The sequence below is a fragment of the Drosophila pseudoobscura genome, chromosome X (assembly GCF_009870125.1).
Source record: "Drosophila pseudoobscura strain MV-25-SWS-2005 chromosome X, UCI_Dpse_MV25, whole genome shotgun sequence".
In the NCBI taxonomy this organism is placed as follows: domain Eukaryota; kingdom Metazoa; phylum Arthropoda; class Insecta; order Diptera; family Drosophilidae; genus Drosophila; species Drosophila pseudoobscura.
The window spans coordinates 24,247,417-24,319,505 of NC_046683.1; the positions used below are offsets into that span (position 1 = coordinate 24,247,417).

At 48.0% G+C, this 72,089-nt stretch overlaps 1 protein-coding gene and 1 pseudogene across 1 annotated transcript; both read left to right on the forward strand.

Annotated features, from left to right (window-relative positions):
• Positions 1–4,108: 4,108 nt before the first annotated feature.
• Positions 4,109–16,539, forward strand: LOC117185095 (39S ribosomal protein L3, mitochondrial-like; annotated as a pseudogene).
• Positions 16,540–16,551: 12 nt separating this feature from the next.
• Positions 16,552–35,682, forward strand: LOC117185100 (39S ribosomal protein L3, mitochondrial-like). The gene is made up of 2 exons (XM_033384947.1): positions 16,552–16,581; positions 35,170–35,682. The coding sequence occupies exons 1-2, from the start codon at positions 16,552–16,554 to the stop codon at positions 35,587–35,589; spliced, it is 450 nt and encodes a 149-aa protein (XP_033240838.1). The 3' UTR covers positions 35,590–35,682.
• Positions 35,683–72,089: the final 36,407 nt, after the last annotated feature.

Below are 72,089 nucleotides of genomic sequence, written 5' to 3' on the forward strand. Positions count from 1 at the left end.
CACGGTGCTGAATAAACGTCGTGCAATTTCTCATCATGTGGACGTGCCAAATACGTCTGCTCGTGATTGTGAATATTGTCACGAGCAACACAGTCTTTATGCGTGCACTCAATTCAAGGCTCTGGATGTTGTGGACCGCCGCAAGTTCGCAAGGGATGATAATTTGTGCTTCAATTGTCTAAGCCGATCTCATCAAGTCAAGAAGTGTAATTCCACAAACACGTGCCGTCTGTGTAAGCTGAGGCACCACACTCTTGTTCATCCAGAGGACATACGCTCTGTCACGGCTTCCGCTGATGTCAACAACTCACGCTGACTCACCCTTCCGCTCGTCCAGTTTCCCTGCTGACGCTGATCCTGCCGTTGTCAGCCATCATACATTGGAGAGGAAATTCGTGGCCAAGAGTCAGGCCATATTGCCAACGATTTTGGCCACTATAGTCGACTCCTGGGGCAACGAGACCACCTGCAGGATACTGTTGGATACTGGTTCGACTATAACGATGGTCGCCGAATCATTTATTCAACGAATTGGTTTGCCGCGCACCCACGCTCGTATACCAGTGGTTGGTCTAGGCGCAAATCCAGCTGGGGTTACTAGAGGTCGCGCCACATTCACGCTGCTCTCCCGCACAAGCTCGGCCTCAGTGGTGGTAACAGGTCTGATTATGAACACTTTAACCTCCTCGATTCCAGCCCAGAGGATCGAGTCTAACACACCGATGTGGAAAAGGATTCGTGATCTACCCTTAGCGGACCCTACATTTGGTAAACCAGGCGAAATCGACGTGATCTTAGGAGCTGATCAGCTTTGGAACTTGTACACTGGACAACGCAAAGAGTTTGGTTCTGAATATCCTATTGCACTTCATACTAATTTTGGTTGGGTCAGGCAGCTACCATCTCAGTAGTAATGCTCACAACCACGCACTAGCACATCACGCGCACGAGGATCTGGACACTTTGGTTCGATCGTTCATGGACATGGAACGAGTTCAACCAAGTGACGCTACCATTGATGCTAGTGATCCCGCTGAGCAACACTTCGTTCATACGCACGCCCGCAGAAACGATGGCGTGTACATCGTCCAATACCCGTTCAAGGAATCTGCCCCTCCGATGGGGTCCACACTGCCACAGGACATTTATAGTTGGCTGAGCTCGGTCGACTGGAACGAACCACTACTCGCGCAGCTATGCGCACGGTGGCAACAGTTTGTAGCCGAAGTTCATTTACTGGAAAGCTGTCGCATACCCCGCTACCTATCCTCGCCACTTCAAGCAACGGAGCTGCATGGATTCGCCGATGCGTCATCTCATGCATACGCCGCTGTCATCTACAGTCGCGTGAGAGTCAATAATGACTACGCTGTAACACTGATCGCCGCAAAAACCCGGGTGGCACCCATCAAACCTATCTCCATCCCACGGCTCGATACTTCGTGTTGGTCAGACTCCGAAATTGTACTACATTGGCTCTCATCACCCCCACGGACTTGGAACACTTATATTTGTAATCGCACGGCTGAGATTCTAGAAGCTTGCCCACGTAGCTGCTGGCAACACATTCGCACTGAGGACAATCCCGCGGACTGTGCATCACGCGGACTTCTACCAAAGGATCTGGTGGAACATCAACTGTGGTGGAATGGACCACCGTGGCTTTCCCAATCACATCGCAATTGGCCACCTGCTAAGGCCAAGTTCGCAATGTCGACTGAGGACGCTGAGCGGATGGAAGTAAAGGGCAAGCCCCAAGTTAATCTACACATTTCCAATGAAGGAAATGATCTTAACTGTATGATCAACAAAGCGTCCTCCTGGTCACATCTCTTGCGGACACTTAGCTATTGCTTTCGGTTCGTACATCGTCTTCGTTGCAAGGACCGCCTGTCATCATTTTTATCGTCATGGGAGCTTCAATATGCCCGCTCTAGGGTAATCAAACATGTGCAGATGGAGTTCTTCCAAGTGGAGTACAGACAGCTGAGCACTGGACAAGCCCTTTCTCAAAAATCCAAGTTGAGTCACTACACTCCATTTGTTGACGACCAAGGAATTCTGCGCGTGGGAGGACGCATTGGAAACTCGATGACAACCTATGACGCAAAACATCCCATACTTCTTCCAAAGGAATCACCAGTCGCTGTTTTAATAGCTAGACACCAGCACGTCACATCGTTACACGCTGGAGTCTAATTTATGTTTCACACATTGAGACAGAAGTATTGGATCCTGGGAGCCCGTAACATAGTCCGCAAAATTGTATTCAACTGCAAGATATGCTTCCTCCAGCGCAAAGGAACGAGTACACAGCTCATGGCTGATCTTCCCGCCGTTCGCGTTCAGCCCACCCGCTGCTTTCTACATTCTGGATTGGATTACGCTGGACCAGCTACCATCAAGACATCAGCAGGTCGGACACCGAAGTTTGGCAAAGCTTGGTTTGCCATCTTTGTTTGTCTGTCCACCAAAGCAATTCATATCGAGCTCGTCAGTGATTTGACGACTCCTGCATTTATCGCCGCTTTCAAACGTTTTTGGTCTCGACGTGGCCCTATATCCGACTTGTACTCGGACAATGGCACAACATTCCATGGAGCCAGAAAGGAGCTAACGGAGAGGCAACGGATAGCTGTATCTCAAAGTCAAGACGAGGAAATTGCTAATTTTCTGACGAGTCAGGACATCAACTGGCACTTCATTCCGCCATCTGCCCCGCACTTTGGAGGTCTTTGGGAAACAGGCGTACGATCTATCAAACTCCACCTTCGCCGAGTAATTGGTAGCAGTGCGTTAACCTTCGAGGAATATTCAACAATTTTAACTCAGATTGAAGGGTTACTCAACTCTCGCCCACTGTGTGCGCCTAGCGATCACAGCTTGGATCCCCTTACCCCCGCTCATTTTCTTACAGGTCAACCTCACATGTCGGTGCCGGAGCCGTCCTTGTTAGACGTCAACATTAACAGACTGCAGCGTTGGAGACAACTGCAAGCCAAGGTTCAAGGATTCTGGAAACGTTGGAATCTGGAATACCTTACTTCCTTGCAACCTCGCACGAAATGGCAGCAGGAGTCCAACGACATAACCGTGGACACTCTTGTGGTACTGAAGGAGCCAAATCAACCGCCTAGCAAGTGGCTGCTTGGGCGAATCACCGAAGTTCATCCTGGCCAAGACGAGAGGGTTCGAGTGGTCACCGTCAAAACCGCCCGAGGAGTGTACAAGAGGCCTATTACCAAACTTGCTGTGCTTCCCTTGTTCTGAACAGTCGTTCAGGGGGGCCGGTATGGTGAGAAATGAGCCTCGTAGTTTTTACATGTATATTGCGATTGACCTATTTACACGCTCATGATTGTAGTACACCGCCTAAGTAACTATTTTTACGCGCATAGCTGTGTTGTTGTTTACTCGGGTCCAGAACATAGCTGTAATGTTCTCACACGCATGGCCAGACCCGCAGCTGCACACGCACACAGCGATGCGTTCCGTTGTTTTGCATTGAAACCGTCGCGTCGAGTCTTATCGCGTGATCTTTCAATTCCCTTTTGCTCGACTTCTTTTCGCGGAGTTGATGCAGTAGAAGCTTCGAGACGAAGCCGCCCGCACGCATAGTTTGTACCGCCGCAGAATCGAACCCCCCGCTATTCTTGTAATATAACTGTACTATAACCATCAATATTAAATAATCAATAAATAATAAATAAGTTCAAGATATAAACGATTATACAGTCCACTAATTCATAACCAACTTGAGTGAATTGAGCAAAAATTAATTTGATATTTTCTCAATGTGTCTCCCAAATAAGAGTTTTGCTCATACACCACGAAACTGTGAAACGATATTTGCGAACTGAGAGATAGCTTCGTGTCACTGTGATATCCAACTATGTATAAATAAAACCTGCTTAACATTTTAAATGCAAAATCCTTGATGAATTTTTCTGTACTATCTAACTTTTCAACATTAAAATGGAATTTTAGTTATATTTCGATTAATGAATGGTCTAATAGCTTGTAATTTGTCTGGCTTTTCGTTATAGCGTGGACCACGGCTTCCAAGGTGTAGTCAAGCGACACGGCTACAAGGGCATGCCTGCTTCACATGGCGTTACCAAGACTCATCGCCGTTCCGGTAACATTGGAGGTGGTGGCAAAAAGGGACGTGTCTGGCCTGGTACAAAGATGCCTGGTCATATGGGTAATCGTTGGCGTGTTCTTAAAGGCCTGCGAATTTGGCGCACTAACGCAAAGTCCAATGTCATGTGGGTGCAAGGTAGCCCAGTGCCTGGACCTACCGGTGGCCTCGTATATATATGTAGGGTTGGCAGCCCTGAGTATTGATCTATCACAAGGGATAGTCAAGGGTATGAGAGGAAGATATATCGATAGCTAAGTAAGAGTTCGACTGCGGGAGCGAGTAGACGTGCAGAGAAGAACGTGTTAAGAAAAAGAAACTTATTGTAACCATTTATTAAAATAAAGACAACGACGTGTGGCTTATATTTCATGGAGTTTTTGGAGCGGATTCTTACTCACTTGTAGGAAGCTCACCAAGGATCCCTACAATTTGGGGGCTCGTCCGGGATAGAACCACAAGTGAATGTGTATTCGTGTACAAGTTGCCAATACCATCAAGTTTTGCGCAAAATTGTGAAATTACGACCAACGAAGACGAAAGCAGATGCCGAGAAGCGGCAGTGAGAAATGAAAATAAAGAGGAAAGAGGATGCAAAACGACAGTATTCGTTTTCGTCAAAGTGCAGAGAGCAGAGGTAGCTAACGACGAAGAGCTACAGAGCTACAAAACGACGCAGACCCGAAAACGACGAGGAAAGAGGACGCAAAACGACACTATTCGTTTTCGTCAAAGTGCAGAGAGCAGAGGTAGCTACAGAAGAAGAGCTACAGAGCTACAAAACGACGAGGCTACAAAATAAACGCAGACCCGAAAATAAAGCGAAAAAAGGACGCAAAGAAGACAAAGAAGAAGATGCGTGTTTGTCTGCGTGTATTGGAAAAGACGATTCTCACACCTGATAGACATCATACGCAAGTATTGAATATACGGAACAGATTTAAGGTGTTACAAATTTTAGGAAGCGGATTCAACGTAAACTATATTTTAGCTAATAGTGTAATATGCAACGCGAAGAAATTTTAGTCCTAACCGTAGCAGAGTTAAGAGAAAAATTGAAAGAGCTACATCTGCAGCATTCAGGTGTTAAATCAGTTTTACGGGAGAGACTATATTCGTTTTTTAGACTAGATCAAGACGAAAACAAAGAATCTATATACGAAGAAACGATATAACAATATAACAATAAACAATATAACTGGGGACGAACAGACAGAAGACGCGCCAATTTTAAATTCGGTAAGCGAAGCAGCAGTTGGTAGTTCAGTAAACATGGCGTTCACATTAAGAGACATCGAATATTCCCTTTCAGCATTTACGGGCAATGGTTCTACGGATGTTGATGACTGGCTACGTGACTTTGAACTTAATGCCTTAACAATGAATTGGAATGATTTGCAAAAGTTTATTTATGGCAGGACATTAGTGAAAGGTGCAGCGAAATTATTTTTGAGCAGTCAATCTGGCATTAATGATTGGAATTCTCTGAAGGAAGCACTAAAAAGTGAATTTAGTGAGAAGTTAACGGCAAAGAAAGTTCATAAGCTATTTGAAAATAAAAAGAAGACCCATAAGGAGACTTTAATTGAATATTTTTATAGCATGTGTACCTTGGCAAGTCAATCCCAGCTAGATGAAGAAAGTATTATTGAATATATTATTGAGGACTTTACAGACTCCAAGCAAAACAAAAGCTGTCTGTACCAAGCAAACAATTTTAAAGAATTTCGTGAGCAAATTAAGATTTATGAAAAGATCAGTGCGAATCAAGGAAGTACGCTAAGGGCAAAACCAAAGTTGGAGAATAGTTCGGTAAAAATCAAGGATGAAAGGCGTTGCTTCAAATGTGGAGGTAGTAATCATATTGCAAGGAAAGTGCCGTCAAATGTTTTAATTGCAATCAACTAGGTCACAAGGCAAATCAATGCGAGGCAAAAGGTTCACGAATGGTAACAGAGAAGTAAATTTAAAATGTCCAGCAACTTTCTTAGATCAGTTTTAATCGGGCTTTTAAGAATGTCGAAATTGGTAATGAAGAAATCACTGCATTGTTTGATTCTGGCAGCGATATTTGTACCATGAGCGAGAAAGTCTACAGAAAGTTTTTCCCAGTTACGTTGAAAAACAATATAAAAGAATTGATAGGAATAGGAGGCAAGAAAATCTATACGTTGGGTTAATTTAACGTTGTTACTAAGTTGTTACTAAGTTACTAAGTTGACGTTCCTTTGGAAATGTGTTTTCATGTAGTCCGTGACGATGATACCCTGTACGAAGGTGTAATTGGAAGTGATGTTCTTGATTTTGATAGTGCAAGCATAGGGAACAAAGGAGTTTTCTTTCATTCAATAAATGACATCCGTCAAGGGGAGGTTGAAGTTCCACCCGAAAAGGAGTATGTTAGCAGTAGTTTCACTAAAGGAAGCCGAAATCTAGAGTTCATTCAACATAGTGATACTCAAGTGAGCAGGCCTCCGGATTCAGGGAGCGCAATTGATGAATTGGAAAAGACGTTCTTATGCTCGGATTATAATTCCCTCTACCATATCATATCCACCACTAATTCTCTTCCTCTTATTAAATTACTAATCCTTACACATCTTTCTAGTAATTAGTAATTAGTAATTGTAGTGGTATTTTTATTTTTATTTTGAATGCATGCCCAGTTCTATTAGAAACTTTAGTGCTAATCTTCTCTAATATCTTTCCTGCATGCTCGCGTAACAGCCTTCTGCTTGTGTCACACGGGCCACTTGACGGTGCAGTAATTGCATCGCCTCTTGAAATATGTAGTCATTGCATGTCAACGTCCACTAAACAAGAATATTTTAAAACTTCGCCCCGCCCACTTCCGCCCCCACAAAGGGCGAAAATCTGTGGCATCCACAATTTCAAAGATACAAGAAAACAGAAGAAGCCGAATCGTAGAGGATGAATATATCTTTTAAAGTGCAAAATCTGAACCAGATCTTTTAAATATTATAGACAGAATCAAGAAAACGTCATTCTCTCTCACTCTGTCTCTCTCTAACACACAGGTTTCATGGTCGACTTTGCCTATTGCAAAATGTGAATTCAAGGATCTCAGTATCTATAATCCACACTCCTGTGATATCGGACCTTGACAAGTTTGTTTCAAAATTTCGCCCCACTCCCTTACGCCCCCACAAACGACGAAAATCTGTGGGTCCACAAGATTGAACATACTAGAAAACTCATAGAGAATGACCATATCTATCAGATTGCTGAATCTGGATCAGATGGGATCATTTTTATAGCCGAAAGGAACGAATCAATTTTCAGCGCCTGACGACACGCCCAGATTATCTGTCATTCTCGCACGCACTCTTTGTCGTGTCGTTTAATATTAGCGGTGTCTGCCGGAGAAGAGCCATACTGACTAAGTATCGGGCATAAATCTTGAGTTGCGGTCGCCGCGGTCACAGCGTTCTCCCTCGTTATACCCGATACTCAAAAAAAAAATGAGTATAGGGGTATATTAGATTTGTGATGAAAATGTATCTTTGTAACGTCCTGAAGGAATCGTTTCCGACCCCATAAAGTATATATATTTTTGATCAGCATCAATGGCCATGTCGATTGAGTCCTGTCTGTCTGTCCGTCCCTATGAGCGCTTAGTGCTATAAGACCAGAGCTAGAGCAACGACATTTTGTATCCTGACTTCTGCGATATGTCACTGTTACAAGTGTATTTCAAAATTGGCGCCACTCACTTCTTCTCCGCAAAGGACGAAAATCTGTGGCATCTGCAATCATAGAGAATGACCACATGTACCAGACTGCCGAATTTTGATCAGATCGGATTATTATTATAGCCAAAAGTAACAAATCAATTTTCTGTCGCTACGCACTCTTTGTCGTGTCGTTCAATGTTAGCGCCGTCTGGCGGAGGAGAGCCGTACCGACTATGTAACTCACAACGTTCTCCCTCGTTTATTTATTGCAAAGCTTGCAACATAGAAACTTTATATGACAATAAATGGCTAATTCCACGATTACTGTTATGCTATTAAGCGTGTTGCGTGACCTTCCATCCATGGCGGAGATTATTAGTTATTGATCTTAATTATGAAGTCTAGTGTAAGTTAGGCTAGGGCAAAGCGGGAGCGCAATAAAAGCTCGCTCTCTCGCTCTTGGCGAATTCGCCCCGCTTTGCCACCGTAGGTTAGCTAGAGTAAGAGATTTGAATTGTGAAGGAAATATAGTTGTTCGCCAACATTGAAATAGATCGAGCGTATCAATTTTTCGCCCCGCCGAATAAATAATTTAAATTACAGCCACCCAAAGTTTTCGGTTAATTCATTAGAAAAACTCTTCTAATTTTTCATGGCGCCCCCGGGTGGACTGTAAAGTTAATTATAGGCAACAACAATAAGTGACAGTGACACAAGAAATTGCAGTATATGCAAACATATTCGTTGCCCGCGTCGTGGTGTGTGTGTCAATCGGCAATCAATTTGCATAATATCATCGCGTGGGTCGCGCCAAGAATAATTTTTGTGCAAGTTTCTGCTACCGCCGAGGGATGCCCTGCGATAAAGCCAGGAAAGTAGCAGTTGGATTCAAAGATCCAAAAGAGGAATCAGAGGTATTTGTGCAGAAAATTGAAGGCTGAGCAAAAGACATTCAGATCTCTCTTTGAGGTGTCTTGTGCTGAAAACATTGCACATCGCATTCAATTCTAGGCACAGACGTATGATATACATATAGTAGAGCTTGATTGCATGCATTTTATTAGTAATTGCATAAATATAACTAAACACACATAAATACATACATATCGACACATACAGACATATGTGAACCGCTATTTGGACGCAACAGTTATATGTACATACATCTATCGTTTACTGCAATCACTGTCGCCCTCCCCCCCCCCCCCCCTTTATTTTGTTCTACCTTTCTCGTCGTTAGAACCTCACAAGAAAGTTTGTTCGTTCGTTCACCCAAGCCACGGCGTATAGAAAGTTTCCACACATACATACAAGCAGCAGCACCGGTGCATTATTTCGTTTTCGCTTTCGCTTCTCCACTGCTGCTTGCGTTGTATTTGTTGGGAGAATTTTCGTTGCCGCTCTTGAGCTTAACGGTGCGCCAAGTGACGTGCTACCCTGTATCTAACGGGTATATTCTTTTCGGCTGTTACTTGCCAAGTGACGCGCTACCCTGTATCTAAGGGGTATATTGTTTTAGGCCGTCACTTGCAACTACTCTTTCCCTTGATACCTCGTGCCCCGACATTCAATTAAAATTCGTTTTCGATTATCGTTCTCGTTCAAACATTTAAAAAAAATAATAATAATAATAAATAAATAAATAGAAATAAAAGTGGTTTGTTGCGTAAAATCTTCATACACAAATATTATGGCAGAAAACAGTAAATCCACTATTGAAGATTAAAGATTCAAGATTAAGCTCAAAAGTCGAGTAAAAAGCATTCGCCGCTTAGAGGATCGATTAGATCAAGGGTCGATTCCTTTGCAATTACCGGAATTACAATGTAGATTAGATTGTTTGAATGCTTCAATTGAAAAGGCTAACCATTTGCAGGAGCAAATCGAGGACATAACAGGTGATGATGCATATGCAGCCGAGTTGGAAGAGCTGACGATTGTCACCAAGGGAAAGATAATGCTTATCGCCGCCTTTGATGCAGCAAGCGAGACGAAGCCAGTGTCTTCTTCAGCCCCAACTCATGCTAGACTTCCGAAATTGGCATTACCCAAATTTAGTGGTAAACACTCGGAATTAAAAAATTTCATTAGCCTTTTTGAGAGACTAGTCCATAGCGACAACAGCATACCGGTGATCGAAAAATTTAATCATTTGATTTCGTGCCTCTCTGATGAAGCATTAGGAACAATAAAGGCGTTCCAAGTCACCGAGGCAAATTAAGGAAAGGCCATGGCTGGCCTAAAACGAGTATATCACAACGATTATTTGATTTTCACGAATAATATTTCCACATTGTTCAATCTGCCGAGAATATCGCATTAATCTGCATCATCTCTAAGAACTCTAATCGATACTGTTTCGTCGATTTACGGATCGTTACTGTCGATCGGAGATGATACAAAAATTTCGAATGCAATGCTCATTCATCTCGTTTTAAACAGAGTCGACCCACTGACGAAACAAAAGTGGGATGAACAGCTTACTTATGAGAAGTTGCCGCTTTGGTCCGACTTTGAGAAAGTCTGCTGAAGAATCGACCAAGCCAAGGCAAGACAAAGTCATGCCAAGCAAGCAACATAATCGCAGTTCATTTGCTTGTTCTTCCACTTCCACGAACAGTAGAACTCAGCAATCTTGTAGCTACTGCAATTCAGGAGACCATGTAGTGTCAAATTGCCCTCCACTTTCGCGTCTCTCGGTGATGCAAAGGTTTGAGTTTGCTAAGTCGGCATCCCTATGCATTAATTCTATGCGAAAAGGCCACGTTGTTGTAAAATGCAAAGCCAATAAATGTCGAGTGTGCAGCCGCTCTTATCATACATTATTGCATCGATACACAGTGTCGGCTAATAGTCTCGCGTTGCCACCACCCCAAGAGAGTCCTTCTCCTCCATCAAATCAGAATCAACCTTCCACGTCACATGTTTTGCATGCGACAGCGTTGGACAGGGTAATTCTGGCTACGTCGATCGTAAACGTCCGAACTAAGAGCGGTGAACACATTCTGGCCAGAGCTCTGCTCGACTCTGGATCACAAACAAATTTCATTACCGAGGACCTCGCTAATCGCTTACAGATCCGTAGAGAGGAGTCCTGTATTAACTTGCTTGGAATTGGTGAATCTAATTCTCAAGTAAAGGATAAAATACACACAGTGGTGAAGTAGCGAATAAATGGTAGTGAGTTATCCTTTGATTTTTGGATCCTGAAATCAATATCAGGTTATCACTCTGACCAGTCAGTGAATGTGACTGACTGGCGAATCCCAGAGAACCTACCACTGGCAGACCCTTATTGCTACAAGCCACAAAGAATAGATATGTTAATTGGAGCAGAATCGTTCTTTGAATTATTAGCTGTTGGTCAAATTAAACAAGGTCCAAGGTTTCCAACTCTTCAGAAAACCCTTCTTGGTTGGGTTGTGTCGGGAAAATATGTTTCCAGGAGTTCTGCTCCTCAAATTACAAACAGTTTGAGTTGCAGTGAAGAGTTGCTAGTATCCATCGATAGGACCTTGAAAAAGTTTTGGTCACTGGAAGAAATGCCATCTACCAAGAAAATTGCCACACCTGAGCACAAGCTATGTGAAGAACACTATCGTAAGACGACTCAGGTACTATCATCAGGTCGGTTCGAAGTAAGGCTCCCGTTTAAATCAGATCCAAATTGTTTAGGCAACTCCTTTGAGGTTGCGAAACGGCGGTTTTTGTCGCTTGAAAGACGATTGCATCGTGACCCTGAGTTGAAGAAAATGTACTTGGAATTCATGGAAGAGTACCTCTCCTTAGGTCATATGTCTTCTACTGACAATACGATTCCTTCTACTCCACACTACGTAATCCCTCATCAGTGTGTTCTGAGGCCCCAAAGTACGTCTACCAAGCTCCGAGTCGTGTTCGATGCTTCGTCCAAGACGTCCTCACAGGTGGCTTTAAATGATATTCTGATGGTGGGAGTACCATTCAAGAGGAATTATAGTGGACACTGTTCCGTTTCCGTCTGCACAGGTTTGCCCTGACTGCTGATGTTAAAAAGATGTATCGCCAAGTGATGGTGAACAAACCGGATCGGCAGTTTCAGCTCTGAACTAAGTTTCTGAATCCTTGAGATTATACAAGCTCAACACTGTAACCTATGGGACTGGACCAGCCCCATTCTTAGCTATCCGGTGTTTGAAAAGGTTGAGTGAGTCTGCGAAGCTCTCATTCCCTAGAGCTGCTAACGTTATTGGGTCCGACTTTTACGTCGATGACTTGTTGACTGGTGCTGCATGCGTAGAGGAGCTAAGGGCAATTAAGTCCGAAGTGTCTCAGGTTCTTCAGACCGCAGGGTTTGAGTTGACTAAGTGGTTTTCAGTGTTAGGAATCTCATGGTTACCTACTGACGATGCCTTTAAGTTCAAAATTGACAATTCAGTTAGGGGTCTCCGAGCGACAAAACGGAACATACTATCGGTGACATCAAAGTTGCTTGACCCCATTGGTTTATTAAGTCCTATCGTTATAAAAGGCAAGATCCTATTGCAGGAGCTTTGGCTTAACAAACTAGATTGGGATGAGTCGATCCCGCTGCATTTGGAAACAGCGTGGAATAAGTTGAAAACTACACTATCTCAATTGGAAGACATATCCATATCTCGGTTTGTGTATTCCGATCCGATGTCACCGGTTCAAATACATGCCTTTGCTGACGCCTCCATGAGAGCGTATGGAGCGTGCGTCTATATACGTAGCAGAACTGCAGAAGGTTTAAAAATATCATTGTTGACTTCGAAATCCAAAGTAGCGCCGCTCAAGACCAAAACGCTCCCAAGGCTTGTGTTATGTGCCGCTCACCTTCTCGCAGATCTCTGTCACAGAATCAAGCCCCTATTAAATGTGCCCATTGAACGAGTCGTTTATTGGTCGGATTCAGAGGTAACTCTTCATTGGTTCCGGTCTCATCCATCGTCGTTGTCGACTTTCGTTTCAAATAGAGTGGCTGAGATTCAAGAGTGGTCAGATGATGCTACGTGGTGGCATGTACCCACGAAACAGAACCCAGCAGATATTGTCTCAAGAGGTAGTGACGTCGACGAAATCGTTCAGTCAATTTTGTTCGAAGGACCATAATTTCTGAAAGAGGAAGAAGAAAACTGGCCCAAGAACGCTCATTTCGAACACTCCGATGATATTCAGCTGGAAAAGAGGAAGACTGCGGTCGGGCTGACCGCTGCTGTGCGAAGTTCGGAGCTGTTAGATGTCATCGAGGGATTCTCGTCACACCTCAAACTGCTTAGAGTGTTCGTATATGTGTTCCGCTTTATAAGAAAATGTGAAGACCCAAGCCTAAATTTCGAAAAAACTATCTCACCGACCGAATACAATGAAGCCTTTTATAAAATTGTCGAAATCGTCCAGCATCACGAGTATCAAGGAGAAATCGAAAAGGTTAGGAAAGGATCTACAATTGGTCCTAGTATTCAGCGGTTGAACCCTTTCATCCATGAAGACACAGGGACTTGGTGCAACTTTTCGTTGTTGTGAGTGGGGGGGCGACTAGCCAAAGCTCCTATATCATACGATGCCAAGTTTCCTCTGCTTTTGACTAAGCGCTCGCAATTCGTGCGAAGCTATATTCGTCATCTGCACCATTCGAATTTTCATGTCGGCCCACGAGCACTTGTGAGCATCCTTCGACAGAGCGTTTGGATAGTGAACACTCAGGAGGTCTGCCGTCAGACAGTTCGATCGTGTATGCGCTGTTTTAAATACAAGCCTCGATTGCTGACGCAACTCATGGGGAATTTACCCGCAGATCGACTCCGTGCTCTCCGCCCATTTTCAATTTGCGGCGTTGATTTTTGTGGACCAGTGCACACGACATTGAAAATTCGCGGAAGGATACAAGTCATACATTTTGCTTTTTGTTTGTTTTGCGTCCAACGCGGTTCACCTAGAAATAGTTTCTGATCTAACCACTGACTGTTTTTTGTTGGCTTTCCAAAGGTTCGTCGGGCGCCGAGGATATCCCCAAGTCGTTCATTGCGACAACGGGACAAATTTCGTCGGAGCGAGCCGCCATCTCAGCGCTCTGCGGATCAGGCTCAAGGAGCAGGGAGACACAATTCGCGACTTCGCGTCAAAAAACGGATGCGAATTTGCGTTAATACCGCCGCGAGCTCCTCACATGGGAGGGCTATGGGAGGTAGGTGTAAAAACTGCCAAGGGCCTACTCCTACGGGCGATAGGCAGCGCGCTCCTAACCGCCGAAGAGCTCGCCACAGTCCTCGTCGGAATCGAGGCCATAATGAACTCGAGGCCGCTGGGAGCCATCAGCCAAGATCCAAGCGATGGCGAGGCCCTAACACCCGGTCACCTGCTGACAGGCGGGTCGCTCATCGCCCCCCCAGCACTGCGGACTCCGGACCAGGAGAGTCTCAGTTGCTTGCGACGATGGCGACTTGTCTCGTGAGTCAGGCGAGCGTTTTGGCAGCGATGGTCCCGCGAATACATATGTCCTGGGGGTGCAAATTCGGGGCAAATGGCACCAGCGGCAACCGAACCCCGAGGAAGGAGACCTCGTCATCGTGGCCGAGGACAATCTGCCGCCTCAGGAGTGGCTCGTGGGGAGGGTCATCGCCACGCACGTAGGAGAGGACGGCATGGTCAGGGTCGTCGAAATAAGGACTAGCACTGGAGCGGTTTTTCGGCGGGCCATACACAAATTAGCGCCGCTCCCAATGTGTTGAAGCCGATGCATGCGTTCAACGGGGCCGGTGTTGCGTGACCTTCCATCCATGGCGGCGATTATTAGTTATTGATCTTAATTATGAAGTCTAGTATAAGTTAGGCTAGGGCAAAGCGGGAGCGCAATAAAAGCTCGCTCTCTCGCTCTTGGCGAATTCGCCCCGCTTTGCCACCGCATGTTAGCTAGAGTAAGAGATTTGAATTGTGAAGGAAATATAGTTGTTCGCCAACATTGAAATAAATCGAGCGTATCAATTTTTCGCCCCGCCGAATAAATATTTTAAATTACAGCCACCCAAAGTTTTCGGTTAATTCATTAGAAAAACTTTTCTAATTTTTTAAAGCGTTTTTAATAACTGTTGCAATTTGAAGTTAATGAAAGTCGAAAGGCTGTTTATAATTCACAATTTATTTGCATATGTAAACCAACTTATCGCGTATGTACATATGGGGATGATTGGGCGAACGATTGATGCGAGGATGTTAATCTAATAGCTGCGACGATTAGCTCAAGACTGAAAATGCAAGGGCTGACGGGACAAATGGCCGGGCCCTATGCAGCTAGCTTAGACGCGAGCGAGAGAGTATGATAGCCCGAGAGCGTTAGAGCTGCTCGGGGACGCTGTTAAGCCGAGTCCGAGAGATTGCGACATAAGGAGACGAAAGAATACCGCTGCATGCGCATATGCGGTAGCAAATGATCTTTGCAGTGGGGGCATTGGAAACGACAACACCAAAATACATTTCCTTTGGGCCGCACCACTGGCAATAATTTAAAATATTTAAGCTGCTTGACCCGACAATTACCAAATATAATAAATAAGACAAATCAGAAATTCAAAAACTATGAATTAAAAGTGTTTTGATCAGAGCTCGAAAATAGCGGTCAACACTTTTTTCCTGTGTGGTCGGTCTGGTCACTGACAAAACAGAAAACCACGTACACTCGCTCTCTCACTGAGCAAAACATTTTCTGTCTTCGCTTGTGTTATATGTTTTTTGTGTCCTGTCGAGACGACAACACTAACAACACTTTACACGCATACAAGATTTGTATAGATTTGCAAAGTTTCTGATTTTTGCTAATTCCTTTAAGCGTCAATAGTCAACACATTTCAGTCAAGACACATTTGTCGTTTGTTCGCGACAAATTGCCCAGTGAAAGATAGTAGCAAAAGAGGCTACAAATCTGTCGTTGCTTGAGTGAATTGAGCAAAAACTAATTTGATCTTTTCTCAATGTGTCTCCCAAATAAGAGTTTTGCTCATACACCACGAAACTGTGAAACCATATTTGCGAACTGAGAGATAGCTTCGTGTCACTGTGATTGCCAACTATGTATAAATAAACCCTGATTAACATTTTAAATGCAAAATTCTTGATGAATTTTTCTGTACTATCTAACTTTGCAACATTAAAATGGAATTGTAGTTATATTTCGATTAATGAATGGTCTAATAGCTTTTAATTTGTCTGGCTTTTCGTTATAGCGTGGACCACGGCTTCCAAGGTGTAGTCAAGCGACACGGCTACAAGGGCATGCCTGCTTCACATGGCGTTACCAAGACTCATCGCCGTTCCGGTAACATTGGAGGTGGTGGCAAAAAGGGACGTGTCTGGCCTGGTACAAAGATGCCTGGTCATATGGGTAATCGTTGGCGTGTTCTTAACGGCCTGCGAATTTGGCGCACTAACGCAAAGTACAATGTCATGTGGGTGCAAGGTAGCTCAGTGCCTGGACCTACCGGTGGCCTCGTATATTAATACGATACGATTTTGCCCCTGCGGAAGCTGAAGCAAGCTCCGCCATTTCCGACATTTTGCGGTGAGGTGGACACTACTTTTGAGGACATTTGGTATGAACAGATGCACAAGTTCTAGGATGAAACTATTATATACAAGTGTGATTAGTTTTATTTTCTATCAATTAAAAAAGTCTTTATATCTAATAAAATGAAAGTTATACAAAATAAACTATATAAAACCATGAAAAAGAACAAACCAAACGTAAAAAGGGTATGGTAAGTGTCGTCGGACGATAATTGACCGATATGGCGGGGTAGTTTTAGATCTAGTATTTAATTTATATCGATAAAAGGTGAATTTCTAGCTAAAAACGAACAGGCATACTTTCAGCTACCATGAGGTGCCGCCAGGGTTTTAAGCTTCACTGGACATACTGCGGTAAGAATTTTTTGGCGATATTGTGCTAGGTTGTGTATCGACGTACTTTATAGAATAAAACAGCTTAGCAGCGGTGCGGCAGCTCAGAACCAGCAGGGGTCAGCAGCAGCAGCTGCATGCGACAATAACTGTTCTTGCCGATTGATTGATGCTGTTAAAGGCATCTCCGCGTGACCACCGACATGATATTTTATTCACAGTCCTAGGCAAGGAACTGCAAGGGCAATTTGCGCTGGAGTACAGGCAGTCAACCACCTCCAGTTAGAGAATTTCTAGGGATGCAGGCAGCGTCGATTTGAGCTGGGCTGCAGGCAGCGCCCAGAGGAACGCGGCCAGCGTGGATATTTGGACTGGGCTGCAGGCAGCGTCGATTATCTGGAGCTTCTGGGAAATAGAATGATGCAAAATTCTCCCAGAAGAAGTAACCGAATAATGGATGGGCAATCCACCCCCACAACAACTAGTGCGTCTTCGCAATCTGGAAGTAGTGGTGCAGAAAACAGGCCGCCAAAGTCGAAAGTAATAGTTACGTCGGCTCCGCTGATTCCTAGCCAAACCACTACGGTCATCTTGGTAGTTTTACGACCAGAAGTTTTACGGCCAAGTGTGGAAACACTTGGACAGAACGAGCCACCTCTACTGCTAGATCTCTTAGTGAGAATTGGATTGTTGGAGCAGGAGCTGGAAAGGACAAGAGACAAGAGCCCAGAACAATGTGAGCACGTAATACCTAACGGGGTCGGAGTGAGCAGTCGCCATCTTATAGCGGACCACCTCTGCTTGCGAGTAGCAGCTATTTTACGTCATTTTGCGCAACCAGTACAACGCAGACAGCGCATGGAGTCGTGCCGCTGTGTGTAGGCATCTGCAACGTCACGACGCCGACGCCACTAGCTGGATCGTACGTGTGGACGACACCAAATGGAAGCAGTGGAAACTATATGCCCCGCAAGCTTCCTGATCTGCCATTGAAGGTCAGCCCGAGGGTTGGGCGATCTTTCTTTGTACATATACTGAGACAACGCAAGCGGACAACTGTACAAATCTGGAGAACAACCAACGCGTGTTGAAGGCACTGAAGGACTTCACCGCGAGAGTGTCAAGTCTTTCTTGATTCATCCGAGCAACGTGAGAGCTGTTGTGGAGCAGCTGTGTTTCAGATATGGTCGACCGGAGTAGCTTACACGCAGCCAGCTCAGTGGAATACGAGAGGTGCCCAATATTTCGGAGCACAGCCTGACGAAGATTATTCCCTTTGCAACCCGTGTGAGTTGCTGCCTTCTTGCAGTCAGCGAGGGCAGATCAGCATTTAAGCAACCCAACACTTCTGGAAGAACTTGTGGCCAAACTCCGTACAAGCAAGCGAGTGGAGTGGGCAAGGCATGCTGTGACGATTATACCTTTCCCAACTATTGTGCATTTTAGTGCGTGGTGCGCTATCGTTGTGTGTACTATCGTGGACATCGAAGGGTGGGAACCAAGGCGCCGATTGCTACATGCAGGGATCGACCAATACCGCGGCGAGCAACAAGAGAGCCGTCTCAGAGGTTGTCCAATCTGTGGAGGGCAACATGCAGTTAAAGGCTGAGGGACTTCAACGGAGCTTCTCCGCCAGACAGGTGGAGGTACGTGAGGAGGCATTAACTATGCTCTTCATGCCTACGAAGTGCTCATATGACTAGATCCTGCAAAGTCGCAGAAGGTTAGCGAAACCAGCAGACAATAGTTTCTAGACGTAGCCTGAACAGAGGGGCTTCGCAGGCGGATGCGGCCGCACAGATGATCTTAAATTGTGTCGACGTAGAAGGAGGCCGCCTATTGTTCCGTATACTGCCAGTAACGCTGTACGGAGCAAACCGATGGATACATTCACACTTCTGGATGAAGGATCATCTGTTACGATGATCGACGATTTCCTCAGAAAGGATCTGGGCGTGCAAGGTGAGCCTCGTCATCTAAATATTCAGTGGCTTGGGGGTGGATTCTCCAGGGAGCTAACCATCGTGGAACAGCCAAGCCAATTCGCTATGCGTTGTGAAACGTGTATTCCGTTTCGAGCCTGAGCAAGCCGATGCTGACTCTACACCGACGAGATGTTTAAGGCGTTAATGCTAGCCTGCCAATTAGGCCCCACACAAACGCAGTGAGGAAGATATTCATTGGACTGGATCACGGACATTTGGGATTTCCAATTAGATCGTGACTGTTTGCCGGACAGGGACCATATGCGGCTGCAACTGAGCTGGGCTCTGTTGTCTTTGGGCCGGTAAGCGGGAAATCAAACATGCCTTCACCGCGGACCTGCCTCCTAGCTGTATGATTGGGTGACATTATTCAGAGGATGGTAGAAGACTATTACGATGTTACCAACGTTACCAGACAGGACGTTTACATGCTTGTCACAACTGTAATCTCGGAACGGGGCACAGGCGTCTCGGGTTCTTGGCTTGTCCTGAATCCGAGGCGACTGTGCTTTACGCCCTAGGATACAGGGGGTCACGAGAGAATCGGCACCCGCCATAACTGAACACACTGCTGGAAGTGCGACTATACTCTCCCCGTGAGGGCGGCTGGACACAGGTCCTGGTACGGTCATGTCTCTGCCAGGATGCTTACTAATTGTAGTCGGGCGGAGAGAAGAAAACTCTCAGTGAAATAACCCCAATCCAAGGCGACACTGTCATATGCCGAAGGATGCATGGCCGAGGGGGTGCTCTGTCGTTAATATGCGAACTCGGGATACCTGTAGACTTCCAGTTTACATCAGACTTCCCGGGGCACGCGGGCTATTCCCCGGGTAACTAAGCCCTTCCCGTCTACTCGTGAGACCAACAATGCCAAACTCAAATTTAAATATTAAAAACACCGCAAAGGAGCTCGGTACTCCTCCTGCTATTAGTAAACCTCCCATTCTCCTTAGTTAACCGTAGTTTATGCACAACTTGATCAGGGGTGACATAGACAGCCCTGATCTGCTGAGCCGCATAAACTTCACGATCCCTATTAGACTTACTAGAAGTTTTATACCGTTGTTCCTTCCACTTTGTAGATCGAATTATTCCTTATCTACACCGTTTAGGGTCTTATGCTCGGATTATAATTCCCTCTACCATATCATATCCACCACTAATTCTCTTCCTCTTATTAAATTACTAATCCTTACACATCTTTCTAGTAATTAGTAATTAGTAATTGTAGTGGTATTTTTATTTTTATTTTGAATGCATGCCCAGTTCTATTAGAAACTTTAGTGCTAATCTTCTCTAATATCTTTCCTGCATGCTCGCGTAACAGCCTTCTGCTTGTGTCACACGGGCCACTTGACGGTGCAGTAATTGCATCGCCTCTTGAAATATGTAGTCATTGCATGTCAACGTCCACTAAACAAGAATATTTTAAAACTTCGCCCCGCCCACTTCCGCCCCCACAAAGGGCGAAAATCTGTGGCATCCACAATTTCAAAGATACAAGAAAACAGAAGAAGCCGAATCGTAGAGGATGAATATATCTTCTAAAGTGCAAAATCTGAACCAGATCTTTTAAATATTATAGACAGAATCAAGAAAACGTCATTCTCTCTCACTCTGTCTCTCTCTAACACACAGGTTTCATGGTCGACTTTGCCTATTGCAAAATGTGAATTCAAGGATCTCAGTATCTATAATCCACACTCCTGTGATATCGGACCTTGACAAGTTTGTTTCAAAATTTCGCCCCACTCCTTTACGCCCCCACAAACGACGAAAATCTGTGGGTCCACAATATTGAACATACTAGAAAACTCATAGAGAATGACCATATCTATCAGATTGCTGAATCTGGATCAGATGGGATCATTTTTATAGCCGAAAGGAACGAATCAATTTTCAGCGCCTGACGACACGCCCAGATTATCTGTCATTCTCGCACGCACTCTTTGTCGTGTCGTTTAATATTAGCGGTGTCTGCCGGAGAAGAGCCATACTGACTAAGTATCGGGCATAAATCTTGAGTTGCGGTCGCCGCGGTCACAGCGTTCCCCCTCGTTATACCCGATACTCAAAAAAAAAAATGAGTATAGGGGTATATTAGATTTGTGATGAAAATGTATCTTTGTAACGTCCTGAAGGAATCGTTTCCGACCCCATAAAGTATATATATTTTTGATCAGCATCAATGGCCATGTCGATTGAGTCCTGTCTGTCTGTCCGTCCCTATGAGCGCTTAGTGCTATAAGACCAGAGCTAGAGCAACGACATTTTGTATCCAGACTTCTGCGATATGTCACTGTTACAAGTTACAAGTTACAAGTTACAAGTATTTCAAAATTGGCGCCACTCACTTCTGCTCCGCAAAGGACGAAAATCTGTGGCATCTGCAATCATAGAGAATGACCACATGTACCAGACTGCCGAATTTTGATCAGATCGGATTATTATTATAGCCAAAAGTAACAAATCAATTTTCTGTCGCTACGCACTCTTTGTCGTGTCGTTCAATGTTAGCGCCGTCTGGCGGAGGAGAGCCGTACCGACTATGTAACTCACAACGTTCTCCCTCGTTTATTTATTGCAAAGCTTGCAACATAGAAACTTTATATGACAATAAATGGCTAATTCCACGATTACTGTTATGCTATTAAGCGTGTTGCGTGACCTTCCATCCATGGCGGAGATTATTAGTTATTGATCTTAATTATGAAGTCTAGTGTAAGTTAGGCTAGGGCAAAGCGGGAGCGCAATAAAAGCTCGCTCTCTCGCTCTTGGCGAATTCGCCCCGCTTTGCCACCGTAGGTTAGCTAGAGTAAGAGATTTGAATTGTGAAGGAAATATAGTTGTTCGCCAACATTGAAATAGATCGAGCGTATCAATTTTTCGCCCCGCCGAATAAATAATTTAAATTACAGCCACCCAAAGTTTTCGGTTAATTCATTAGAAAAACTCTTCTAATTTTTCATGGCGCCCCCGGGTGGACTGTAAAGTTAATTATAGGCAACAACAATAAGTGACAGTGACACAAGAAATTGCAGTATATGCAAACATATTCGTTGCCCGCGTCGTGGTGTGTGTGTCAATCGGCAATCAATTTGCATAATATCATCGCGTCGGTCGCGCCAAGAATAATTTTTGTGCAAGTTTCTGCTACCGCCGAGGGATGCCCTGCGATAAAGCCAGGAAAGTAGCAGTTGGATTCAAAGATCCAAAAGAGGAATCAGAGGTATTTGTGCAGAAAATTGAAGGCTGAGCAAAAGACATTCAGATCTCTCTTTGAGGTGTCTTGTGCTGAAAACATTGCACATCGCATTCAATTCTAGGCACAGACGTATGATATACATATAGTAGAGCTTGATTGCATGCATTTTATTAGTAATTGCATAAATATAACTAAACACACATAAATATGTACATATGTACATATCGACACATACAGACATATGTGAACCGCTATTTGGACGCAACAGTTATATGTACATACATCTATCGTTTACTGCAATCACTGTCGCCCTCCCCCCCCCTTTATTTTGTTCTACCTTTCTCGTCGTTAGAACCTCACAAGAAAGTTTGTTCGTTCGTTCACCCAAGCCACGGCGTATAGAAAGTTTCCACACATACATACAAGCAGCAGCACCGGTGCATTATTTTGTTTTCGCTTTCGCTTCTCCACTGCTGCTTGCGTTGTATTTGTTGGGAGAATTTTCGTTGCCGCTCTTGAGCTTAACGGTGCGCCAAGTGACGTGCTACCCTGTATCTAACGGGTATATTCTTTTCGGCTGTTACTTGCCAAGTGACGCGCTACCCTGTATCTAAGGGGTATATTGTATTAGGCCGTCACTTGCAACTACTCTTTCCCTTGATACCTCGTGCCCCGACATTCAATTAAAATTCGTTTTCGATTATCGTTCTCGTTCAAACATTTAAAAAAAATAATAATAATAATAAATAAATAAATAGAAATAAAAGTGGTTTGTTGCGTAAAATCTTCATACACAAATATTATGGCAGAAAACAGTAAATCCACTATTGAAGATTAAAGATTAAAGATTAAGCTCAAAAGTCGAGTAAAAAGCATTCGCCGCTTAGAGGATCGATTAGATCAAGGGTCGATTCCTTTGCAATTACCGGAATTACAATGTAGATTAGATTGTTTGAATGCTTCAATTGAAAAGGCTAACCATTTGCAGGAGCAAATCGAGGACATAACAGGTGATGATGCATATGCAGCCGAGTTGGAAGAGCTGACGATTGTCACCAAGGGAAAGATAATGCTTATCGCCGCCTTTGATGCAGCAAGCGAGACGAAGCCAGTGTCTTCTTCAGCCCCAACTCATGCTAGACTTCCGAAATTGGCATTACCCAAATTTAGTGGTAAACACTCGGAATTAAAAAATTTCATTAGCCTTTTTGAGAGACTAGTCCATAGCGACAACAGCATACCGGTGATCGAAAAATTTAATCATTTGATTTCGTGCCTCTCTGATGAAGCATTAGGAACAATAAAGGCGTTCCAAGTCACCGAGGCAAATTAAGGAAAGGCCATGGCTGGCCTAAAACGAGTATATCACAACGATTATTTGATTTTCACGAATAATATTTCCACATTGTTCAATCTGCCGAGAATATCGCATTAATCTGCATCATCTCTAAGAACTCTAATCGATACTGTTTCGTCGATTTACGGATCGTTACTGTCGATCGGAGATGATACAAAAATTTCGAATGCAATGCTCATTCATCTCGTTTTAAACAGAGTCGACCCACTGACGAAACAAAAGTGGGATGAACAGCTTACTTATGAGAAGTTGCCGCTTTGGTCCGACTTTGAGAAAGTCTGCTGAAGAATCGACCAAGCCAAGGCAAGACAAAGTCATGCCAAGCAAGCAACATAATCGCAGTTCATTTGCTTGTTCTTCCACTTCCACGAACAGTAGAACTCAGCAATCTTGTAGCTACTGCAATTCAGGAGACCATGTAGTGTCAAATTGCCCTCCACTTTCGCGTCTCTCGGTGATGCAAAGGTTTGAGTTTGCTAAGTCGGCATCCCTATGCATTAATTCTCTGCGAAAAGGCCACGCTGTTGTAAAATGCAAAGCCAATAAATGTCGAGTGTGCAGCCGCTCTTATCATACATTATTGCATCGATACACAGTGTCGGCTAATAGTCTCGCGTTGCCACCACCCCAAGAGAGTCCTTCTCCTCCATCAAATCAGAATCAACCTTCCACGTCACATGTTTTGCATGCGACAGCGTTGGACAGGGTAATTCTGGCTTCGTCGATCGTAAACGTCCGAACTAAGAGCGGTGAACACATTCTGGCCAGAGCTCTGCTCGACTCTGGATCACAAACAAATTTCATTACCGAGGACCTCGCTAATCGCTTACAGATCCGTAGAGAGGAGTCCTGTATTAACTTGCTTGGAATTGTTGAATCTAATTCTCAAGTAAAGGATAAAATACACACAGTGGTGAAGTAGCGAATAAATGGTAGTGAGTTATCCTTTGATTTTTGGATCCTGAAATCAATATCAGGTTATCACTCTGACCAGTCAGTGAATGTGACTGACTGGCGAATCCCAGAGAACCTACCACTGGCAGACCCTTATTGCTACAAGCCACAAAGAATAGATATGTTAATTGGAGCAGAATCGTTCTTTGAATTATTAGCTGTTGGTCAAATTAAACAAGGTCCAAGGTTTCCAACTCTTCAGAAAACCCTTCTTGGTTGGGTTGTGTCGGGAAAATATGTTTCCAGGAGTTCTGCTCCTCAAATTACAAACAGTTTGAGTTGCAGTGAAGAGTTGCTAGTATCCATCGATAGGACCTTGAAAAAGTTTTGGTCACTGGAAGAAATGCCATCTACCAAGAAAATTGCCACACCTGAGCACAAGCTATGTGAAGAACACTATCGTAAGACGACTCAGGTACTATCATCAGGTCGGTTCGAAGTAAGGCTCCCGTTTAAATCAGATCCAAATTGTTTAGGCAACTCCTTTGAGGTTGCGAAACGGCGGTTTTTGTCGCTTGAAAGACGATTGCATCGTGACCCTGAGTTGAAGAAAATGTACTTGGAATTCATGGAAGAGTACCTCTCCTTAGGTCATATGTCTTCTACTGACAATACGATTCCTTCTACTCCACACTACGTAATCCCTCATCAGTGTGTTCTGAGGCCCCAAAGTACGTCTACCAAGCTCCGAGTCGTGTTCGATGCTTCGTCCAAGACGTCCTCACAGGTGGCTTTAAATGATATTCTGATGGTGGGAGTACCATTCAAGAGGAATTATACTGGACACTGTTCCGTTTCCGTCTGCACAGGTTTGCCCTGACTGCTGATGTTAAAAAGATGTATCGCCAAGTGATGGTGAACAAACCGGATCGGCAGTTTCAGCTCTGAACTAAGTTTCTGAATCCTTGAGATTATACAAGCTCAACACTGTAACCTATGGGACTGGACCAGCCCCATTCTTAGCTATCCGGTGTTTGAAAAGGTTGAGTGAGTCTGCGAAGCTCTCATTCCCTAGAGCTGCTAACGTTATTGGGTCCGACTTTTACGTCGATGACTTGTTGACTGGTGCTGCATGCGTAGAGGAGCTAAGGGCAATTAAGTCCGAAGTGTCTCAGGTTTTTCAGACCACAGGGTTTGAGTTGACTAAGTGGTTTTCAGTTTTAGGAATCTCATGGTTACCTACTGACGATGCCTTTAAGTTCAAAATTGACAATTCAGTTATGGGTCTCCGAGCGACAAAACGGAACATACTATCGGTGACATCAAAGTTGCTTGACCCCATTGGTTTATTAAGTCCTATCGTTATAAAAGGCAAGATCCTATTGCAGGAGCTTTGGCTTAACAAACTAGATTGGGATGAGTCGATCCCGCTGCATTTGGAAACAGCGTGGAATAAGTTGAAAACTACACTATCTCAATTGGAAGACATATCCATATCTCGGTTTGTGTATTCCGATCCGATGTCACCGGTTCAAATACATGCCTTTGCTGACGCCTCCATGAGAGCGTATGGAGCGTGCGTCTATATACGTAGCAGAACTGCAGAAGGTTTAAAAATATCATTGTTGACTTCGAAATCCAAAGTAGCGCCGCTCAAGACCAAAACGCTCCCAAGGCTTGTGTTATGTGCCGCTCACCTTCTCGCAGATCTCTGTCACAGAATCAAGCCCCTATTAAATGTGCCCATTGAACGAGTCGTTTATTGGTCGGATTCAGAGGTAACTCTTCATTGGTTCCGGTCTCATCCATCGTCGTTGTCGACTTTCGTTTCAAATAGAGTGGCTGACCAAAAGTGGTCAGATGATGCTACGTGGCGGCATGTACCCACGAAACAGAACCCAGCAGATATTGTCTCAAGAGGTTGTGACGTCGACGAAATCGTTCAGTCAATTTGGTTCGAAGGACCATAATTTCTGAAAGAGGAAGAAGAAAACTGGCCCAAGAACGCTCATTTCGAACCGATGATATTCAGCTGGAAAAGAGGAAGACTGCGGTCGGGCTGACCGCTGCTGTGCGAAGTTCGGAGCTGTTAGATGTCATCGAGGGATTCTCGTCACACCTCAAACTGCTTAGAGTGTTCGTATATGTGTTCCGCTTTATAAGAAAATGTGAAGACCCAAGCCTAAATTTCGAAAAAACTATCTCACCGACCGAATACAATGAAGCCTTTTATAAAATTGTCGAAATCGTCCAGCATCACGAGTATCAAGGAGAAATCGAAAAGGTTAGGAAAGGATCTACAATTGGTCCTAGTATTCAGCGGTTGAACCCTTTCATCCATGAAGACACAGGGACTTGGTGCAACTTTTCGTTGTTGTGAATGGGGGGGCGACTAGCCAAAGCTCCTATATCATACGATGCCAAGTTTCCTCTGCTTTTGACTAAGCGCTCGCAATTCGTGCGAAGCTATATTCGTCATCTGCACCATTCGAATTTTCATGTCGGCCCACGAGCACTTGTGAGCATCCTTCGACAGAGCGTTTGGATAGTGAACACTCAGGAGGTCTGCCGTCAGACAGTTCGATCGTGTATGCGCTGTTTTAAATACAAGCCTCGATTGCTGACGCAACTCATGGGGAATTTACCCGCAGATCGACTCCGTGCTCTCCGCCCATTTTCAATTTGCGGCGTTGATTTTTGTGGACCAGTGCACACGACATTGAAAATTCGCGGAAGGATACAAGTCATACATTTTGCTTTTTGTTTGTTTTGCGTCCAAGGCGGTTCACCTAGAAATAGTTTCTGATCTAACCACTGACTGTTTTTTGTTGGCTTTCCAAAGGTTCGAAGGATACAAGTCATACATTTCGCTTTTTGTTTGTTTTGCGTCCAAGGCGGTTCACCTAGAAATAGTTTCTGATCTAACCACTGACTGTTTTTTGTTGGCTTTCCAAAGGTTCGTCGGGCGCCGAGGATATCCCCAAGTCGTTCATTGCGACAACGGGACAAATTTCGTCGGAGCGAGCCGCCATCTCAGCGCTCTGCGGATCAGGCTCAAGGAGCAGGGAGACACAATTCGCGACTTCGCGTCAAAAAACGGATGCGAGTTTGCGTTCATATCGCCGCGAGCTCCTCACATGGGAGGGCTATGGAAGGTAGGTGTAAAAACTGCCAAGGGCCTACTCCTACGGGCGGTACGCAGCGCGCTCCTAACCGCCGAAGAGCTCGCCACAGTCCTCGTCGGAATCGAGGCCATAATGAACTCGAGGCCGCTGGGAGCCATCAGCCAAGATCCAAGCGATGGCGAGGCCCTAACACCCGGTCACCTGCTGACAGGCGTGTCGCTCATCGCCCCCCCAGCACTGCGGACTCCGGACCAGGAGAGTCTCAGTTGCTTGCGGCGATGGCGACTTGTCTCGTCAGTCAGGCGAGCGTTTTGGCAGCGATGGTCCCGCGAATATGTCCTGGGGGTGCAAATTCGGGGCAAATGGCACCAGCGGCAACCGAACCCCGAGGAAGGAGACCTCGTCATCGTGGCCGAGGACAATCTGCCGCCTCAGGAGTGGCTCGTGGGGAGGGTCATCGCCACGCACGCAGGAGAGGACGGCATGGTCAGGGTCGTCGAAATAAGGACTAGCACTGGAGCGGTTTTTCGGCGGTCAATACACAAATTAGCGCCGCTCCCAATGTGTTGAAGCCGATGCATGCGTTCAACGGGGCCGGTGTTGCGTGACCTTCCATCCATGGCGGCGATTATTAGTTATTGATCTTAATTATGAAGTCTAGTGTAAGTTAGGCTAGGGCAAAGCGGGAGCGCAATAAAAGCTCGCTCTCTCGCTCTTGGCGAATTCGCCCAGCTTTGCCACCGTAGGTTAGCTAGAGTAAGAGATTTGAATTGTGAAGGAAATATATGTGGGATTTGGTGGGAGAGCAACAGAGTCTGTAGAGATAACAGAGGAAGTAACAGAGAGAGAGAGACTAGAAGCGGCCGTCGAGCAAAGAGAGGAGAGAACACAGCCTCAACGATCGACGCCAATCAATTCGGTGCCAAAGTCTCACTCAGCCACACGCAAATTACGAGCGCAAATATCTGTATTAATCAAAATATACTTAAAGCACAGCGACCGTTGTAATCATAACTAATCTTAAATAATATTCATAAATAAAGACTAATTATAATAAAACCTGGCATCCTGGACTAAAGTACAACTACGGAAAATCCGGGGCCACAATTTTTGGGGGCTCGTCCGGGATTTGAACGATTACAAACGGAAAGTCATCAAACTAAAGTTGTGTTTTACAAATATTGCGAGAACTCGGTGAATTGTGGTGGCGTTGTTTGGAACATTCTGGAAGAAATCTGCAAAAACTCTGCTGCGCGAAAATTCAAACAAAAGGCAATTGGCAAAGCAGCGCGAGAGTGAGCAAGACGGCAGCAAGCAGCTACGGTAAAAAGGAGAAGAAAAACCGAAGCAAACCGAATCAAGAGGAACGGCTAAGCAGCAGAGACGGCGATAAAGAGACCCAGTACCCAATCTGAAGGCAACGCAAGACTTGGTGGATGGTCAGCAACGTGCAATAGGCAGGATCGTTGGCGGTGGACATCATCTGGACAAGGAGAAAGGCGTGGAGCAGAGAAGGTAGCTAGTGGTTCGCAAGTACTGTACGGCGGAAAAGGCAGCTGGTCAACTCAAAAAGTCTGCAGCAAGAAGACGACGAGAAAATTGACAAGGCAGTGAGTGCGTGGAAACGAGACGCAGCAGTCAGTAACTGTAAAAGCAGAGGAATAGAGAGGAACGGCGTAAACAGCAGAGACGGCGATAAAGAGACCCAGTACCCAATCTGAAGGCAACGTAAGACTTGGTAGATGGTCAGCAACGTGCAATAGGCAGGATCGTTGGCGGTGGACATCATCTGGACAAGGAGAAAGGCGTGGAGCAGAGAAGGTAGCTAGTGGTTCGCAAGTACTGTACGGCGAAAAAGGCGGCTGGTCACGACGAAAATTCTGGAGCTGTGTTGGTGTGACGACGATAGAAAATTCTGGAGCTGTGTTGGTGTGACGACGACAGAAAATTCTGGAGCTGTATTGGTGTGACGACGACAGAAAATTCTGGAGCTGTGTTGGTGCGACGACAACAAAAAAATTTTGGAATTGGTTGTTGTTGGTGAGTTCAAGCGAAATATTGCAAAGAAGCAGACAGACAAGAACGGCGGTAGCAGTGGTAATTAACATAGTGTTAAGTTTACATTTTCAATAACATAACATTAAGTTTAAAGAGCGGAATACTGTTAATTATTGTAAGGTCTGAGAGGAACTGGATTCTAAAACTGTATTTTGGCGAGCGAGCGGCATAGATCCATTTCTTATTCTATTATATTTCATACAAGTTTGTAAAAATGAATAGAGATGAGATTTTGGCACTGTTGGTGGCAGATTTGCGCGATAAATTGGCCGAGATAGGTTTAAATAGAACCGGAAGAAAAGTTGAATTGCAAAACAGACTGCTGGCTCACTATGGTTTTCAAACCGATCAAAACGATGAAGAAGTTAGGGATGAGGGAGAGACTGCAGATGAGATTAATGAAGAGGTATCATTTAGAACAGTGGCCTCAAATAATGAACAAGCAAGGGGAAATGAAAGGCGAGATGAAAATCCAATTGGATCTGGTCAGAGGCGGCAAGCAGACAGTTCTAATTCAGGAAGGTCATGGTTTACGTTGAAAGATGTAGAAGGTAGTGTGTCACAGTTTTCGGGTACAAGTTCACCAGACATCAATCAGTGGATCGAAGAACTCGAGGAGTGTGCACTCACGGTGGAATGGAACCAATTACAGGTGTTCATTTATGCCAAACAATTGCTCAGTGGGGCAGCGAAGCTTTTTCGAAGTCAACGCGATATTCGTGATTGGAATGTTTTAAAGGGTGCATTGATCGTCGAATTTGGGGTGAGGGTGTCATCAGCTGAGATACATCGTAGGCTAGGGAAGCGGCAGAAGAGGAAGAACGAAACGTTGCACGAGTATCTGTACGCTCTGATGGAGTTGGCAAAGCCAATCGAGATGGATGACGAAAGTTTAATTGAATATTTTGTCAGCGGGATTCCAGATTCTAGTACAAACAAGGCTTTACTGTATCAAGCTAGGAATATGAGGCAATTGAAGGTGCAAATTGAGGCATACCAGAAAATGACAGGGTCGGTGAGATCACAAGGGAAGTTTGACTCACACTTCAATAAAGGAGAAAAAGAGTTAGTGAAATCAGCGGAAAAGTTTAAAAAGTGTTTTAACTGCGGAGATGAGTCGCATATTAAGCGGGATTGTCCAAAAAGAGATAACAGGTGTTTCAGATGCAACCAGCTAGGACATAGAGCTGCTCAATGCAAGGTCGACATGGCAATTAAACAGGAGAAAGCAACCAATCTAGTTCTGGAGAATGGTAGGACAAAGCCATCAAGCACGTTCACTTCGTCAGGATTAGAGTTGAAATCGGTAAACTACGGAAAAGTTGTGTTTAGAGGATTGGTCGATACAGGTGCAGATTTGTGTCTTCTAAGCAGAAATGTGTTTTTGAAGCTGGGTAGAGGAAAACTGGCAGGATGTAGTAAATGTTTAACGGGAATTGGTGAAAGCCAAATTATGACTTTCGGTAGTATCACAATACCTGTGCAGATTGATGACATTGACTTAATGGTAGAATTTCACGTAATTGCGGACGAGGACATGGGATTTGATGCTATATTGGGTAGAACTCTTTTAGAGAGTGTGGACATGAAGGTAACAAGAGATGGAACAGCACTAGTCCTCAGATCAGGAAGTCAAGTAAGTACTAGGCGCAATGTTCCAGAACATAAAGATGAAAAGGAAAATGTTAATTCATGTACGGAGTTGCTGAATGAGTTTCAGAGTTTGTGTATGGTGAACTTAGAGCAGAGTGAAGCTATAAATATTGATTTGTCACATTTTCCCTATTCAGAGAGAGATCAAATAAGTAAGATAATTGAGGAATACAAGCCAAGCCGAAATGTGCATTGCCCTATAGAGATGAAAATTGTACTAACGGATGATTTACCTGTGTATCAGCATCCTAGGCGTATGGCTTATAGTGAGCAGAACATAGTAGACGAGCAGGTCAACGAGTGGTTAGCACAAAAGATAATAAAGCCCAGTACATCAGAATATGCCTCTCCGATTGTATTAGTACCAAAGAAGAATGGACAGAAACGTCTTTGCTGCGATTATCGCAAGTTAAATGAGAAAATAGTGAGAGATAACTTTCCGATGGTACAGATGCAGGATGTTATTGAGAAATTGCAAGGAGCTTTGATTTTTACGACATTAGATTTGACTAACGGTTATTTCCACGTACCAGTTGAAGTTCAGTCACAAAAGTATACATCATTTGTAACGCAGAAAGGACAATATGAGTTCCTATTTGTACCGTTTGGGATTTCGAATTCGCCAGCAATCTTCACACGTTTCATAGTTGCGGTAATGAGAGAATTGGTTCAGAAGGGTGACGCTGTAGTATATATGGATGATATCATTATACCAAGTAAGGATGTTAAGGAAGGCGTACAGAAGTTGAAAAGAGTGCTAGAAGTGGCAGGAAAGAATGGTCTGAAGATAAACTGGAGTACAGGTCAAATTTTGCAAAGTAAGGTAGATTTCTTGGGGTATGTTATACAAAATGGTACCATAACACCCGGTAAAGAGAAAACACAGTGTGTAGCAAACTTTCCGATCCCAAAAGATAAAAAAGCTATACAACGATTCATTGGGTTGACTTCTTATTTCAGGCAATTCATTGAAGGATACGCAGTCATAGCCAGGCCATTGTCGGATTTGTTGAGAAAGGATTCTAAGTTCGAGTTCAAGGAGTTGCAGCGATTAGCATTCGAGCAATTGAAAGCCGCTCTCACTAGGAAACCAGTTTTACGATTGTACAATCCTAAATTATCTACGGAGATACACACGGATGCTTCTAAGTTAGGTTTTGGGGCTGTCTTGTTACAAAAGGATCCAGAAGATGGTCAGCTGCACCCAGTGATGTAAATGAGTAAGAAAACAAAGCCATGTGAGGAAAACTATCATTCATACGAACTTGAAGTGCTAGCAGTAATAGGAGCATTGACTAAATGGCGTGTGTATGTTCTCGGACTGAAATTTAAAATCATTACGGACTATAACGCGTTTGCCATGACGATGAAAAAGAAAGACGTTCCATTAAGAGTAGCTAGGTGGGCAATGTATCTGCAGGACTACGATTACGAAATAGAACATCGTTCAGGATCGAAGATGCGACACGTAGACGCTCTCAGTCGAGTTGCTTGTTACGTATTAACAGAGAGTGTTATGCACAGGCTTAAGGATGCGCAGTGTGCAGATGAATGGACAAGGGTGGTCAGAAATCTGGTGGAAGAGCAGGGATACGAGGATTATTATATGGCAAACCAAATCTTATTCAAAGATCTAAGCCGAGAGTTAATAGTTGTTCCATCTCAAATGGAAACCGAAATAATACAGATTGCCCACAGGCAGGGACATTTTTCGGTGAAGAAAACACAGGATCTGGTAGAGAAATCTTACTTTATCCCTAAACTAAGAAATAAAGTAGAAGGAGTGGTAGGCGGTTGCGTGCAGTGTATCTTAGTTAATACAAAAGCGGGCATGCAAGAAGGGTACCTAACTCTCATTGACAAGGGTGATAAACCATTAGTTACCTATCACTTAGACCACGTCGGGCCGATGGAGATTACAAAGAAAAGATATAATCACATTTTGGTAGTTGTTGATGCATTTTCAAAATTCGTTTGGTTGTACCCCACACGTAGTACCGGAGTAGAGGAGGTGCTGAACTGTTTAGAAAGGCAAGCAGTATCATTTGGTAACCCATTCAGAATTGTCACTGATCGTGGCGCAGCTGGACAGGTCGAGAGAATGCCCAAAATAGTAGTACCGATGCTGTCAAAGATGAGCTTAGAAAATCCAGGAAATTGGTATAGGCACGTGGGTAGAGTGCAACAGATAATTAACAATGTCGAACCTAGGAGTACCAAAGTCGCCTTATTTAAGCTGCTAACAGGAGTAGACATGCGTATAGCGGACATAGCTGAATTGAGAGAATTGGTACAGCAGTCTCTCATAGGTGAGCTAGACGAAGATCGTGAGCAGTTAAGGAAAGAGGCTAGGGACAATATTCAGTCGTTGCAGGAAGAAAATAAGCGAGCCTTTGATAAAAAGAGAAAGGATGAAAAGCAGTACAAGATCAATGACTTAGTTGCAATCAGGCGGACCCAATATGGTGTTGGATTGAAGTTGAGGGGAAAGTTTCTAGGGCCCTATATGATGTAGATGTATGATGTAGAAAGAGTGGGTGAAGGAGAAGGCCCTTTTAAAACATCTACGGTGGCCGAATTTATGAAGGAGTTCGGGGCGAACTCTATGTCAGGAGGGCCGAATGTGGGATTTGGTGGGAGAGCAACAGAGTCTGTAGAGATAACAGAGGAAGTAACAGAGAGAGAGACTAGAAGCGGCCGTCGAGCAAAGAGAGGAGAGAACACAGCCTCAACGATCGACGCCAATTAATTCGGTGCCAAAGTCTCACTCAGCCACACGCAAATTACGAGCGCAAATATCTGTATTAATCAAAATATACTTAAAGCACAGCGACCGTTGTAATCATAACTAATCTTAAATAATATTCATAAATAAAGACTAATTATAATAAAACCTGGCATCCTGGACTAAAGTACAACTACGGAAAATCCGGGGCCATAAATCGAGCGTATCAATTTTTCGTACCGCCGAATAAATAATTTAAATTACAGTCACCCAAAGTTTTCGGTTAATTCATTAGAAAAACTTTTCTAATTTTTTAAAGCGTTTTTAATAACTGTTGTAATTTGAAGTTAATGAAAGTCGAAAGGCTGTTTATAATTCACAATTTATTTGCATATGTAAGCCAACTTATCGCGTATGTACATATGGGGATGATTGGGCGAACGATTGATGCGAGGATGTTAATCTAATAGCTGCGACGATTAGCTCAAGACTGAAAATGCAAGGGCTGACGGGACAAATGGCCGGGCCCTATGCAGCTAGCTTAGACGCGAGCGAGAGAGTATGATAGCCCGAGAGCGTTAGAGCTGCTCGGGGACGCTGTTAAGCCGAGTCCGAGAGATTGCGACATAAGGAGACGAAAGAATACCGCTGCATGCGCATATGCGGTAGCAAATGATCTTTGCAGTGGGGGCATTGGAAACGACAACACCAAAATACATTTCCTTTGGGCCGCACCACTGGCAATAATTTAAAATATTTAAGCTGCTTGACCCGACAATTACCAAATATAATAAATAAGACAAATCAGAAATTCAAAAACTATGAATTAAAAGTGTTTTGATCAGAGCTCGAAAATAGCGGTCAACACTTTTTTCCTGTGTGGTCGGTCTGGTCACTGACAAAACAGAAAACCACGTACACTCGCTCTCTCACTGAGCAAAACATTTTCTGTCTTCGCTTGTGTTATATGTTTTTTGTGTCCTGTCGAGACGACAACACTAACAACACTTTACACGCATACAAGATTTGTATAGATTTGCAAAGTTTCTGATTTTTGCTAATTCCTTTAAGCGTCAATAGTCAACACATTTCAGTCAAGACACATTTGTCGTTTGTTCGCGACAAATTGCCCAGTGAAAGATAGTAGCAAAAGAGGCTACAAATCTGTCGTTGCTTGAGTGAATTGAGCAAAAACTAATTTGATCTTTTCTCAATGTGTCTCCCAAATAAGAGTTTTGCTCATACACCACGAAACTGTGAAACCATATTTGCGAACTGAGAGATAGCTTCGTGTCACTGTGATTGCCAACTATGTATAAATAAACCCTGATTAACATTTTAAATGCAAAATTCTTGATGAATTTTTCTGTACTATCTAACTTTGCAACATTAAAATGGAATTGTAGTTATATTTCGATTAATGAATGGTCTAATAGCTTTTAATTTGTCTGGCTTTTCGTTATAGCGTGGACCACGGCTTCCAAGGTGTAGTCAAGCGACACGGCTACAAGGGCATGCCTGCTTCACATGGCGTTACCAAGACTCATCGCCGTCCCGGTAACATTGGAGGTGGTGGCGAAAAGGGACGTGTCTGGCCTGGTACAAAGATGCCTGGTCATATGAGTAATCGTTGGCGTGTTCTTAAAGGCCTGCGAATTTGGCGCACTAACGCAAAGTACAATGTCATGTGGGTGCAAGGTAGCTCAGTGCCTGGACCTACCGGTGGCCTCGTATATATATACGATACGATTTTGCCCCTGCGGAAGCTGAAGCAAGCTCCGCCATTTCCGACATTTTGCGGTGAGGTGGACACTACTTTTGAGGACATTTGGTATGAACAGATGCACAAGTTCTAGGATGAAACTATTATATACAAGTGTGATTAGTTTTATTTTCTATCAATTAAAAAAGTCTTTATATCTAATAAAATGAAAGTTATACAAAATAAACTATATAAAACCATGAAAAAGAACAAACCAAACGTAAAAAGGGTATGGTAAGTGTCGTCGGACGATAATTGACCGATATGGCGGGGTAGTTTTAGATCTAGTATTTAATTTATATCGATAAAAGGTGAATTTCTAGCTACAAACGAACAGGCATACTTTCAGCTACCATGAGGTGCCGCCAGGGTTTTAAGCTTCACTGGACATACTGCGGTAAGAATTTTTTGGCGATATTTTGCTAGGTTGTGTATCGACGTACTTTATAGAATAAAACAGCTTAGCAGCGGTGCGGCAGCTCAGAACCAGCAGGGGCAAGCAGCAGCAGCTGCATGCGACAATAACTGTTCTTGCCGATTGATTGATGCTGTTAAAGGCATCTCCGCGTGACCACCGACATGATATTTTATTCACAGTCCTAGGCAAGGAACTGCAAGGGCAATTTGCGCTGGAGTACACGCAGTCAACCACCTCCAGTTAGAGAATTTCTAGGGATGCAGGCAGCGCCCAGAGGAACGCGGCCAGCGTGGATATTTGGACTGGGCTGCAGGCAGCGTCGATTATCTGGAGCTTCTGGGAAATAGAATGATGCAAAATTCTCCCAGAAGAAGTAACCGAATAATGGATGGGCAATCCACCCCCACAACAACTAGTGCGTCTTCGCAATCTGGAAGTAGTGGTGCAGGAAACAGGCCGCCAAAGTCGAAAGTAATAGTTACGTCGGCTCCGCTGATTCCTAGCCAAACCACTACGGTCATCTTGGTAGTTTTACGACCAGAAGTTTTACGGCCAAGTGTGGAAACACTTGGACAGAACGAGCCACCTCTACTGCTAGATCTCTTAGTGAGAATTGCATTGTTGGAGCAGGAGCTGGGAAGGACAAGAGACAAGAGCCCAGAACAATGTGAGCACGTAATACCTAACGGGGTCGGAGTGAGCAGTCGCCATCTTATAGCGGACCACCTCTGCTTGCGAGTAGCAGCTATTTTACGTCATTTTGCGCAACCAGTACAGCGCAGACAGCGCATGGAGTCGTGCCGCTGTGTGTAGGCATCTGCAACGTCACGACACCAAATGGAAGCAGTGGAAACTATACGCCCCGCAAGCTTCCTGATCTGCCATTGAAGGTCAGCCCGAGGGTTGGGCGATCTTTCTTTGTACATATACTGAGACAACGCAAGCGGACAACTGTACAAATCTGGAGAACAACCAAAGCGTGTTGAAGGCACTGAAGGACTTCACCGTGAGAGTGTCAAGTCTTTCTTGATTCATCCGAGCAACGTGAGAGCTGTTGTGGAGCAGCTGTGTTTCAGATATGGTCGACCGGAGTAGCTTACACGCAGCCAGCTCAGTGGAATACGAGAGGTGCCCAATATTTCGGAGCACAGCCTGACGAAGATTATTCCCTTTGCAACCCGTGTGAGTAATCTCACTGCCTTCTTGCAGTCAGCGAGGGCAGATCAGCATTTAAGCAACCCAACACTTCTGGAAGAACTTGTGGCCAAACTCCGTACAAGCAAGCGAGTGGAGTGGGCAAGGCATGCTGTGACGATTATACCTTTCCCAACTATTGTGCATTTTAGTGCGTGGTGCGCTATCGTTGTGTGTACTATCGTGGACATCGAAGGGTGGGAACCAAGGCGCCGATTGCTACATGCAGGGATCGACCAATACCGCGGCGAGCAACAAGAGAGCCGTCTCAGAGGTTGTCCAATCTGTGGAGAGCAACATGCAGTTAAAGGCTGAGGGACTTCAACGGAGCTTCTCCGCCAGACAGGTGGAGGTACGTGAGGAGGCATTAACTATGCTCTTCATGCCTACGAAGTGCTCATATGACTAGATCCTGCAAAGTCGCAGAAGGTTAGCGAAACCAGCAGACAATAGTTTCTAGACGTAGCCTGAACAGAGGGGCTTCGCAGGCGGATGCGGCCGCACAGATGATCTTAAATTGTGTCGACGTAGAAGGAGGCCGCCTATTGTTCCGTATACTGCCAGTAACGCTGTACGGAGCAAACCGATGGATACATTCACACTTCTGGATGAAGGATCATCTGTTACGATGATCGACGATTTCCTCAGAAAGGATCTGGGCGTGCAAGGTGAGCCTCGTCATCTAAATATTCAGTGGCTTGGGGGTGGATTCTCCAGGGAGCTAACCATCGTGGAACAGCCAAGCCAATTCGCTATGCGTTGTGAAACGTGTATTCCGTTTCGAGCCTGAGCAAGCCGATGCTGACTCTACACCGACGAGATGTTTAAGGCGTTAATGCTAGCCTGCCAATTAGGCCCCACACAAACGCAGTGAGGAAGATATTCATTGGACTGGATCACGGACATTTGGGATTTCCAATTAGATCGTGACTGTTTGCCGGACAGGGACCATATGCGGCTGCAACTGAGCTGGGCTGGGTTGTCTTTGGGCCGGTAAGCGGGAAATCAAACATGCCTTCACCGCGGACCTGCCTCCTAGCTGTATGATTGGGTGACATTATTCAGAGGATGGTAGAAGACTATTGCGATGTTACCAACGTTACCAGACAGGACGTTTACATGCTTGTCACAACTGTAATCTTGGAACGGGGCACAGGCGTCTTGGGTTCTTGGCTTGTCCTGAATCCGAGGCGACTGTGCTTTACGCCCTAGGATACAGGGGGTCACGAGAGAATCGGCACCCGCCATAACTGAACACACTGCTGGAAGTGCGACTATACTCTCCCCGTGAGGGCGGCTGGACACAGGTCCTGGTACGGTCATGTCTCTGCCAGGATGCTTACTAATTGTAGTCGGGCGGAGAGAAGAAAACTCTCAGTGAAATAACCCCAATCCAAGGTGACACTGTCATATGCCGAAGGATGCATGGCCGAGGGGGTGCTCTGTCGTTAATATGCGAACTCGGGATACCTGTAGACTTCCAGTTTACATCAGACTTCCCGGGGCACGCGGGCTATTCCCCGGGTAACTAAGCCCTTCCCGTCTACTCGTGAGACCAACAATGCCAAACTCAAATTTAAATATTAAAAACACCGCAAAGGAGCTCGGTACTCCTCCTGCTATTAGTAAACCTCCCATTCTCCTTAGTTAACCGTAGTTTATGCACAACTTGATCAGGGGTGACATAGACAGCCCTGATCTGCTGAGCCGCATAAACTTCACGATCCCTATTAGACTTACTAGAAGTTTTATACCGTTGTTCCTTCCACTTTGTAGATCGAATTATTCCTTATCTACACCGTTTAGGGTCTTATGCTCGGATTATAATTCCCTCTACCATATCATATCCACCACTAATTCTCTTCCTCTTATTAAATTACTAATCCTTACACATCTTTCTAGTAATTAGTAATTAGTAATTGTAGTGGTATTTTTATTTTTATTTTGAATGCATGCCCAGTTCTATTAGAAACTTTAGTGCTAATCTTCTCTAATATCTTTCCTGCATGCTCGCGTAACAGCCTTCTGCTGGTGTCACACGGGCCACTTGACGGTGCAGTAATTGCATCGCCTCTTGAAATATGTAGTCATTGCATGTCAACGTCCACTAAACAAGAATATTTTAAAACTTCGCCCCGCCCACTTCCGCCCCCACAAAGGGCGAAAATCTGTGGCATCCACAATTTCAAAGATACAAGAAAACAGAAGAAGCCGAATCGTAGAGGATGAATATATCTTCTAAAGTGCAAAATCTGAACCAGATCTTTTAAATATTATAGACAGAATCAAGAAAACGTCATTCTCTCTCACTCTGTCTCTCTCTAACACACAGGTTTCATGGTCGACTTTGCCTATTGCAAAATGTGAATTCAAGGATCTCAGTATCTATAATCCACACTCCTGTGATATCGGACCTTGACAAGTTTGTTTCAAAATTTCGCCCCACTCCCTTACGCCCCCACAAACGACGAAAATCTGTGGGTCCACAAGATTGAACATACTAGAAAACTCATAGAGAATGACCATATCTATCAGATTGCTGAATCTGGATCAGATGGGATCATTTTTATAGCCGAAAGGAACGAATCAATTTTCAGCGCCTGACGACACGCCCAGTTTATCTGTCATTCTCGCACGCACTCTTTGTCGTGTCGTTTAATATTAGCGGTGTCTGCCGGAGAAGAGCCATACTGACTAAGTATCGGGCATAAATCTTGAGTTGCGGTCGCCGCGGTCACAGCGTTCTCCCTCGTTATACCCGATACTCAAAAAAAAATGAGTATAGGGGTATATTAGATTTGTGATGAAAATGTATCTTTGTAACGTCCTGAAGGAATCGTTTCCGACCCCATAAAGTATATATATTTTTGATCAGCATCAATGGCCATGTCGATTGAGTCCTGTCTGTCTGTCCGTCCCTATGAGCGCTTAGTGCTATAAGACCAGAGCTAGAGCAACGACATTTTGTATCCAGACTTCTGCGATATGTCACTGTTACAAGTGTATTTCAAAATTGGCGCCACTCACTTCTTCTCCGCAAAGGACGAAAATCTGTGGCATCTGCAATCATAGAGAATGACCACATGTACCAGACTGCCGAATTTTGATCAGATCGGATTATTATTATAGCCAAAAGTAACAAATCAATTTTCTGTCGCTACGCACTCTTTGTCGTGTCGTTCAATGTTAGCGCCGTCTGGCGGAGGAGAGCCGTACCGACTATGTAACTCACAACGTTCTCCCTCGTTTATTTATTGCAAAGCTTGCAACATAGAAACTTTATATGACAATAAATGGCTAATTCCACGATTACTGTTATGCTATTAAGCGTGTTGCGTGACCTTCCATTCATGGCGGAGATTATTAGTTATTGATCTTAATTATGAAGTCTAGTGTAAGTTAGGCTAGGGCAAAGCGGGAGCGCAATAAAAGCTCGCTCTCTCGCTCTTGGCGAATTCGCCCCGCTTTGCCACCGTAGGTTAGCTAGAGTAAGAGATTTGAATTGTGAAGGAAATATAGTTGTTCGCCAACATTGAAATAGATCGAGCGTATCAATTTTTCGCCCCGCCGAATAAATAATTTAAATTACAGCCACCCAAAGTTTTCGGTTAATTCATTAGAAAAACTCTTCTAATTTTTCATGGCGCCCCCGGGTGGACTGTAAAGTTAATTATAGGCAACAACAATAAGTGACAGTGACACAAGAAATTGCAGTATATGCAAACATATTCGTTGCCCGCGTCGTGGTGTGTGTGTCAATCGGCAATTAATTTGCATAATATCATCGCGTCGGTCGCGCCAAGAATAATTTTTGTGCAAGTTTCTGCTACCGCCGAGGGATGCCCTGCGATAAAGCCAGGAAAGTAGCAGTTGGATTCAAAGATCCAAAAGAGGAATCAGAGGTATTTGTGCAGAAAATTGAAGGCTGAGCAAAAGACATTCAGATCTCTCTTTGAGGTGTCTTGTGCTGAAAACATTGCACATCGCATTCAATTCTAGGCACAGACGTATGATATACATATAGTAGAGCTTGATTGCATGCATTTTATTAGTAATTGCATAAATATAACTAAACACACATAAATACATACATATCGACACATACAGACATATGTGAACCGCTATTTGGACGCAACAGTTATATGTACATACATCTATCGTTTACTGCAATCACTGTCGCCCTCCCCCCCCCCTTTATTTTGTTCTACCTTTCTCGTCGTTAGAACCTCACAAGAAAGTTTGTTCGTTCGTTCACCCAAGCCACGGCGTATAGAAAGTTTCCACACATACATACAAGCAGCAGCACCGGTGCATTATTTCGTTTTCGCTTTCGCTTCTCCACTGCTGCTTGCGTTGTATTTGTTGGGAGAATTTTCGTTGCCGCTCTTGAGCTTAACGGTGCGCCAAGTGACGTGCTACCCTGTATCTAACGGGTATATTCTTTTCGGCTGTTACTTGCCAAGTGACGCGCTACCCTGTATCTAAGGGGTATATTGTTTTAGGCCGTCACTTGCAACTACTCTTTCCCTTGATACCTCGTGCCTCGACATTCAATTAAAATTCGTTATCGATTATCGTTCTCGTTCAAACATTTAAAAAAAAAATAATAATAATAAATAAATAAATAGAAGATGCATATGCATCCGAGTTTGAAGAGCTGACGATTGTCACCAAGGGAAAGATAATGCTTATCGCCGCCTTTGATGCAGCAAGCGAGACGAAGCCAGTGTCTTCTTCAGCCCCAACTCATGCTAGACTTCCGAAATTGGCATTACCCAAATTTAGTGGTAAACACTCGGAATTAAAAAATTGCATTAGTCTTTTTGAGAGACTAGTCCATAGCGACAACAGCATACCGGTGATCGAAAAATTTAATCATTTGATTTCGTGCCTCTCTGATGAAGCATTAGGAACAATAAAGGCGTTCCAAGTCACCGAGGCAAATTAAGGAAAGGCCATGGCTGGCCTAAAACGAGTATATCACAACGATTATTTGATTTTCACGAATAATATTTCCACATTGTTCAATCTGCCGAGAATATCGCATTAATCTGCATCATCTCTAAGAACTCTAATCGATACTGTTTCGTCGATTTACGGATCGTTACTGTCGATCGGAGATGATACAAAAATTTCGAATGCAATGCTCATTCATCTCGTTTTAAACAGAGTCTACCCACTGACGAAACAAAAGTGGGATGAACAGCTTACTTATGAGAAGTTGCCGCTTTGGTCCGACTTTGAGAAAGTCTGCTGAAGAATCGACCAAGCCAAGGCAAGACAAAGTCATGCCAAGCAAGCAACATAATCGCAGTTCATTTGCTTGTTCTTCCACTTCCACGAACAGTAGAACTCAGCAATCTTGTAGCTACTGCAATTCAGGAGACCATGTAGTGTCAAATTGCCCTCCACTTTCGCGTCTCTCGGTGATGCAAAGGTTTGAGTTTGCTAAGTCGGCATCCCTATGCATTAATTCTCTGCGAAAAGGCCACGCTGTTGTAAAATGCAAAGCCAATAAATGTCGAGTGTGCAGCCGCTCTTATCATACATTATTGCATCGATACACAGTGTCGGCTAATAGTCTCGCGTTGCCACCACCCCAAGAGAGTCCTTCTCCTCCATCAAATCAGAATCAACCTTCCACGTCACATGTTTTGCATGCGACAGCGTTGGACAGGGTAATTCTGGCTACGTCGATCGTAAACGTCCGAACTAAGAGCGGTGAACACATTCTGGCCAGAGCTCTGCTCGATTCTGGATCACAAACAAATTTCATTACCGAGGACCTCGCTAATCGCTTACAGATCCGTAGAGAGGAGTCCTGTATTAACTTGCTTGGAATTGGTGAATCTAATTCTCAAGTAAAGGATAAAATACACACAGTGGTGAAGTAGCGAATAAATGGTAGTGAGTTATCCTTTGATTTTTGGATCCTGAAATCAATATCAGGTTATCACTCTGACCAGTCAGTGAATGTGACTGACTGGCGAATCCCAGAGAACCTACCACTGGCAGACCCTTATTGCTACAAGCCACAAAGAATAGATATGTTAATTGGAGCAGAATCGTTCTTTGAATTATTAGCTGTTGGTCAAATTAAACAAGGTCCAAGGTTTCCAACTCTTCAGAAAACCCTTCTTGGTTGGGTTGTGTCGGGAAAATATGTTTCCAGGAGTTCTGTTTCCCGTTTAAATCAGATCCAAATTGTTTAGGCAACTCCTTTGAGGTTGCGAAACGGCGGTTTTTGTCGCTTGAAAGACGATTGCATCGTGACCCTGAGTTGAAGAAAATGTACTTGGAATTCATGGAAGAGTACCTCTCCTTAGGTCATATGTCTCCTACTGACAATACGATTCCTTCTACTCCACACTACGTAATCCCTCATCAGTGTGTTCTGAGGCCCCAAAGTACGTCTACCAAGCTCCGAGTCGTATAGTGGCCAGTCCTAGACAAAAAAAAACTTGCCTTAACAGACTCAGCAGAGTTCAATGCATGGCAGCGCTATGCATAACTGGCGGGCTACGCACTACTCCAAGGGAAGCGAAAGACGCCGCCGACGAGGTAGCCAGGCAGGCTACTACGATTCCTTTCTTATCAGAGAGGGGGCAAGTAGCGATCCCCTTGGCTACGTGCAGTCTCCTCACGCACGAATTGTGCGATCAAAATGCAAATAGCAGATGGCAGCAAGCCGTTTCCTGTAAAGTCTCAAGATTGATATGGCCATATCGATCAAAGGAGCGCTCAGCAGAGCTGTATAGACTCAGCAGGGCACAGTGCTCTGCAGTTACTCGAGCAATCACAAGACACTGGCAGATCGGCACTCATGCCTCTAGACAGTCAATCCCTCATAACGACTTCTGCAGGAGTTGTCGCGACGAGGAAGAGGAGGAAGTATATTTTTTAAAGTCCTGTCAAAGTTAAAAAACAGACAAAATTTAGATGGCTTGCAAAACAAGTTTTTCTATAGAACTGCCTATGCAACTGACCATATTTATAAAAAATTTGCCTAAGAACTAATGAACCTAAATCTGGTCTGATGAGCTTGTGAGGTAGCTCAAAGGGGGCCTAGCTGAGGCCACCGGACGGGTCGCGGGTTGCGGATAGCGAACGGCCTACCTCGGTAGGTCAGTTGCGAATAAGCGGGCATCCCTCACGGGAGAGTACCGAAATAAGCAGTCCCGGACAGCCAGCGGGTGTTAGCTAGGTAGCAGCACTGACGATGCGCTTGTGGTGCTGCCTCAATAAGTAGCTCACACACTCCCATCCATACACAATACATATCCACATCCCAACCCCCACATCCACCTCATACCGGGCCGGACTAAGTGTGTTACTCGACCCGTGCCGAGAGTCAGCCTAGCTGGGGGCCCGGTATAAAAAATAGCCCAGTCTCTAACAGAGGGCTCAGGGACTTGGCAGCCCCCTGTTCTAATGACAACGGCAACGTGGATCTCTGCCGGGGCTAACCTTTCCCTTTCTCTGCATCTCGTGGGAACAAAATGTATAACAACAAAAACCAAAGAACCAACAAAAAAACAAATGAGTGCGGCGCTCCCCAAATGCCAACTGGGAGCAATCCCAAGCTCGGAAAGGCAGTGGCCCAAAGGCCTGGCCCAACCGGCTCTATAGTAGGGAATACCTACAAGGTGGAAGGTGCCTGTGCGAACCCGAGGGGGTCCCATCCCGAATCCGGTGTGGGTGGCAAGGTAACTCCCGAAGCTGACACCTTGGAAGGAAAGCTAAGCAATATTGCGGCTGCCCGACCTTCTGGTAAAGCGGAGGGGGTTGACTTGCCGTCGACAAGCGCCCAAGCCAGACGATACACATATGCCGAAAAGAGGAGTGCAGGGCACATACTCCGTCGGCAACACGCCAGCAGTGAAGCCAGCCCATCAGCCGAATGGCTGAAGAAGGTGGAATGGGCTTCGGCCGTACTTCCGGAGTTCACCTTAGAACAGAAAAAGGTGGCTCCCCAAGCCAAGAGGCAGCGCTCGCAGGAGACACCGGGACCGGTAGCAAAGCGCTCCAGAGTGCTGCCAAATGTCTCCTTTGCGCAGATTGCCAAGGAGAGGACGCTAATTGGTGTCCTCGACAAAGGCAGCGCAGAGGGAAGAATCCCAAAGAGTCAGTGGAAGTGGGTGGAAGCGGCACTGGCCGACCGCTGCTTCGACCTCCTCGACAAAGACGCAGGACCACCACCAGTCTGCAAGGACATGGGGTGGTTCCAGGGCAATGTCAAGATAATTGCCTGCGAGGACGAGCGCTCTGTGAAGCTGTATAAAGCGGCGGTAGCGCAGGTCGGCGAGGTTTATGCTGGGGCGAAACTCGTCGCAGTCGACTGGAGCGAGGTGCCCAGCAGACCGAGGGCCAGAATTTGGGTGCCGGCTATCTTTAAGGAGCCAAAACGCATCCGCAAGATGTTGCAGAGGTGCAACCCAGGACTACCAACCTCCGATTGGAAGGTAGCCAAAGTTGAGACGACACAAGGGCCGACTAACCAGGCAGTTCTCGTTCTCAATAAAGAGTCGCTGGCCCCGATAGAGGCAGCAAAAGGAGAGCTAAACTTCGGCTTCAGCTCGGTCACCATCAAGGTGTACAAATCGGACGCGGCGGCCGCGGCGCTTCCTGTCGTCAACCCAGACGTGCAGGATGTCGTTGCGGAGATCGAAGCGCCTGACGACGAGCTGGAGCCAGACCAGGAAGGCTTCTCCTCAGATACAGAACTGATGCTCGACTTCGAGTCAATGTGCCGAGAGAGAGTCTCAGATGACTCGGACGCGGACATCACGGTGGTGGAGAATCTTGAAGATGGTCCTAAGGATCCTTCAAATAAATCTCCACCACTGTAAAGCAGCATCGGCTGCTCTCATACTCCGCCTAGACGCAAGCGGAGCCGACGTAGTCCTGATCCAGGAGCCTTGGGTGGTAGGAGGCAAGGTCTGTGGATTGGGGACGAGGGAATACAAGATCATTGTATCCCCAAATGAAGGTAAAATCCGTACCTGCCTACTTGCTAGAAAGCACCTAAATATCTTTCTGCTCCACAATTATAGCGATGGAGATAACACGGCGGCAAGCCTAGAACTAAAAGGGCATCATCTCAGGCTGGTGACGTCCTATATGGCCCACGAGGAGGATGATCCTCCGAACGACCTTGTTCGCAAAATAGCCAGCGACAGAGAAAGGACGGACAAAGACCTACTTATAGGTTGCGATGCCAACGCCCACCACACCCAATGGGGGAGTACGGACACGAATGTAAAGGGTGAGTCACTGTTCAGCTTCATCCTGAACTCAAATTTATTCATATGCAATCGGGGTAACGACCCCACATTTATAATTAAAAATCGGCAGGAGGTCATTGACCTCACGCTAGTGTCAAGCAAACTGCTGGACACAATCAAGAGCTGGAGAGTCCTAGGAGACCACTCCTTCTCGGACCACAGGTATATCGAGACGATATTATCCTTCGATATTCCCAAACCAACCGACTATATCAACCCCAGAAAAGCCAACTGGGAAAAATATAACACAACGCTGGAGGAGCTACTCCCTCCTAACGCCCCTAATTGCCCGAACACTGAAGACAACCTAAACCGTCTTGTACAGGTTTACGGATGCGTGCAACAAAGCCTTCAAGGCAGCAGGTCCTTCTACCAGACCAAGGGGGAAAAAGAAACCCCTCTGGTGGTCTAAGCAACTAGACACCCTTCGTAGAACTTGCAGGACTCTATTCAATAGAGCCACAAGAACTAAGGAGGATACTCACTGGGCAGACTATAAAACCAGTCTAGCACTATACAAAAAGGAAACGAGGAAGGCTAAAAGAGCCTCCTGGCAAAAATTTTGCTCCGAAATCGAGGAAACCTCGGAGGCCGCAAGACTCCGGAAAGTTCTCTCAAAAACTACCCCCTCGGTAGGTTACCTCAAAAAGAATGATGGCACGTGGACCAACTCTAGTGAGGAGTCCCTGCACATTCTGCTCGACACGCACTTCCCCGGATGCACATCCACCGAGCCGTCACACCTCCCAAGAGAGGGATCGGTAGAATCGATGGACCATATCCTTACAAAACGGAACATAAGTTGGGCAGTAAACAGCTTCAACCCGTTTAAATCGCCAGGCCCGGACCGATAATCCCGGCCCAGCTTCAGAGGGCCGGGGAGACGGCCATCAACTGGCTACATAGTATCTTCAGGAAGATACTGGCGGTATGTACAATACCGCAAGCGTGGCTTAAGGCTAGGATAGTTTTCATCCCTAAAGCAGGCAAAGCTTCACACTCAACCCCGAAAGACTTTAAACCAATCAGTTTATCGTCTTTCCTACTCAAAACCTTTGAGAGACTTATCGGGTTACAATTACGGACTACCATAAGTCCCCAGCTGTACTCAAGTGCGCAGCATGCCTACCGGAAAGGAAAATCCACGGAAACGGCACTTCACGAAGTGATCTCGAGTGTAGAAAAATCCCTGCATCTCAAAGAATACTCACTAATAGCTTTTCTCGATATCGAGGGAGCCTTCAACAACGTCACACCGGGCGCCATTACAGAAGCCCTGACTGACCTGGGGGTGGACCGTCACTTGGTGATGCTCATTGATCAAATGCTCATACGCAGGACGGTGACATCATCGATGGGATCGTCCACCCAGTCAAGGTATGTCAACAGAGGAACCCCGCAAGGGGGAGTTCTGTCTCCTCTTCTATGGAACATTGCAGTCAATAAGATTCTTTGCGACCTGGAAGAGGGGGGCTGTAAAGTAGTGGCATACGCGGATGACGTTGCAATTATCTTTGCGGGGAAATACCCCCAAACACTATGCGACCTAATAATCGCAAAGCTTGCTCGATTGTCCGAATGGACAGAATCGCGCGGATTGGGACTAAATCCCTCGAAAACGGAGCTCGTGTTATTCACAAAAAAATACAGGCTCTCCTTCAGCGACAGTGCCAGTTACTTAGGGTTGGTAATTGACAAAAAGCTTAGCTGGAACCTGAATGTCAAGGATAGAGTGAGGAAGGCAACGACAGCACTCTATACTTGCAAAAAAGCTATCGGCCTAAAGTGGGGCATGAACCCAAGCATAGGATATATCTGGCAATAGTCAGACCTATAATACTCTACGGAGTTACTGTCTGGTGGCCTGCCCTAGCGAAAAGGACAATCACCAATCAGCTGGGCAAGGTTCAGCGAACAGCCGCCCTCTGCATCAGTGGAGCTCTTCGAACTACACCAAATGATGCGCTAAACGCCATGTTATGCCTTCAGAACCTTGACTTTGCAGGAAAGGAGCGGGCAGAAATGGCAGCAATACGTCTTAGGGACTCTGAACAATGGGTACCCCAGAACATAAGTCACTCATCTATACTAAATAAAAACAACATGGTCCCAGCAAGAACGGACTATCAAGTTCCAATGGAGCACACGGAGACTCCATTCAGCATAATCATCCCTCATAGAGACGATGGCTCGAGGGACCCCCCGGCCCAGACGGGGCCATAAGCATCTTCACGGATGGCTCAAAACTGGACGGCAGGGTTGGAGGAGGAATCTACTCTGAACAACTTAACATAAGGCAATCTTTCAGGCTTCCGGATCACTGTAGCGTCTTCCAAGCGGAAGTTACAGCAATCAGGGAAGCTCTGTACTGCCTTCATACGGTTACCACCACGGCAACCAATCTAAACATCTACAGCGACTGCCGAGCTGCGATCAGATCACTTAACGCGATCTCCTCGAACTCGGCTACTGTGGCGAAGTGCCGCAGATCTCTTCACGAGATGGCTCAGCAATTTGCTATCAGCCTTATATGGGTCCCGGGCCACCGGGATATCGAGGGCAACTGCATAGCGGACGAGCTGGCCAGATCTGGCACTACAACCCCCCTTCTCCAAGATAAGGAGGATATTTGTATGCCTATGGCCACCTGCAAGCTCATCATAAAAGAGCAGTACACGCGACTGATAGACAACAAGTGGCAAATAGGGCCACGTTGTCGCACAGCTCGGCAAACATGGCCGACCATAGATAAGAAGCGCACCTCAGAGCTCTGCAAACTAGGCAGGGAAAGGTGCAGCGCAGTCATACGTTCCCTCACAGGACACTGGCTAGTAGGCACCCACGCAAACAGGCTGGGTGCCCCATACAATGATTTCTGCCGCAGCTGCAGAGACGAGGACGAGGAGGAAACAGTGGAACACCTGTTCTGTTCCTGTCCAGCTCTCAGCAGAAGGAGGCTGCATCACTTGGGCTCTGCCTTTCTGAACGACATCTCGGAGATGTCCACGCTATGTCCCAGAAAGATCGTCAACTTTATAAGGGCATCTGGATGGGACAACTGTTGACATGAAGTCTCATCTGCAGGGAGGGAATGATCCCAAGCGGTATCACAACGGGCCGAAACCGGCCTACGTGTGCTGGGCTCCGAGCGAGCTTGGCGGCCGTCTCTACCTAACCTAACCTAATGAACCTAAAAAAAAAAATACCAACAACAGAATCATACGTTACACAGTTTACTGTTTTTCACCTGAAAGATGTAGTGTGTGAATAAAAGTTAAAAAAATTTTTGCACACTGAAACTATTTTCAACATTCAACTTCGAATCTAAAAGTCTGATTGTTTTGAAAATTTGATTTTTAAAAGGTCTGGAAAATTCTCTATTAGATGCGTATATTCATTTTATCCAAAGCGTTTGACTTTTGCCACATCTTTTCGTCTGATTCCTCACTGTGCGTCGTTGCCTATGAACAATCAACATTGCGTCTCAACTAGCACTGCTAAAGGGCCTCCACCTTCAAATATCCAGGTTGCTAACCCTTCGTTCTATAAGCCGCAGCGTATTGATCTTTTCATCGGAGCCTGACTTTTCTTCGAGTTGCTGTGTGTGGGACAAATTCAGCTGGCGCCTGGGTCACTTTTGCTGCAGAAGACACATCTCGGATGGATTTTATCTGATGGCGGGCACTCCGAACCCATCTTCTTGTCGTTTATCGCAACCCACTCTTTGAATGGCACCAATCACAACGCTCGGCTCGATGAGTTGTATAGAACGATAAAATGTATAGATGTTAGTGTGTCTCAGTACCTGACAGAGAGCGGTGTCAAACCATCGATGGCACTATCGTTAGTATCGATGGTTTGGTGCTATCACTAACCACACAGTATACTGTGGTTGTATGAACTGGCACATCTATATACTGTATGGTTAGTGGTGCTATTCGGTACTATCGATGGTTTTGCTACCATTCAAGTATCAAGCTTGTAGCTGTCGTTTGCCCATCTCTACTTTGATTTTGTCTATGTGGTGATAAAGTAAAGTTTCTGGCGCGCTCTTTAAGAAAAATTTTAAGCTATAATCAAGTTTGCCAAATTTGTGTACATATATATGGTAGCTGGCATCGTTAACAATGGACAAGTTCCTAAAAAGTTCAAAAGGTTCGAAAGGGTTGGATTGCTCAAAATGATGCCGCATGATCTTAAATATTTTTTTTCTGTTACGCATACATCAAAAGACACCAACAAGGAAAATGAAGACATCGAAAAAGAGGTCGAAGAAGAACATGAGAGTGCTACCGTACCAATCAAGCGGAAACTTGGCTCAAGTGTAGTGTGGGACTGTTTCGAGAGAGGTATGAATAGAAAACATGCAAGGTGCCGATTTTGTCAGAAAACTTACAAAACCAGTGGCAATACCTCGAATCTGCTGGATCATTTGAGGCGCGCTCACCCCTCTTTTAGCAAGGATGGGAGCCCAATTAAATAATGTATAAATCTAAAAACATCTGAGGTGTACAAATCTTTTTCGGATCGAAAAAAAATGTTGGACCGTGCAGTGATGCAAATGATTTCTCTCGACGTGCAACCATATTTAATCGTTGAGGACGTCGATTTTTGCAATTTGTTATATTGTTTAGACTTACGGTAGGCCGTCAGCCGTCGGGTGCTATAGGGGGATAAACGGATGTCGGGTCGGCTCGTCACAACTGTAATCTCGGAACGGGGCACAGGCGTCTCGGGTTCATGGCTCGTCCTTACGCCCCAGGATACAGGGGGTCACGAGAGAATAGGCACCCGCCGTAACTGTTCACACTGGTGGAAGTGCGACTATACTCTCCCCGTGAGGGCGGGTGGACACAAGTCCTGGTACGGTCATGTCTCTGCCAGGATGCTTGCTAATTGTAGTCGGGCGGAGAGAAAAAAACTCTCAGTGAAATAACCCCAATCCAAGGTGACACTGTCATATGCCGAAGGATGCATGGCCGAGGGGGTGCTCGGTCGCTAATATGCGAACTCGGGATACCTGTAGACCTCCAGTTTACATCAGACTTCCCGGGGCACGCGGGCTATGTCCTTTCCGTCTACTCGTGGGACCAACAATGGCAAACTCAAATTTAAATATTAAAAACACCGCAAAGGAGCTCGGTACTCCTCTTAAAGTGGCGGAGGGCAAACACCATGCCTCTTCAACGACATCTGGGAATCAAGTGCCCAAAACGACGGGGAAGGAGACTAAATTGGTCCACCGTCTCGAGGCAGCAAGCGCTGCGAGGAGAGGTCCGAAATCCCGATCGGGACAATCCGCGTCGGGGGACCTCAAGGGCGACCCAGTAATCGCGGCTGGCAGACGTCTTGGGGCCGGGGACCTTGACTGCCCGGGATGGTGGCGCTTCTGCCTCGAAAGATAGGCCCAAGGTCGCCTGCCAAGATGCTCGCTCGGCGACCCTCTATATGAAGGCGGCCGCTTTGCTCGAAGAGGTTTACCCAGGAGCCAAGCTGGAGGCCATGAAGTGGAAGGACATCCGCAGCAAGCCGAGGGCCAGAGCGTGGGTCTCGGCGAAGCCTGCAGAGCCAGATAAGATTCTCCGGATTCTGCAGGTCTGCAACCCCAGAGAGCAACAGGCAGAGACGCCAAATAATCCTCGTCCTGAACGAGCAGTCGGTAAGACTTCTCCATGATATGGAGGGTACTGTGGACTACAGTTACAAAAAGGTAGTCGTAGTACCGTACAAGTCCAACTCTGAGGGCATGCAACCGACGGTCGAGCCAGACCTGGAGCCCCGGAGATCCCTAGCATGGAGATCAAGCCTGCGGTGTCAGACGTGGCATCAGTGGTGTCGGATGACATCCTAGACGGCTACGTGTCAGACGTGAGCGATCTCACAAGGGATATCAAGCACATCGGGGTCGGGGAGGAGTTGGACTCTTCGGAGAGCGACCACGACAGGACAATGGTGGAGGTGAACCTCAGGAATGTCACTGATACTCCTGCAGATAAACCTCCACCATTGTAAGGCAGCATGCGCTGCTCTCTTGCTCCACCTAGCCAAGGGTAGAGCCGACATAGTCCTCATTCAGGAGCCCTAGATCCTCGGAAACAGGGTCTCTGGTCTGAGGACTCCTGATTATAAGCTATACGAAGCTGACTCCGCAGGTAAAACTCGCACCTGCATTCTTGCAAAATGAGATTTGCACTTATTTTTGCTCCCAAATTTCAGCAATGAAGACCAAACAGCAGTGAGCCTCGAAGGCCAGGGGTGCTCACTGAGAATCTGCTCCACGTACATGGGTCACGACCAACCAGACCCCCCTCCACAGGCGCTCAGGGCGCTAATCACAGACTGCGAGGCCAAGGACACCGGCCTCACACTTGCCTCTCATGAGTTACATGGGAACATCGTATCCTGGAGAGTCCTGGAAGAGCACTCCTTCTCGGACTACGGGTACGTGGAAACCGTATTCTCTTTTTCACTACCGAGACCAGCTCAAATTCGGAACCTTAGGCGGACAAACTGGGCTCGGTACTCAGACCACCTCTGTCGTGTTCTCCCTTAGACTCCACCTGAGGAGGAGATTTCCAGGGAACCCACGACTTGTCTTGTTAAACTATTTTCCGACGCCTGCAATGAAGCGCTCGATAAATCCTGCCCCTCTAGCAAGAGCAGAGGCCGGAAGAAACCTGAATGGTGGAATCCGAAACTGAGGGAGCTCCGGAAAGCCTCCCGAAGACTCTTCAATAAAGCTAAGGCTGAAAACGCTGAGCAGAACTGGGCCGATTACAGGGTCAGTTTACAATAAAGAACTGAGGAAAGCCAATTGCGCCTCATGGCGTAAGTTCTGTAGCGACATTGAGAATAACTCGGAAGCCTCGCGCTTGCGCAAAGTTCTCTCGAAGACTACACCCACTCTGGGCTACCTGAAGAATGCCGACCAATCATGGACAACGTCCAGCAATGAGTCGCTAAATCTTCTCCTTAACATCCACTTTCCCGGCTGCGATGAAAACAGACTACACTACATCGCGGCTCCCTCCGTTGCCTCAAGTGTTATCATGAACCTGCTAAGCCAGGAGAACATTTCCTGGGCAATAAAAAGCTTAAAACCATACAAATCCGCGGGACCAGATGGCATCATCCCTGCCCAACTGATTCACGCTGGACAAAAAGCCACTAATTGGCTCAAAAGGATATACGAGAGAATCTTCTCCCATGGATATATCCCGGAAACCTGGCTTCATACCAAAGTCGTCTTCATCTCCAAGGCAGGCAAGCCCTCGCACACTGCCCCCAAAGATTTCAGACCCATAAGTCTATCGTCCTTCCTTCTGAAGACGATGGAACGGCTTTTGGGGATGCATCTCACGGTAAATATTCCGCCTAGTCTATTCGCAGACTCCCAGCATGCCTATCGGAAAGGAAGATCCACCGAAACGGCCCTACACACGATCACATCGATCATAGAAGCGTCCCTCAACTGTAAGGAGTACACCCTGGTAGCCTTCCTCGACATAGAAGGCGCCTTTAATAACATCCTCCCGACCGCCATCACGGGTGCACTGACGGACCTGGGGGTTGACTCCCGGACGGTGAGCCTGATCGATCAGATGCTACAATGCAGGACGGTTGAGGCATCACTGGGGACGTCAACGTCCACCAGATTTGTCAGTAGAGGCACCCCGCAGGGCGGAGTCCTCTCGTCCCACCTATGGAACGTGGCAGTGAACGCACTGCTGCGTGCGAAAGAGGGGGGTGGCCGCCGTGTGGTGGCGTATGCGGACGATGTTGCTATAGCACTCTTCGGAAAATTTCCGCAGACGTTGTGTGAGTGCATGACAAGTACTCTCACGAAAATGTCGAAATGGGCAGACAAATGCGGGTTAGGTGTCAACCCGTCTAAAACGGAACTGGTGCTCTTCACTAGGAAGTACAAAGTTCCGGCACTGATTCCCCCAAGACTATGTGGGGAGCGCTAGTCTTCAGCAACAACGCCAAGTATCTTGGTCTAATCCTCGATAGAAAGCTTGATTGGAAATTGAGCATAGAGGATAGAGTAAAGAAGGCCACAGTAGCCCTCTATACTTGCAGGAAAGCCATCGGACTAAGATGGGGAATGACCCCCTATATAGTTGGGTGGCTTTACACCACCATCATACGACCGATCATGCTCTATGAAGCGGTGGTATGGTGGCCAGCCTTAGAAAAAAGGACATACCTCAACAAACTCATCAGAGTTCAACGCATGGCAGAGCTATGCATAACTGGCGGGCTACGCACTACTCCAGGGGAAGCCCTGGACACTGTGCTGGACCTCCTCCCCATAGATCTCATGGGAAAGAAAGTGGCAACACTTTCCGCATTCAGAATGAGAGAAGCCAGACTGTGGAAAGCGTCCGCGGTTGGGCACTCGGGAATCCTGACGAGACACCCGCAATTACCAGAGAGGAAAGATTATTGTGTCCCTAGTGATCACCTCTCGACGCCTTTCCAGGTATCAATCCCACTTAGGGAGGACTGGGAGATGGGCGAACCAGGACCCGCAAATGCCGTTCACTTCTACACTGATGGCTCAAAGTTAGACGGCCGCGTGGGAGGCGGAGTCTACTGCAGCGAGCTGAACATCAGTCATTGCTTCAGGCTCCCGGACCATTGCAGTGTGTTCCAAGCGGAGGTTGTAGCCATCAAGGAGGCCATTTCCATCGTCTCCAAACTACTTCTAGACACGCACTTAGTGTGCGTTTTGTCGGACTCAGCGACTGTAAATGACTGCAACAGGTCTCTGCACGAGATCGTAGAGCAGTTAGACCTCTTCCTTATATGGGTCCCAGGCCACAGGGACATCGAGGGGAACGACGCCGCCGACGAGCTAGCAAGGCAGGGTACTACAATTCCTCTCCTTATGGAGAGGAAGCAGGTAGCGATGCCTCTGGCTACGTGCAGGCTCCTCACCCACGAATTGTTCGAGCAAAATGCCAATAGGAGATGGCAGCAAACCGTTTCCTGTAAAATCTCAAGATTAATATGGCCATATCGATCGAAGAAGCGCTCAGCCGAGTTGTATAGGCTCAGCAGGGCACAGTGCTCTGCAGTTACTCGAGCAATCACAAGACACTGGCAGATCGGCACTCATGCCTCTAGACTGTCAATCCCTCATAACGACTTCTGCAGGAGTTGTCGCGACGAGGAAGAGGAGGAAGTATATTTTTTAAAGTCCTGTCAAAGTTAAAAAACAGACAAAATTTAGATGGCTTGCAAAACAAGTTTTTCTATAGAACTGCCTATGCAACTGACCATATTTATAAAAAATTTGCCTAAGAACTAATGAACCTAAAAAAAAATACCAACAACAGAATCATACGTTACACAGTTTACTGTTTTTCACCTGAAAGATGTAGTGTGTGAATAAAAGTTAAAAAAATTTTTGCACACTGAAACTATTTTCAACATTCAACTTCGAATCTAAAAGTCTGATTGTTTGGAAAATTTGATTTTTAAAAGGTCTGGAAAATTCTCTATTAGATGCGTATATTCATTTTATCCAAAGCGTTTGACTTTTGCCACATCTTTTCGTCTGATTCCTCACTGTGCGTCGTTGCCTATGAACAATCAACATTGCGTCTCAACTAGCACTGCTAAAGGGCCTCCACCTTCAAATATCCAGGTTGCTAACCCTTCGTTCTATAAGCCGCAGCGTATTGATCTTTTCATCGGAGCCTGACTTTTCTTCGAGTTGCTGTGTGTGGGACAAATTCAGCTGGCGCCTGGGTCACTTTTGCTGCAGAAGACACATCTCGGATGGATTTTATCTGATGGCGGGCACTCCGAACCCAACTTCTTGTCGTTTATCGCAACCCAATCTTTGAATGGCACCAATCACAACGCTCGGCTCGATGAGTTGTATAGAACGATAAAATGTATAGATGTTAGTGTGTCTCAATACCTGACAGATAGAGGTGTCAAACCATCGATGGCACTATCGATAGTATCGATGGTTTGGTGCTATCACTAACCACACAGTATACTGTGGTTGTATGAACTGGCACATCTATATACTGTATGGTTAGTGGTGCTATTCGGTACTATCGATGGTTTTGCTACCATTCATTATACTATCAAGCTTGTAGCTGTCGTTTGCCCATCTCTACTTTGATTTTGTCTATGTGGTGATAAAGTAAAGTTTTTGGCGCGCTCTTTAAGAAAAATTTTAAGCTATAATCAAGTTTGCCAAATTTGTGTACATATATATGGTAGCTGGCATCGTTAACAATGGACAAGTTCCTAAAAAGTTCAAAAGGTTCGAAAGGGTTGGATTGCTCAAAATGATGCCGCATGATCTTAAATATTTTTTTCTGTTACGCATACATCAAAAGACACCAACAAGGAAAATGAAGACATCGAAAAAGAGGTCGAAGAAGAACATGAGAGTGCTACCGTACCAATCAAGCGGAAACTTGGCTCAAGTGTAGTGTGGGACTGTTTCGAGAGAGGTATGAATAGAAAACATGCAAGGTGCCGATTTTGTCAGAAAACTTACAAAACCAGTGGCAATACCTCGAATCTGCTGGATCATTTGAGGCGCGCTCACCCCTCTTTTAGCAAGGATGGGAGCCCAATTAAATAATGTATAAATCTAAAAACATCTGAGGTGTACGAATCTTTTTCGGATCGAAAAAAAATGTTGGACCGTGCAGTGATGCAAATGATTTCTCTCGACGTGCAACCATATTTAATCGTTGAGGACGTCGATTTTTGCAATTTGTTATATTGTTTAGACTTACGGTAGGCCGTCAGCCGTCGGGTGCTATAGGGGGATAAACGGATGTCGGGTCGGCTCGTCACAACTGTAATCTCGGAACGGGGCACAGGCGCCTCGGGTTCATGGCTTGCCCTGGATCCAAGGCGACTGTGCTCCGCGTCAAGGGATACAGGTGGGCACGAGCGAACCGGCACCCGCCGTAACTGTAAACACCGGCGGAAGTGCGACTATACTCTCCCCGTGAGGGCGGCTGGAAACAGGTCCTGGTACGGTAATGTCTCCGCCAGAATGCTGGCTAATTGTAGTCGGGCGGAGAGAAGAAAACTCTCAGTGAAATAACCCCAATCCAAGGTGACACTGTCATATGCCGAGGGATGCATGGCCGAGGGGGTGCTCGGTCACTTATATGCGGACTCTGGATACCTGCCGACCTCCAGTTTTAATAAGGCTTCCCGGGGCACGTGGGCTATGCCCCGGGCGACTAACCCCTTCCCGCCTACTCGTGGGATCAAATATGCCAAACTTAACTATTAAAACAAAAAACACCGCAAAGGAGCACGGCACTCCTCCTAAAGTGCCGGAGGGAAAAGACCATCCCTCTACAAACGCATCTGGGAAACCAGTGCCCAAAAAGACGGGGAAGGAGACTAAGTCGGTCCACCGCCTCGAGGCAGCAGGCGCTGTGAGGAGAGGACCGAAAAGCCAATCGGGCCAATCCACGTCGGGCGGCTCCAAGGGCGACCCGGTTACCGGGGGGGCGACCATGCAGAGCGATATCGCGGCTGGCAGACCCCTTGGGACCGGGGACCCCTTGACAACCCCGGCAGGCGGCGCCTCTGCCTCGAAAGATAGGCCCAAGTTCCAAGACAAAAGACGTGCGGCCTTCATCCTGGGCAACGACGTCCCGGTGTTCCTGGCGTCTGCCCAGGGAATCGAATCGCGGCGATGGGCCAAGACAGTCCTGCCCGACTTCCAGCCAGCCGGCAAAGCTGGCAAGGCCACAGCCAAGGCCCCAAGCAAGCGGCAACGCTCGGCGGAGGACACCGCCACACAAGTCCAACAGGCCTAGAGGACGAAGACACTGAGAAACCGCTCGTTTGCCGAGGTGGCGAGGGGAAAACCCTGATTGGAGTCCTAGATAGGGGCTCTAAAGACGGGCAGATCCCTAGGGACAAGTGGTACCTCGTGGAAAACGAGCTCCAAAACCGTTTCCTCCAGGAGTTGGAGGAGAATGGAGGACCGCCCAAGTGTGAGGACGCCGGGTGGCACCAAGGCAGGGTGAAAGCCATCGCCTGCCAAGATGCTCGCTCGGCGGCCCTCTACGCGAAGGCGGTAGTATCGCTCATGGAGGTCTACCCAGGAGCCCAGCTGGAGGCCGTGAAGTGGGAGGACATCCCCAGCAAGCCGAGGGCCAGGGCGTGGGTCTCGGCGAAGCCTGCAGAGCCGGATAGGATTCTCCGGATTCTGCAGGTCTGCAACCCCCACCTTCCCACAGCCGATTGGAAGGTGGCCAAGGTAGAGGAGAGCAACGGGCAGAGGCGCCAAATCATCCTCGTCCTGAGCGAGGAGTCGGTCAGACTTCTCCACGACACGGAGGGCGCTGTGGACTACGGCTACACGAAGGTAGTCGTAGTACCGTACAAATCCGACTCTAAGGGCATGCCAACGGAGGTCGACCCAGAGCAGATCAAGACTGCGATGTCGGACGAATCATCAGTGGTGTCGAATGACATCCTTGATGGCTATGTGTCCGACGTGAGCGACCTTGCTAGGGATCTAAATCACATCAGGGTCGGGGAGGAATTGGCCTCCTCGGAAAGCGACCATGACAAAAAAATGGTGGAGACGAAACTCAGGAAAGTCGCTGATACTCCTGCAGATCCACCATTGTAATGCGCTGCTCTCTTGCTCCACCTATCCAGGGGTGGAGCCGAGATAGTCCTCAGGCTCTCCGGTCTGAGGACTTCTGAGTATAAGATATAAGTAGCTGTCACCGCAGGTAAAACCCGCATCTGCATCCTTGCAAAAAGATATTTGCACTTATTTTTGCTCCCAACTTTCAGCAATGAAGACCAGAGGCGCTCACTGAGGATCTGCTCCACGTACATGGGTCACGACCAAGCCGGCCCCCCTCCACATGCGCTCAGGGGGTCTGCAAGGGGGACCTGTACCTCACATTTGCCTCTTATGAGATACAGAAGAACATCGCATCCTGGATGGTCCTGGAAGAGCACTCCTTCTCGGACCACAGGTACGTGGAGGTTAGGTTAGGTTAGGTTGACCCGGACGCCCTCAGCGGAGCCCCACATAGGCCAATATGGCCCTTAGTTGTCTGGTGAGGGGGGTATATATCGTCGCGGCAGTGCTTAGGGGATTTCAAAGTCCTCGAGAATCAAGGTATTTTTCGCATAGGCCAGTAGTTGCTGTGGCGTCCTCTTGGAGGCAGCTTTCAGTAATGCCAGCACCGGTGCGTCCAGGTATTTCCTCCTTGCCCTTAAGAGATCAGGACAGTTGCAGATGATGCAGGGCTTCGGTTGCCCTAGGTTCATCACATTTCCTACAACTCTGTTGGTCTCTGTTGGTGATGCCTAGCTTTTTTCCATGCGCCGCAGCCAGACAATGGCCTGTCAATATTCCCACTAACAATCTGCAGTCCTTCCGTGGTGGGCGCAGTAGGTCGTGGCTGAGTTTCTCATTGCGGTCTTTGCACATGATTTTCGAGGTTCTGCAGGTGGTGGTACTCCTCCACCTACTTTCGGTTTGTGATCTGACCTGCTTCTCTAGATCGCTTTGCAGCGTTCTAAGGGAGACAGGCACGTTCTCCGTTCTCGTATTCGCTAGCCCGACGTCTTATTGCTGTGCCCCGCTTTCGTTGGCTCGTTGCACAACTGGTGGATCGTGGCTTGGTTGAGCGTTGTTTGTGGTGTGCCCCGGATGGTGTGTGTGGGCATGGGTTGGGGTAGTGTCGGTGCCTCGGCTATTTGAAATGAACTTACGCAGTGATATAATCTAGATAATTAGACACTTTGTTATAAATACTCTAGCACATTTTATAACCGATACTCAAAATGAGTATTGGGGTATATTATATTTGTATATTTGTGGTAAAAATGGATATGTGTAACGTCCAGAAGGAATCGTTTCCGACCGCATAAAGTATTGTAACGAACCTAAAAGGTTTCGATACAATCCGTCCCCCGACTTATAATGAGAGCATCGCACCACACCCCGCAACCAACGCCCCTCTTCGCAAGCAACCAACGATCAACACGCGCCAACTCCATAACATCAGGAAAGTCGACGCCGCAAAAATCTGCGACGATCACCAAGAACGGCAAAGTGCACCCCGACGCGGAAGTGCATTTGTCAAACCCGCAGACCCAGCAAAACGGGCCTATAAAAAGACGACGACGAGAACCAAGAAGCAGCTTACGCAGAAATCCGGCTCACAGTACGGTCGTTGTACCAAAACTTATGCAGAGACCCGGTCCGGAGTACAGACGCGGTACCCGGAACTCACAAGAAGACGTCGGCGACAATTAAAATAAGTTCATTTAAACCATTAGGAAGTACAATAAAGTGTCAAATTATCAAGGTAAAAACACCCGATAGCGTAAGTTCACTCCAATCGGTCGAGGCACCGACGCCACCCCGCCCCGAGTCCACGCAGCCGTTTCGTATGCACGACGAGGGACGCCCATTCTAGCCCGATCCGCCCCTCTACGATAGGCCGCCCCCCCGACGCCGCCCTTAAGGTTCCATCCAATTTCTACAAATTTCTTGTGGATTGACCCCTGGACGGGACTGAGCTTACCACAGCCTGAAATAGATCCATCACAAGTGGCGCCCGAGCAGGGACCCAAGGGAACGTCAGCGAGGGTTTGTGAAATAAAACCCCACGGCCACTAGAGCAAGAACACAAGAGAACAACCCGAAGAAAACCCCGACCTCGCGCAATATAAACGGCAAGAGTTGCGCAACGAGCAGACGAAAGCGCGACACAGCGACAGAGAAACGCGAACAGTGTCGTCACCCCGAGAAGAAATTCGAAGCATCAGTCGCGAAGCTCGACACAGTGCCCTAGTGAAGGAAAATCGCAAAACCAGCGAAACAGCCAACTCGAGCAACAATCGGAGCGATGGAATCCCATACGGAGGAACAGCCCAGGGTGTTACCCTGGAGAATTCGTCGCCAACGCAGGGGTGAGTACCGGCTGGATACACAAACGCCGCCGTGACGAGCTGAAGTCCTTCGCGGAGGAATTCGGATTCAGCCGCGAGGGGAACGTGGAAGATTTGCGGAGGAGTTTCGCCGAACTAGTCGCCGGGCCCCTCGAACACGATGCCTGGGTCAGGTTGGCGGAGCTCGAGCGGCAGTACGCCAGATCGCCAGGACGAGCCAGATCGCCCCAGCCCGACACCTCAGCACCAACAGAGAAGCGGAAGACGGACCCCAAACTCAAAGCCAGCACCTCGCCGACATCGATAACCGCCGAAGATCTACCGAAGCCCCCGCCCCCGGAGCCAAGGCCTTCGCCCATGAGAAGGATCTTGCCGACAGCAGGAGGAAATGGCCCCACAGACGGCCAATACTACAGTCACGCCGCACAGATGGCGGAACGGATCCGAAAGTGGGGAATCCAGTTCGACGGGCAGGACGACCCACTGTCGTTCGTCGAACTACTGAAAGAGCGTGCCCTCTCGTACGGGGTAGACATGAACTACGTGCCGCGAGCCATGGCAGAGCTCCTCACCGACCGAGCCAACCGTTGGTTCCGCACCAGCCGACTCCAGAGCGCCTCATGGGCCGATTTCCGCCAGGAATTCCTAGCCTTTTTCCTGCCTCCCCGGTACTTCGAGCAATTGGAAGATCAGATCAGGGACCGCAAACAAGCGGTGGGCGAACCGTTCAAGGACTTCGTCATCGAGCTCCGGTTGCTCATGCACCACGCCGGGTACGATGAAGCCAAGGAACTTAGCCGGATCTATGACAACACCCTCCCGGCGTACCAGCTGTACTTGCGAAGACACGAACTGAGAAGTCTGACGCAATTAACGATGTTGGCCACAGAGTTCGAGAGCATCCAGGAACGAAACGTACCAGCGATCCTCATCCCACCTCGACAACCACCCAGGTACACGCGGCCAACGGCACAACAAAACGAAAGCGGAACGAACCGGGCCCAATTCCGAAAACCTCACTGGAACACCTCGGAACCCGCAAGGAAGCCGCACCAGGCCGGCGCTCCAGCACAGGAAACGTCACATAGAATGATCACCACCCCCATCGCCAACCCACACGCAGCCTGTCGACGCTGCGGAGAAGCTGGACATGTTGCTCGCGACTGCATCAACCCGTCGATCCTCTTCTGTTGGGAATGTGGCAAGCGCGGAACGCGCAACGTGGGATGTTGTCGCCGGGACCCGTCGGAAAACGACTCGCGTCCCCAGCTGACACGGGAACAGCCGGGCACGACGCTTCCTCAGACAACCAAATAAGAAACCCGCTACAAGTACACGACGGCAGGATAGTGGCGAGAGGGACCATCGGAGGACGGCGCGCGGAAGCCACGGTCGACACCGGGGCGTCCCGAAGCTTCATCAACACCGACTTTTTTTTTTTTTTTTTTTTTTTTTAATTTGGAAAACAATTTATATTTATAAAATAACAATTATGGCTAGTGAGGGGGGGGGGGGTGTCCGCTCCCGCGGGACTGCCGCTAGGCATTACTTCGCGGTGCGGGCTGTGGGGTCATCTTTCTGGCTTAGTTTGGCCGGCTTCGCTCCAGCCTGCGCAGCTCCTTGATCACGCTTGCTGCCATGTAGGCGACCGCGTTCCAAGATTGCTCATCGGCTAGCATCTGGTCGGTGAGGGTGTCCACACTCACTTCTACAAGGGTCTCCCCTAGCCTCGATCGTTCTTGCGAGAAGCGGGGGCACACAAAGAAGACGTGCTCTGCATCCTCGTCGACTCCAGGCCCGCAGCAGCTGCAATACGGGTCGTCAGCACGCCTAAAGCGGTACAGGTACTGCTTGAAGCAGCCATGCCCAGTCAGCAGTTGGCCCAAATAATGGTCCATTTGGCCGTGCCTTCTTCGCAGCCATGGGCTAAGCTGGGGAAGGAGACGTCTGGTCCACCTCCCTTTTGCCGCTTGGTCCCAGCGCCGTTGCCACTGGGTGCGCTCTCGCCGCTCGCTGGCTACCTCCACTCCGCTCTGTCGCTCTGCTGCCAGGAGATCCAGCGGGAACATGCCTGCCAGAATAAGTGCGGCGTCTTCAGACACTGTCCGGAAGCAGCATGTGACCCTCAGGGCACAGCGTCGGTATGCGCTTCTGCAGTCTCTGCTGTATGTGGAAACCATCATTGCTGGTGCCCACACTGCTGATCCATATAAGATTATGGAGGTGACCACCCCAGCGATGAGCTGCCTGCTACGCTGCCGTGGTCCCCCTGTATTGGCCATCATCCTGCTTATGGCCGCCGTTGCTGCAGTCGCTTTTGCGCTGGCATATTCCAGGTGGGCCTTGAAGTTCAGCCTCTGGTCCATCATTACCCCTAGGTATTTTATCGCAGGCTTGGTCCTGATGATCGTGCTGCCGACTCTAACGCATGCCTGCTCGACCTTTTTCCTGCTGCTCATTAGCACAGCCTCCGTCTTCTTCTCCGCCAATGCTAGCCCGTTGGCTGCGAGCCAGGCCACTATCATCCCGACTGCTGCGTTGGCTTTCTCCTCTGCGTCTCTTACGTGTTTCGACACTGTCACCAGTGCTATGTCGTCGGCGAAGCCCACCAGGGTGCACCCTTCCGGTAGTGTAAGCCGCAGGATATCGTCGTACATCACGTTCCACAGTATCGGCCCTAGGACCGAGCCCTGTGGGACGCCTCCGGTGATTTGATGATATTCTGATCCTTCTTCCGTGTCGTAGATCAGGACGCGGTCCGTAAAATAGCTTCGCAGAGTCCGTGTGATTTGCTCAGATATGCCCCTCCTGGTCAGGGCCTCTAGGATGCTCTTCCAGCTGGCAGAGTTGAAGGCGTTTCGTACGTCTAGTGTACATACTAGGCAGTACTTTTTGTCGCCTCCAGCCCATCGCGTTCCTGCCATGGCTTCCCTGGCAAGGTTTGTCACCATCTCGATGGCGTCAGTGGTGCTCTTCTGCTTGCGGAACCCGAATTGGAGGTCGGAGAGTCCGCGACGCTCAGCCAGATCCGCCTCCAGTCGGTTGCATACCATCCTCTCGAAAATTTTGCCCATGGTATCCAGCATGCACAGCGGCCGGTATGACGATGGGTCGTTGAGCTCTTTGCCTGGCTTGGGTATCAGAACCAGCCTTTGACGTTTTCATGCTCGTGGGACTGTCCGCTCCGCTAGGCACTGGGTGTACATGGTGGCGAATTCTTCCGGGTGGGCTCTAATTATGCATTTTAGTGCTGCATTAGGGACTCCATCTGGACCTGCCGCTTTCCCGATCTTCAGCTTACCCGTGGCCTCCAGTACTTCTCTGGCAGTGATGATGGTGGTGGTGTCCCTCAGGCTAGCTCCTTCTACCCTAGCTTCCTCTTGTAAGGGTGGTTGTCTAGGGAAAAGGGTGCCGACTATATCTCTCAAATGCACCGGATCCTTGGGCATTGGCTGTCTGTTTAATCTCCCCATGACTAGTTTATATGCTCCACCAAAAGGTTCCGCATCGGCCGCATCGCAGAGCTCCTTAAAGCATTTGAGTTTGCTGCTTCTGATGGCCTCCTTCAGCTCTTTTCTTTTGGCCTTGAATGCCGCGCCATTTATGCCAAATTGGGCGGAGCCTCTTGTTCGCTGGTAGGCACGCCGAGCTGCGCAGCACTCCCTCCTGGCCTTGGCAATGTGCTCATTCCACCACGGTACTGGCCGGTGCCTGCTTCCTCCGATCTTTCTTTTTTTCATGGCTGCATCACAGGCCGCTTTGACGGTCCTGTACACGGCAAGCGCGGATGCTTCAGCATCCCCGGCGGCGCTTAGGTTTTCTGCTGCCGAGAGGAGCGCGGATCTGCTCAGGCTTTCCTCCTTGTACCCGGCCTGGAGCGCCCGCTGTATCCTTGTTGTGTTCCTGGGTGCAAGGGTTTCCGTCATTACGGCTAAGTGGTCGCTATGGGTGTATGCACTCAGCACTTGCCACTTCGCGTGGCGTGCGAGCTCTGGGCTTGCAAATGTGAGGTCTATAATAGACTCCCGCCCTGCTTTGCTGAACGTTGGTGTGGTTCCTGTGTTGAGGAGACAGACGTTCAGGCTTGCAAACTCGTCCAGGAGCGATGTCCCACGGGGTGTGTTCTTGGCGCTGCCCCAAGTCGTGGCCCAGGCGTTAAAGTCGCCCGCTATCAGGACCGGCGATTTGCCTCGTGCGTCGTTAGCGATGCTGCTGATGATCGTCTCATACTCCTGTTGCGTGAGTCTTGGTGCTATGTAGCAGCTGTAGACAAAAGTCCCGCTGTGCTTAGCTCTCACATATCCCACTCTGGATACTCTGTGGGTAAGCTGGCCTGGTTGTGGGCCACAGCTCCAGATTGCTGCTCCTCCGTCTGAGCTTTGCTGCCAGACTCCTTCGTGCTTCGTACGGCTCGCTGAGTAGCGCTATGTCGATCTTCTGCTCCAGGACTGTTTGCGCCAACAGATCCTGAGCAGCTCGGCAGTGGTTTAGGTTGAGCTGCAGGAGCTTAACCATCAACCAGTTTTGCTAGTGCCTTCTTGTACTCAGGGCAGCTGCGGCTGAGGGCCGAGTGGGCTGCTGAGCGGGCGTCTCCTGGCTTGCCAGCGCATAGTATGCACATTGGCGGGTTGTTGCACTGGTTGTGCTTGTGCCCCTCCCCACCACATTTGTAGCATGCATTGCTTGACACAGGCCGCTTGGATCTGCACCTGGCTGCAGTGTGTCCATAGGCCATGCACTTGAAGCAGCGGGTTGGCGCAATCCGTTGCCGCACGCGGCAGACAACCCAGCCGATTCGAACTTTTCCGAGCTCCAGGATCTTCTTTGCGAGTGCGGGCTGAAGGTTCAGCGTAGCTACCTGCGTTGCGCCATATGCTTTCCGCATGTACGGCACTGCTCCTTGTGTTAAGTCGTCGTCGATCGCTGCAGCTATGGCCTCACATACCTCGTCGCCTGTCGTGAGCTCGTCTATGTTGAGTACCTCCACCGCGACTGTCTCCTGCATGGCCTTCACGGCTGCCTTGTCCCCAAGCGCTGCCTGGATGGCCATCTGTAGCTCCTGGGTGGCGGGGTCTGAGGATTGTTGCATCCTTAGAAGCAGCTCGCCCGAGGCTGTCTTCCTGATGCCCTGAACCTTGTTTTTGAGGTTCTGGAGCGTTGGTGCTGCCTTCACCAGTTTGAGGATGTCGGCGTATGATGCCTCCTCGGTGCATTTGACGAGCACTGCGTCTGGTCGGCCTGCCTGCTTGCGTTTCGCACGCCTGCCTCTCACCTCACTCCACTTCTGTGCAGGGTTGGTGTCTTCCGCCTTGCCGCACTGCATCACGGCTTCCGCTTGTCGAGTGGCGTCAGCTTGGTGGCCTTGCCGGGGCCTTCCGCGCGCGCTCTTCTCCTCAGTTCGGGGTGCTGCCTCGCTCTTGTGGACTCCTGATGCCGTTTGCGTCGCCTTGGTCGCACTGGGCTTGGTCATCCTGGGTAGGGGGCCAGTTGGGCCTGCAGTGTGCTCATGGCACTGGCATCCTCCTGGCGCTGCCCTTTTTTCCTCTGGCGCCTGCAGATGGGATTTGACTTCCACTTGCAACTCCTTCATGCGAGCTACCATCTTCTAAATGGCCATGTTGATCGACCTCTGGCCCTTCTCGTTCATCTGGTAGAGTAGGTCGTCCAGAATTGCGCCAATCTCATCTATGTCCTGTACGCGGTTCCTGCTTCGCTTGGGGGGGGTTTTTCTCCCGCTACTCGATGGTGTAGGGGGGTCCCTCGGTCTCTTCGGGGTGTCAGTGCCCTTACCGCCGTCCTGCGTGGCCCCACTGGCAAAGCTGTGCAACGAGCTCTGCTTCATTGGCGGTGCTACGGCTGCTTGTGGTGGTGTTCGGGCCACCTTTGAGGCTTTTTGGAAAGCCATTGCTCCTTGGCTTGTAATGCATTTTGCTTCGTCGGCCAAGTGTGCCACCGGCGAAGCAGGATTCGGGGGGACATCTCTCAGGGCCTCCAGGATCCGCGCCCCGGCCACGGGATTCCTCCACGCGTGTGAATTTGGGATGGAACTTTTTTTTTTATATTCATATACTTATTTATTTGCTCTATAATATTTACAATTTATATTTATCGGACAAGAGTGTGTTGGGACTAGGGGCCCCGCGGACTGCGGTACTGCCGCAAAGCATTGCTTCGCAGTGGCGTGGACTCCTACTCCGTCTGCTCCTTCCGCCTTCTCTCCAAGGACCTAAGCGTGCGCATCACGCTAGAGGCGAACTCCGCGGCCGCATCTCACACCTTCGGGTCTGCCAGCATCAGCGGCACCAGAGTCTCGGTGCTGACCCTAGACCCTGCTACTGTCTCCAATGTCTGACGCTCGAGGTCAAACCTGTGGCAGTCGAAGAGGACGTGGCGAGCGTCCTCCTCTATGCCTGTGCCACACTCGGGGCACCAGTCCTCTGTCTCGTGGCCGAAGCGCTTGAGGTAGCCGCGGAAGCAGCCATGTCCGCTCAGTGCCTGGGTAAGGTAGAAATCCACCTGGCCGTGCTTCCTTTCAACCCAGCATGCTATGCTTGGGATGAGGGTGTGGGTCCATCGGCCTTTGGGTGAGTGGTCCCATCGAGTCTGCCATCTGTCTATGCTGGTCCTTCTGGCGGCGTCCTTAATTTCTGCTTTGGAGCGTGCCTCGGCTGCACTGTCCGTCATGGCATCATGGATCTCCTTCCTCTCCCTTATCAGCTCCCTGAGCGGGACTTGCCCGGCAATGACTAACGCGGCTTCGTCTGAGATGGTCCGGAACGAGCACGCGATCCTAATGGCGCACAGTCTGTACGTTGCCTCTACTCCTCGCATGTAGCTCCTCACCTTCGCGGCTTCTGCCCACACCGGAGCGGCGTAGAGCATCTGCGACGTCACGACGCTCGTCAGCAGTTTTCTCGTTGCCTGCTTTGGCCCTCTGGTGTTTAGCAGCATCCTGGATAGCGCTCCCGCGGTCCCACCGGCCTTCGTGTGGACGTATTCCAGATGCTCTTTGAAGGAAAGGCGCGTGTCGATGAGGACTCCAAGGTACTTGATGGACCTCTGCGATTCGATCGCGGTCCCACCAACCTGTACTCTGGCGGTCTCGACCACTTTACGGCTGGATATCAGGACCGCCTCCGTTTTTTGGGCCGCCAGCTCCAGCCCCGCGGCGGATAGCCACGCCTCTACGGCTTGTATGGCGACGTTGGCAAGCTCCTCCACTGCGGCAAGTTCCTTCGCTACCGCCACTATTGCGACGTCGTCAGCGAAGCCCACCAGGTTAGTGTTGGCTGGCATCGGGAGCCGTAGGACCCCGTCGTACATAGCGTTCCAGAGCAGAGGTCCCAAAACGGAGCCCTGCGGGACTCCGGCTGAGACTTCGTATGCCCTAGAGCCCTGACATGTGTCCATTGTCAGCACCCTATTGCTGAAATAGCTGCGCGCTATATTCAGTATGTAGCCCGGGATGTTGAAGGACCTCAGTGCCTCCAGCGTCCGGGTCCAGTCGGCCGAGTTGAAGGCGTTCCTTATGTCCAGTGTCACCACCAGACAATAGGACTTGGTTCCGCCTCTCCACCTGGTCCCAGCAATGGCTGCCTCCGCCGTTTGTACGACCCTCAAGATGGCGTCCAGCGTCGACCTCCCTTTCCTGAACCCGTATTGGTTCTGGGAGAGACCGCCTGCTGCTTCGATGGCTGCGCTCAGCCTCGCACCGATCACTCTTTCGAAGACTTTTCCCATGGAGTCCAGAAGGCAGATGGGCCTGTAGGAAGAGACCACCCCTGGCGGCTTGCCCGGCTTGGTTAGTAGTAGGAGCCGTTGCCTTTTCCACCTCTCGGGGAACGTCCCCTCCTGGAGGCATTTGTTGAAAAGGCCCGCAACTTCCCTCGGGAGTAGAAGAAGTGCCAGCTTCAACGCGCTGTTGGGGATCGCATCCGGACCCGGAGCCTTCCTAGGTATCAGGTTTCTGCCTGCCTGCAACACCTCGGCTTCCGTAACCTCGCAGATGTCGCTTGGGCTATGCTCGAACTGCAGGGAGCTAGGGATCTGCCGTCCTCGAGGAAACAGTACCCTGACTGACACTTCAGTGCCTCTGGATCCGTTGGAGCTTTGCTGCCTGCGTTCAGCCTCTTCACCACCATCCTGTACGCGCCTCCCCAGGGGTCCTCTTCGGCGGCATCACACAGCTTAAGGAAGCATTCCCTCTTGCTGTTCCTTATGGCGGTCTTCAGCTCCTTCCTCGCCGCTTTGTAGGACTCGCTGCATCGCGCCAAGCGCGGTGTGCCTCTGGCTCGCTGGAGCAGCCTTCTGGCCCGGTGGCAGGTTCTACGGAGAGCCGCGATCGCTTCGCTCCACCAGAAAACTGGATCCTTGTGCTTCCGGAACGTCCCTCTCGGTAGCATGCTCTGGTCGCAGGCGCCTTCAAGTGCGTCCGCAAATTTGGTCGCCATGTCGTTGGCTCCGTCTGCATCGTTTGCAGAGTAGCCCTCAAGGGCGCTTGCGAAGACTTGGGCCCTCAGCGTGTCCTGGCGGTACGCCTTCCCATGCCGGAACGGGGTACCTCTCGATCGGGCAAGGGTGGCCAGGGTGCATAGTATGGCCTCGTGGTCGCTGGCAGTGTATGCGTCGCTGATCCTCCATCGGGCGTGCCGGGCCAGCGTGCTGCTGGCATAGGTGAGATCGATGACCGACCCTACACCTGCCCTGCTGAAAGTTTGTTGGGACCCTTCGTTCAGAAGGACGACGTCCAGAGAGGCAAAAGCCTCCAGCACCGTGCGGCCTCTGGCGTTAGTACGGGAGTACCCCCATTCCAGGGCCCAGGCGTTGAAGTCGCCTCCGACTACGACGTTGTTCCGTCCTCGCAGATCGCAGCTCAGCTCGTCCATAATGCGGCTGAAAGTCTCCAGTGAGAGGCTGGGTGCCAGGTAGCAGCTGTAGAACCATATGCCGCCTACATACCCTCGGACGAATCCGTCAGCCGACCTGGTGTCGCTCAATTGCGGCGCGTCGACGCCACAGAGCCACAGGGCCGCTTTGCCAGTAAGGTCCGTGGCCCAGTCGCTGCTGCTGCCCACCTTATGTGGTTCGCTGAGGAGTGCCACATCAGAGCCAAGCTCGCGCACCGTCTGTGTCAGGAGATCCTGTGCGGCCCTGCAGTGATTCAGGTTGAGTTGAATCAACTGCATGTCGTCCTGGTTTTGCCGACTCCGCTTCGCGTGGCTGGGCAGTTTTTAGTGCCTGCCTGGTGCGTGACCTCCTTCTTTCCAGCTGCTGAGCAGATGAAGCACGCAGGCTCTTTTTGCATTCTGCAACTTTGTGCCCTTTTACCCCGCATTTGATGCAGCAGCCACTCCTGTCCACTAAACTCTTGCAGTTCCGTGCGATATGCCCGGGTTCCAGGCATCGGTAGCACCTTGGGAGTCCATCTCTTTCCCGGATCCTACATATGGTCCAGCCGATCCTCACCTTGCCGCCTTTCAGGACCGCTTGGCCCAGGGAGAAGGGCAAGCTGACCACCGCCAGCTGGGACTCCGCGTATCCGCGGCGCAGACTGCGGACTCTTACTCGACCCTCGTCAATGTTGAATTGGCGGGTTAGAGCGGCACAGATCTCCTGCTCCGTCGCGAGGGAGTCGATGTCCCGTATTTCCAGTATGACCACCTTCGAGTCTTCCGTCATTGCTCGCACAGACGCTCCATCGCCGAGGACACGTGCGATGCTGGCCTTCATGCCCTCAGCACTCTCCACGCTGTCTTTTGCAACCTCCAGCAGCAGGTTGCCGTTTGTGGTACGGCGTACCTTGGAGACGCAGCTTCCCAGGTCAGAAAGCTGGTTGTCGTGCCGTCTGGTGACCATTGCCAGAACCTCGCTGTACGACTTCCCGGGGGCCTGAACTATGACAGCGTCTGGGCGAGCGCGGCGCGCTGCTCTCGGCCTCTTGGCCACCACGCTCCATTCGCTGTCCGGGATTCCGGGGCTCTTGGGCTGCCTCGTGGCGCTGGTCGTCGCCACATCTCCGCGTGGCCGCAACGGGGCCTTTTTAAGGGTCCTCTTGGTTGCGATAGCTCCTTTTCGCTGCCTTGGGCGCGTAGGTGGGGTTCCCGGCTCCCCCAATGGACCTTCGGCCACGGATGGCTGGCTAAGTCTGCGCCACGGTTCGGTTTGCGCTGCGGCATCTTTCCTCCAGACGGTCGTTGTCTGCTGCTCCTTGTCTGCGCTCCGCGTGCTCTGTGAGCATTTCGGGCACAGGCCTTGGGCGTCGGAGCCTTCCTGCGGCGCGCACCTACCCGCTGCAGCCTCTTGGCTCGATTGGATGATGTTCGAGTGCAGCTCCTTCATGCGCACGAACCGTGCTCTGGTGGCCATGTTGATGTGACGCGTATTTTTGTCCATCATCCTGGTCTGAACCTCATCAAGGATTTTTCCCAGCTCCGAGAGGTTCTCAAGGCAGGTGGCCTCCTGGTGGGCCTTGCTCTTCTTGGGCGGCGTTTGCCTCTGGGAACTTCCCGGGCTGGCTGGGTCCCGAACCCTCTTGGGGGTCTCCCTAGAGTCGCGGTCCCGACTCTGCGCCGCTGCTGCTGGAGATGGAGATGGCTCGGGTGCCGGCGATCGGCCGAGCATGCTACCCTTCCTGAAGGCGAGCTTTTCCTCCTCCTCCATTCCGTTGATTACTTTAGTATTTGAATTTCGAACTTGAAATCTCCCTCCGTTGGCGCGCAAATCCAGCTCTTTCCAACACTCTGGCAGCCCTGGGTAGATCGGGCTGTC

Coding starts and splice junctions, on each gene's coding strand:
- LOC117185100 (XM_033384947.1), top strand. CDS start 16,552: ATGAAAAAGAACAAACCAAACGTAAAAAGG. Junction 16,582..35,169: donor ACAAACCAAACGTAAAAAGG/GTATGGTAAGTG, acceptor ATGGTCTAATAG/CTTTTAATTTGTCTGGCTTT.